The sequence below is a fragment of the Nannobrachium achirus genome (assembly GCF_963921795.1).
Source record: "Nannobrachium achirus genome assembly, chromosome: 7".
Classification (NCBI taxonomy): Eukaryota; Metazoa; Chordata; class Actinopteri; order Myctophiformes; family Myctophidae; genus Nannobrachium; species Nannobrachium achirus.
The window spans coordinates 71,741,078-71,813,166 of record NC_137816.1 but is presented as its reverse complement, the minus strand read 5'-3'; the positions used below and the strand labels follow the sequence as shown (position 1 = coordinate 71,813,166).

The 72,089-nt window shown below is 40.6% G+C and overlaps 3 protein-coding genes across 4 annotated transcripts in view; all 3 read right to left on the bottom strand.

The window, feature by feature from the left end:
- The window catches only part of LOC308288965 (solute carrier organic anion transporter family member 3A1-like), a gene marked incomplete at both ends in the record, with an annotated part of 94,427 nt that extends 84,765 nt beyond the window's left edge, over positions 1–9,662 (bottom strand). Inside the window, 2 exons of the mRNA XM_080730438.1 lie at positions 7,901–8,077; positions 9,657–9,662. Coding sequence (XP_080586564.1) covers positions 7,901–8,077; positions 9,657–9,662 — 183 coding nt within the window. The remainder of the gene's footprint in view (positions 1–7,900; positions 8,078–9,656) is intronic.
- A 28,506-nt stretch (positions 9,663–38,168) lies between these two features.
- LOC308288374 (lactoylglutathione lyase-like) lies at positions 38,169–58,683 on the bottom strand. Of its 2 annotated transcripts, none has more exons than XM_080729795.1 (6): positions 58,490–58,683; positions 52,196–52,278; positions 50,432–50,572; positions 47,934–48,001; positions 45,661–45,750; positions 38,169–38,610 (listed from the first exon to the last, which is right to left on the bottom strand). In XM_080729795.1, the coding sequence occupies exons 1-6, from the start codon at positions 58,574–58,576 to the stop codon at positions 38,519–38,521; spliced, it is 561 nt and encodes a 186-aa protein (XP_080585921.1). In that variant the 5' UTR covers positions 58,577–58,683; the 3' UTR covers positions 38,169–38,518. The 2 variants fall into 2 exon arrangements, with proteins under 2 accessions (XP_080585921.1, XP_080585922.1); XM_080729796.1 differs by lacking the exon at positions 58,490–58,683 and adding an exon at positions 57,164–57,217.
- Positions 58,684–66,266: 7,583 nt separating this feature from the next.
- The window catches only part of LOC308288255 (calcium and integrin-binding family member 2-like), a gene marked incomplete at its 3' end in the record, with an annotated part of 10,148 nt that continues 4,325 nt past the window's right edge, over positions 66,267–72,089 (bottom strand). Inside the window, exons 3-6 of the mRNA XM_080729647.1 lie at positions 70,726–70,837; positions 69,470–69,617; positions 66,922–67,117; positions 66,267–66,288 (exon numbers count right to left, since the gene is read on the bottom strand). Coding sequence (XP_080585773.1) covers positions 66,267–66,288; positions 66,922–67,117; positions 69,470–69,617; positions 70,726–70,837 — 478 coding nt within the window. The remainder of the gene's footprint in view (positions 66,289–66,921; positions 67,118–69,469; positions 69,618–70,725; positions 70,838–72,089) is intronic.

Genomic DNA, 72,089 nt, shown 5'->3' with positions numbered 1-72,089 from the left:
AATCGACCAATCAGAAGAGGGGGCAGGGCTAAGTTAAACCAATTAAGATGAAGGACTCTTAGTCAAGTCATATGATACCAGCCACAACTCTGTACGATAAACGGTTGATGAGTAACAGCCAAAAAAGGAACAATCAAGTTTCGGCCAATCAGAAGAGGGGGCGGGGCTTAGTTAAACCAATTAAGGTGAAGGACACTTAGTCAAGTCATATGATACCAGCCACAACTCTGTACGATAAACGGTTGATGAGTAACAGCCAAAAAAAGGAACAATCAAGTATGGACCAATCAGAAGAGGTGGCACTTCCTGTTTGGTGAAGGAAGTTTGACCCTTCGCCACGGGCACGCCGTTTTATGAAAACTCACGATTCGCACAACTTTTTATCGTTAAGTTGTCTTGAGTATGCCGAGCGAACTCGAAGTTGATCCGATTAACCCCCTAGGAGGAGTTCGTTAAAGTGCGACACATGAAAACTACCAAATACACCAAAACGCCACTAATTAGTCAAAATGGCTGACCTCCTGTTTGGTTTCGGAAGTGGCGCCAAGAGACTTTTTTGTGAGTCCAGACATGATACAGGTGTGTAACGATTTTCGTACGTGTAGGTGAAACCGTATGGTGGGGCTTGAGGCACGAAGTTTTGTAGGGGGCGCTATTGAGCCATTAGGCCAGGCCCCCTTTTGATTTTTTTTAAATACGAAATTTTTCGCCACTTGTGATGTGTGTGCAAAGTTGCGCAACTTTTGGAGTACGTTTTGCGGCTCAAAAACACGATTCATTCGGCGGAATAATAATCTTTGCAAATACAATAGGGTCCTCACACACTGTGTGTGCTCGGGCCCTAATTAAAGCTGCAAGCAGCGATGACCGGGCCCTCGTAGCTCTACCCACGTCACAAGGCCAGCAGCCAATCAGAAACCAAACAGGAAGTCAGCCATTTCGACTAATTAGTGGCGTTTTGGCGCATTTTTGGCCGTTATCACGGGTCGCACTCTAACGATAGTTTAAAGTTTTTCTCAAAAAAAAATTTTTGAGAAAAAAAAATTTTTGAGAAAAAAAAATTTGAGAAAAAAAAAATTTTGAGAAAAAAAATCTTTTGAGAAAAAAAAAATTTGAGACAAAAAAATTGAGAAAAAAAATTTTGAGAAAAAAAAATTGAGAAAAAAAAATTTGAGAAAAAAAAAATTTTGAGAAAAAAAAATTTGAGAAAAAAAAAATTTGAGAAAAAAAAAATTTGAGAAAAAAAATGTTTTTGAGAAAAAAAATGTTTTTGAGAAAAAAAAAATTTTTGAGAAAAAAAATTTTGAGAAAAAAATTTTTGAGAAAAAAAAATTTGAGAAAAAAAAATTTTGAGGAAAAAAAAAAATTGAGAAAAAAATTTTTGAGAAAAAAAAATTTTTGAGAAAAAAGATTTTTTGATAAAAAAAACATTTTTGATAAAAAAAAAAATTATGACACCAGCCGCGAGTCTGTACGACAAACGGTTCATGAGTAACAGCCAAAAAAAGGAACAATCAAGTAAGGACCAATCAGAAGAGGGGGCACTTCCTGTTTGGTGAAGGAAGTTTGACCCTTCGCCACGGGCACGCCGTTTTACGAAAACTCACGATTCGCACAACTTTTCATCGTTAAGGTGTCTTGAGTATGCCGAGCGAACTTGAAGTTGATCCGATTAACCCCCTAGGAGGAGTTCGTTAAAGTGTGACAAGTGAAAACGGCCAAAAATACACCAAAACGCCACTAATTAGTCAAAATGGCTGACTTCCTGTTTGGTTTCGGATGTGGCGCCGAGAGACTTTTTTGTGAGTCCGGAGTCCGGACACGATACAGATGTGGACCCCCGATTTTCGTACTTGTGGGTGAAACCGCATGGTGGGGCTTGAGGCACGAAGTTTTGTAGGAGGCGCTATTGAGCCATTAGGCCACGCCCCCTTTTAATTTTTTTTAAATAAGTAATTTTTCGCCACTTGTGATGTGCGTGCAAAGTTGCGCAACTTTTGGAGTACGTTTGGCGCCTCAAAAACGCGATTTACTTTCGGGAAAATAATAATAAGAATAAGAATAATAAGGGTTTTGAGAAAAAAAAATTTGAGAAAAAAAAATTTGAGAAAAAAAATTTTTTGAGAAAAAAAATTTTTTGAGAAAAAAAACTTGAGAAAAAAATTTGAGAAAAAAAAAATTTGAGAAAAAAAAAATTTTGAGAAAAAAAAATTTTGAGAAAAAAAAAATTTGAGAAAAAAAAATTTGAGAAAAAAGATTTTTGAGAAAAAAAATGCAATGCAGGCAGCAATGACCGGGCCCTCGCAGCTCTACCCACGTCACAAGGCCAGCAGGCAATCAGAAACCAAACAGGAAGTCAACCATTTCGACTAATTAGTGGCGTTTTGGCGCATTTTTGGCCGTTATCACGGGTCGCACTTTAACGATAGTTTAAAGTTTTTCTCAAAAAAAAATGTTGAGAAAAAAAAAAATTTGAGAAAAAAATTTTTGTTAAAAAAAAAATTTGAGAAAAAAAATTTTTTGAGAAAAAAAAATGTTTGAGAAAAAAGATTTTTGAGAAAAAAAAATTTTTGAGAAAAAAAAAACTTGAGAAAAAAAATTTGAGAAAAAAAAAATTTGAGAAAAAAAATTTTTTGAGAAAAAAAAAATTTGAGAAAAAAAAAATTTGAGAAAAAAAAATTTTGAGAAAAAAAAATTGAGAAAAAAAATTTTTGAGAAAAAAAAAATTTTGAGAAAAAAAAATTTTTTGAGAAAAAAAAATGTTTGAGAAAAAAAAATTTTTGAGAAAAAAAAAATTATGACACCAGGCGCAAGTCTGTACGACAAACGGTTCATGAGTTATAGAGGCACTTCCTGTTTGGTGAAGGGCACTTCCTGTTTGGCGAAGGAAGCGTCAATTAAGGTTAAGGACTCTTAATCAAGTCATATGATACCAGCCACAACTCTGTAGGATAAACGGTTGAAGAGTAACAGCCAAAAAAAGGAACAATCAAGTATGGACCAATCAGAAGAGGGGGCACTTCCTGTTTGGTGAAGGAAGTTTGACCCTTCGCCACGGGCACGCCGTTTTACGAAAACTCACGATTTTGATAACTTTTCATTGTTAAGGTGTCTTGAGTATGCCGAGCGAACTTGAAGTTGATCCGATTAACCCCCTAGGAGGAGTTCGTTAAAGTGCGACACGTGAAAACGTCCAAAAATACACCAAAACGCCACTAATTAGTCAAAATGGCTGACTTCCTGTTTGGTTTCGGACGTGGCGCCGAGAGACTTTTTTGTGAGTCCGGACACAATACAGATGTGTACCGATTTTCGTACGTGTAGGTGAAACCGTATGGTGGGGCTTGAGGCACAAAGTTTTGTAGGGGGCGCTATTGAGCCATTAGGCCACGCCCCCTTTTGATTATTTTTAAATACGAAATTTTTCGCCACTTGTGATGTGTGTGCAAAGTTGCGCAACTTTTGGAGTACGTTTTGCGGCTCAAAAACACGATTCATTCGGCGGAAGAATAATAATCTTTGCAAATACAATAGGGTCCTCACACACTGTGTGTGCTTGGGCCCTAATTAAAGCTGCAAGCAGCAATGACCGGGCCCTCGCAGCTCTACCCACGTCACAAGGCCAGCAGGCAATCAGAAACCAAACAGGAAGTCAACCATTTCGACTAATTAGTGGCGTTTTGGCGCATTTTTGGCCGTTATCACGGGTCGCACTTTAACGATAGTTTAAAGTTTTTCTCAAAAAAAAATGTTGAGAAAAAAAAATGTTGAGAAAAAAAAATTTGAGAAAAAAAATTTTTTGAGAAAAAAATTTTTTTGAGAAAAAATATTTTTTGAGAAAAAATATTTTTGAGAAAAAAAAATTTTTGAGAAAAAAAAACTTTTGAGAAAAAAAAATTGAGAAAAAAAAATTTTGAGAAAAAAATTTGAGAAAAAAAAAATTTTGAGAAAAAAAAAATTTTGAGAAAAAAAAAATTGAGAAAAAAAAAATTGAGAAAAAAAAAATTTGAGAAAAAAAAAATTTGAGAAAAAAAAAATTTGAGAAAAAAAAAATTTGAGAAAAAAAATGTTTTGAGAAAAAAAAAAATTTGAGAAAAAAAAATTGAGAAAAAAAAAATTTGAGAAAAAAAAAATTTGAGAAAAAAATTTTTTGAGAAAAAAAAAAATTTGAGAAAAAAAAAATTTTGAGAAAAAAAAATTTATGACACCAGCCGCAAGTCTGTACGACAAACGGTTCATGAGTTATAGAGGCACTTCCTGTTTGGTGAAGGGCACTTCCTGTTTGGCGAAGGAAGCGTCAATTAAGGTTAAGGACTCTTAATCCACCCTGTAGACAATAGGGCTTCCGGTGTGTGTCAAAATTCCTAGCGGAAGTGCTGCGGTTAACGGAAGTTACGTCATGCGATGCGGGTCTGTTTACATTCCCCAGCGAAAAAACTAAAATAGATTGTAGCTCTTAACTCACTCTGAATAGGTGTAACATTGCTTGAATCAATGTTTTTGTTTGTATATTGTTTATTGCGAGCGTAACCGACGGAGCAGGAGACGCAGACCAGCTTTTTTCGTGCAGGGAATACGTTTGCAGGAACACCGCACTGTGGAAAAAAATACAGCTTCCGGGAAAATTCAGCCCCCCCTCCCAGAACGTCTTCTGCCTTCTATTGTCACCAGGCTTTTCTCTTCGCAGACGAGTAAGCCTGGCTACGCGAGGCTACTCTTAATCAAGTCATATGATACCAGCCACAACTCTGTAGGATAAACGGTTGAAGAGTAACAGCCAAAAAAAGGAACAATCAAGTATGGACCAATCAGAAGAGGGGGCACTTCCTGTTTGGTGAAGGAAGTTTGACCCTTCGCCACGGGCACGCCGTTTTACGAAAACTCACGATTTTGATAACTTTTCATTGTTAAGGTGTCTTGAGTATGCCGAGCGAACTTGAAGTTGATCCGATTAACCCCCTAGGAGGAGTTCGTTAAAGTGCGACACGTGAAAACGTCCAAAAATACACCAAAACGCCACTAATTAGTCAAAATGGCTGACTTCCTGTTTGGTTTCGGACGTGGCGCCGAGAGACTTTTTTGTGAGTCCGGACACAATACAGATGTGTACCGATTTTCGTACGTGTAGGTGAAACCGTATGGTGGGGCTTGAGGCACAAAGTTTTGTAGGGGGCGCTATTGAGCCATTAGGCCACGCCCCCTTTTGATTATTTTTAAATACGAAATTCTTCGCCACTTGTGATGTGTGTGCAAAGTTGCGCAACTTTTGGAGTACGTTTTGCGGCTCAAAAACACGATTCATTCGGCGGAAGAATAATAATCTTTGCAAATACAATAGGGTCCTCACACACTGTGTGTGCTCGGGCCCTAAATACATCTATATGAAGCGTCTTTCTAACGTTGTTAACACTGAAACCTGAAACACATGAATATTACTATAAATACATCTTTATGAAGCGTCTTTCTAATGTTGTTAACACACTGACCTGAAAAACATAATATAAATACATCTATATGAAGCGTCTTTCTAACGTTGTTAACACACTGACCTGAAAAACATAATATAAATACATCTATATGAAGCGTCTTTCTAACATCGTTAGAACTATAAATATTAACTATAAATACATCTATATGAAGCGTCTTTCTAACGTCGTTAGAACTGATACCTGAAACACACCAAAATATAATAATTATTAACGTTAACACACTGACCTGAAACATACGATAAATACAATCATTATTAACGTTTTAAACACTGAAACCTCAAACATAGCTCTAACCCTAACCCTACCAGATAAGCTCCTACAGTCCCCTGGGCCAGCATCAGAGCACATTCACTCAGACATATAGATAGATAGGTAGTGAATACGGGTAGTATATAGATAGATGGGTAGTGAATACAGGTAGTTAACAGGTAGTATATAGATAGATAGGTAGTGAATACAGGTAGTTAACAGGTAGTATATAGATAGATAGGTAGTGAATACAGGTAGTTAACAGGTAGTATATAGATAGATAGGTAGTGAATACAGGTAGTTAACAGGTAGTATATAGATAGATGGGTAGTGAATACAGGTAGTTAACAGGCAGTGTTGGGCAGTAACGAATTACTAATAATATATTACTGTAATATTATTACTTTTTCCAGTAACGAGTAATATAAGGTATTACTCTAAAAAAAATGGTAATATATAACGCTTTACTTCGCAAAAAAAAGCCTCGCTACTCCGTTACTAGCCATTTTAGCCGATTGCAGAAAAAGAACAGATCTACAAGACATCAACATACATCTACACTTCTACAGAGATGCGATGTAGCTTGTAGATCAGTCATTTGCGCAGTGCGCACAGTTATGACGTTGCTTATGTCATGAGACCAGTGTCAGCGCTGCGCTGCCTGTCACAGACTCACAGTCACAGAGAGAGCATCAGCGTGCGACGCGCTTACATGGATGGGACATTTACAATCTACAAGCACTCCTCTCGGCCGCGGAGGGGTCCGCGGGGGTCCGCCGCGGAGGGGTCCGTCGCGGGGGGGTCCGCCGCGGACCGTCCGCGGAGCTCAGCGGGACCACCGTGGACCACTGCGGACTGAGTTGCTGCTGTTAGCCACTAATAGCCAGTTAGCGTAGCCTCCACTGTCTGAGCCCAATAAGCATCATGTCTGTTGTAAAATGTAAAACTACTCACCGAAATAGACGGTTTTAGGGAGTTGAAAGCCTACTTTCCTTAGTGGGAACACCCAGAGCCCCTGCACCTCACGTCTAAAATAGCCTACACTTTTTAGGCAGAAAAGAAAATATGTAGCCTATTATTTAAGGATAATATAGGCAGGGGTCTTCAACAGAGCTGAGAGTTTTAAATGTAATAAAAAATAAGCAATGTTTTGTTGGGTTATATATTATGTCTTAATTATTAATTGATAAAATCCATTAAAAAAGTTTCTAACTGTTCCCAGGTCAAATATTGATGTGTGATTAAAATGTGATTAATTGAGATTAATTAATTACAAAGCCTGCAATTATAATTTCTTTAATCGCATCCCAGAGACTCTTATTGTTTCAATAAATTGGATTCAGTTCTAAAAGGAGCTGGCTAAACAGATTTTGCAGGTTAAAAAAAAAGAAAAGAAAAAAAAGTAATATAACTTAATATATTACATATTACTCTTGATTCCAAGTAATAAGTAATATAATATTATTACTTTTTCCAAGGAGTAATAAGTAATAAGTAACGATTACTCTCCTAAGTAATATTGCCCAACACTGTTAACAGGTAGTATATAGATAGATGGGTAGTGAATACAGGTAGTTAACAGGTAGTATATAGATAGATAGGTAGTGAATACGGGTAGTTAACAGGTAGTATATAGATAGATAGGTAGTGAATACAGGTAGTTAACAGGTAGTATATAGATAGATAGGTAGTGAATACAGGTAGTTAACAGGTAGTATATAGATAGATAGGTAGTGAATACAGGTAGTTAACAGGTAGTATTTAGATAGATAGGTAGTGAATACAGGTAGTTAACAGGTAGTATATAGATAGATAGGTAGTGAATACAGGTAGTTAACAGGTAGTATATAGATAGATGGGTAGTGAATACAGGTAGTTAACAGGTAGTATATAGATAGATGGGTAGTGCATACAGGTAGTTAACAGGTAGTATATAGATAGACGGGTAGTGAATACAGGTAGTTAACAGGTAGTATATTGATAGATAGGTAGTGAATACAGGTAGTTAACAGGTAGTATATAGATAGATGGGTAGTGCATACAGGTAGTTAACAGGTAGTATATAGATAGATGGGTAGTGAATACAGGTAGTTAACAGGTAGTATATAGATAGATAGGTAGTGAATACAGGTAGTTAACAGGTAGTATATATAGTATATTACCAGATAAGCTCCTACAGTCCCCTGGGCCAGCATCAGAGCACATTCACTCAGAAGGAAGATCTTTATGTTTCTGAAACAGGAAGCGCTCTTCATCTTCTGACCGTCCTCTTCGTCATCGTTGCGCTCCGACACGTCATCCACCACGTGCACACTCCCGTGCGCGCTGCCGCGCTCCACCTACACACACACACACACACACACACACACACACACACACACACACACACACACACACACACACACACACACACACACACACACACACACACACACACACACACATTTTAGCAATGCCATATTTACTCAGTTTAGACATTGGGCTGCTGATTACTATCAACTATTCGAAGAAGAAAGAAGTTTAGACATTTTTAACCATGGAACTAAAGTAATAATATATAATTCTATTATGTGCAGTACATGCTGCAGTATCAACTAGAAGAAGTGCTCTTCCGAGCACAGGTTTCCACCAGCCACGCGTCCTGGTGGTGCTATAATAGGCCAATGTAAAAAAGGTGGCATGTGTTCTTCACCAATCTTAGGCCTTTCATGGCGCCACCATGAGGCTGATTTGAACATGTTGTAGTGTAATTTCTTCCTTGGCCTTTTGCGAATGTGCGTGCACAATTTCATTACAATTGCACGCTGTGTTTGATTTGAGGCATTTTTTTCGAAAAGGATCAATCCTGCAAAGTTTGGAGGCCAATCTTAGCCAATCAGGATGGAATATTTAATACGGGACAGATCCGTCTTGATCATATGACTGTAGAGATACTGTGTACTGATTTGTGTTAATTTTGGATAAAATCTGGAGGAGTAATATCCAAAAATATGTCTTACATAAGTCGGCCTCCTGGTGGCGCTATAAAATGCTGATGTGAAAAATACAAGGAAAGGGTTTTTCCTTGGCCTATAGGGAGTGCGCTTACAAAGTTTGAAACTGATCGGTGGAGTTATAGGTAAAACCACAAATTGGCCTGTTATAGCCATAGCATGAGGCTGATTTAAAAAAAAAATCTTCGGCCTAGTGGGAACGTGTGTGCGCGATTTCATGTTAATTGCACTCTGCATTTGTGATTTGAGGCATTTTGTCCAACATGGACCAATCTTACAAACTTTGAAAGCCAATATCAGCCAATCAGGATGGAATATGGACAATCAGACAGATCCGTGTCGATCACATGACTGTAGAGACACTGTCTACCGATTTGATTTTTTGGACGAAATCTGTAGTGTACAGATATAGAAACAGAAATGTGTTTTGCAAACATCGGCCTCATGGTGGCGCTAGAACAGGGCCATTAGAAAAATGTGGGGCAGAGGTTCTGAATTGGCATCCAGGGAGTGTGTGTGCTCATTTTGGCAGCGAACGGGCCAACAAGATTAGCTGTACACAAACTCGGAGGACGGACCGACGGACGGACGGACGGACGGACGGACGGACGGACGGACGGACGGACGGACGGACGGACAGGGGCGAAAACATACTCTCCCCCTGCCTTCGACTGGTGGAGACAATGATGTCAAATGTGGGCACTGTTTCACCCGTTTATGCCCATATATGGTGTTCTGTATCCAATGCCCATTAGTGATGTACCGAAAATTTGTCTGCCGAAAATATTCTGACAAAAAGGGTTAAACAAAAATGGGTTAGGGTTAACGCTAACCCTAACCCTAACCCAAACCTAATGTCATCAACCTACTGAATGGTGACAAAAACCTACTGCCATCAACCCACTGAATGATGACAAAAACCTACTGCCATCAACGCATTGAATGATGACAAAAACCTACTGAATGATGATAAAAACCTACTGCCATCAACAAATTGAATGATGACAAAAACCTACTGCCATCAACACTTTGAATGGTGACAAAAACCTACTGCCATCAACACATTGAATGATGATAAAAACCTACTGTCATCAACACTTTGAATGGTGACAAAAACCTACTGCCATCAACACATTGAATGATGACAAAAACCCACTGCCATCAACCCATTGAATGATGACAAAAACCTACTGAATGATGACAAAAACCTACTGCCATCAACACATTGAATGATGACAAAAACCTACTGTCATCAACACTTTGAATGGTGACAAAAACCTACTGAATGATGACAAAAACCTACTGTCATCAACACATTGAATGGTGACAAAAACCTACTGTCATCAACCCATTGAATGGTGACAAAAACCTACTGCCATCAACACATTGAATGGCGACAACGACCTACTGGTATCTCAGTATGTGTGTTGCTAAAATGAAAGTGAAAAAGACTTCTTCAAGAGGAATGGCAGGCCTAATATGCCCACCATTTGTTAGGCAAATCGATTCAATATTTATTTTAATGTTTTGAATTAATATGCATTTAATTTGCCATAATTCAACTGTATGGCATGCTAATGTTCTGAGTATTATTACTACACAATACAGTCAATTAATAGTTCTGTCATTCAATCTCTCTTTCTCTCTCTCACACACACACACACACACACACACACACACACACACACACACACACACACACACACACACACACACACACACACACACACACACACACACATTCTCACATAACTTAACTACTTAGGACCTCTGACTAATGCTGAACTTTTTAGGACCACTCTTTCTAGACATTGTAGAAACATATGCTTTACACCCCTGAACATGAAAAAAAATCTATTTCAATACAATCACCGCAGATTTAAAGAAGGGAACATTCTAGACATTGTCATTTTTACTGTACTTGTTAGGACCACTCTTTCTAGACATCGTAGAAACATATGCATTACACTCCTGAACATAAAAAAAATCTATTTTAATACTATCACCTCAGATTTAAAGAAGGGAACATTCTAGACATTGTCATTTTTACTGTACTTGTTAGGACCGTCTAAAAAAGGGGGGGAAAAAAGGTAACACTTTTTGTTAACTTTAATGTATTGTCTCTTATGAGCTTAATCAAATATACTGTATAGAATGAATCACCCGTTTTTAATGTGATACAAATAAAAACAGCTTTAGTTCACTTAACCAAATAGTTTTATTCTATCCTCCAGATGTAGTGTGTAATCCTCTAACGTATTGTCGGAAAATACACAACGTTTGGGCATGTGTGAAGACGCATCCGTATTCTTTTTCGAATCAAAGAAACGAATGCAAATCCACAAAAAACGGTGGTTTCGATTCGCTACAGCTTCACTGTTGGTGTGAATCCATCCGTCTCAAATACAGGCAATATATAGAGCCATGTGCGGGTTAAATCCATAGTTATTTATAAAAGGTTAAATCCCCCTCCAGACCGTCCGCTCTCATTAGATTTCTGACCATTCTGGCCGCCTCCTCCCCTCATTGATTTCATTTCTGATCACCGCTCCCTCGATCGCACATGGTGTATTATTTGTGAGGAGTTGCTCACAGTTAGATGAAAGGAAAGTGCCACTGGAGTCACTTGTATATCATATATAGGATATAGGCCTAATATAATATAGGCCGATGTGTGGGTCTGTCTCTCGCCCTTGCTCGCGCGCGCGCTCTCTCTCTTGCTCTGTGCCAAATCATGTCCAAATGGAAACGCTTTACGCGGAGCGCAGAGAGGGAGCCAGCGGAGGGCAAGACGAGGGGCAGAGAGAGAGAGAGAGAGAGAGAGAGAGACACGTTGACGTTGTCCTCTTCGTAGATATTCATATCTTGCTAAGTAGGCCTATTTGCTGTCTGGTTTATTGCTGGTAGATTTTGCAAGTCCCTCCTGCCGCCGCATGGTTTTATTTTTTTATCGCCCGTTTATGACCGTCGACCGCAGATAAATATTTGCGGGGGTCCTGCGACTCCTGCGGTTACATTGTGAGTTGAACTTGAAGAATTATTAAACACAGGGAGATGGAGGAGGCATTATTATGCAGCTTGGATACATACATGTCCCGTGGACAGACGTGGACTCAGCAATTCCTTGTTTCGGATGACAAAGTGCAGTGTGAGTGCAAGCGTCTCAATTAAATATGCAAGAATGTGGCAACTTCACCCCTCCCATTCGCACAATTAAACCGAATTATATTATGAGAATGTGGCCTAAGTAGCATGTTAGGGGTCTAACTAGGTGTTTTTAATTATTCTGAATTCATTGCAAGCATTTATTTTGCACGAAAAACATTCATTGGGCCAAAATCAGACGCAAAAAAACGATGGTTTAGTGATGAGTCATCACTTTTCACAAGGTGTATGGGGTCCATTTTTGGCCCAAGGAATGTTTTTGGTGCAAAACCAAATGCTTGCAATGGATTCAGAATAATTAAAAATCAAACCTCGGTTCGAAGTGAAGCGGTGAACTTTTATTCTATGTGTTCTAGAGCTATGAACTCTGTATGGTTCGAAGTGAAGCGGTATGTGTTCTAGAGCTTCAGAATTGAGAATTCTGAATGAATGAATGATTTTATCTGGAGGGCCGAATTGTCATGTGAAGCTTGACCAATCCTCAAAGTATTGGACATTTTTAATCATCCAATCATCAGACCGGGACGGACACTACACACATATTTTGGAAGTACGGGACAGATAAAGCCTGTTCATTCTGGACTGAAATGACCATATATGGACGTGGGGGACACACATGGGACACACATTTACGGACAGATAAAACCTGTTCATTCTGGACTGAAATTACCATATATGGACGTGGGGGACACACATGGGACACACATTTACGGACAGATAAAACCTGTTCATTCTGGACTGAAATTACCATATGACCATATATGGACGTGGGGGACACACATGGGACACACATTTACGGACAGATAAAACCTGTTAATTCTGGACTGAAATGACCATATATGGACGTGGGGGACACACATAGCCACTCCTTGGAAGCGGCTTTCACCGCTTCAAAACACCTAGTTAGACCCCTCACATCCCACTTAAAGCATATTTTTGGGAGTGATTTTATAGTACAGTGTATAGTAAGTGAATGAGACCCAGAATTACCCTAGCTGTCAAACATTTTGCTAGGGATGTTGAATTTCAATCTTTGTTAGATAATTATGTTACTAGACACCTTTACGAACACAGGCAGGCAGGCAGGCAGGCAGAGAGATGCCTACTGCTACTTGTAAATCACTGTGTATCTTCACACTGTGTTGGGCTCTGTTAAGGCAGCTAGTGTTTCTCAAACTTTAGAATTCCAATGTCTCCCCTACTCTGAGTACAAAGGGACCTGTTAGGGTTAATTTAACCTCTCATCATGAGACTTAGGGTTCATTTGGTTCCATTTGTACAATGACAGAGTCCCTGGAATCCACTTTGAGAACCACTGTTAAAATGTGCATAACATAACAATAGCACTGAGCAATACATGCTTTAAGCTACGAACAACCCAGCCCACCTGTCACAGTTGTCAGTTACATAACTTTAGATTATTTTGTTTAATTAAGTATGTTTGTCATACTGGCACACAACAATGAAATAACATCTAGTGGAATTAAGGAGATATACTTGACTTCATTCTGGCTTCCACTTATCTTCTGCAGATAGAGTTGAGTTGACTACAGCCACTAATTAGTGATTATATGCACCTGTGTGTCTGCTCACAGCAGTGTCACTGTGTTTAGTGGGGGAGGGGAGTGTAACTCACAAACAGACAGGCAGGCAGAGAGAATGCCAGTGGAATTAAGGAGATATACTTGACTTCATTCTGGCTTCCACTTTTCTTCTGCAGATAGAGTTGAGTTGACTACAGCCACTAATTAGTGATTATATGCACCTGTGTGTCTGCTCACAGCAGTGTCACTGTGTTTAGTGGGGGAGGGGAGTGTAACTCACAAACAGGCAGACAGGCAGGCAGAGAGAATGCCTATTGCTGTCCTGAACAGGACACGTGTAAATCGCCTGGTGTCCTGTCATATTGATTTAGGGTTGTCTTCACACTGTTTTGGGCTCTGTTAAGGCAGTGTTTTGCAAACTTTAGAATTCCAATGTCTCCCCCACCCTAAGTACAAAGGGACCTGTTAGGGTTCATTTAACCTCTCATCATGAGACTTAAGGCCTCTCCATACTTCGACCGAAATGTTCGGTGAGTTGTGTTTTCCGACGTGCAAATTTCCGAACTCTCGTTCGGTCCAATGCTTTTCAGAAGTCCCGAGGGATATAATTTTATGGTAGAAAAGGACCTTTTGACCGAAAACGGCGGTTTCGGTCAAAGTATGGAGAGGCCTTTAGGGTTCATTTGGTTTCGTGTGTACAATGTCAGAGTCCCTGGAATCCACTTTGAGAACCACTTGTTAAAATAATACAATATAAATATTTATACATAACAGCTTGGCGGTAATAGCAAAATAATGGTTGCTGGTAAATATCCATCATTCCTTACTTGATACTTGATACTTGATGCATGTCATACAGCCCATAACACAGCATTATGGCAGATACTGTAAATCAATTGATTTAGGATCTTTCTCAGATCTAATTGTGTTGTTGGTGATTTCTTTGCTAGTTGTTTTTATCACTCTGACCTGTGGACACTGCACTATTAGGTTGTTTTAGTAGTTTGAGTATTTCTTCTTGTGTTTGACTTGATAGTGAGATACTTGTTGCATTAACTGGCATTGACTGTTATGGTAACTTTGATCTGGGCACTGTATTATATTGATAGTTGTGCTGTAGGACACTTTTATATATTATTCGTTCCCTTTCTTAATGTACCTTGCTCTTACTGTACTGTACTCTATCTATCTATGATAACAATAATGTATGTGCATTTATAGCTTTAGGGACATAAAAGGACAAAACAATCAAACACCAAAGGGCCAGCACCCGCCCAGCAGTCTGCTGTCACTCAGGCAGGTGCGTGCATGTGCCCCTGTGCACGACCTTGCCCTAAGGTAATCAAAAAATACAAATTACAGCACCTGATAAACATACCTACAATCCACAATCTGCTGTCCAAGGCAGATTTTGGTTTCAGAAAATGATTTGAAAAATGCTCCCTTCAAATGTTCTGGGTAGCTATAATCACTGTTGCAGGTCCCCCAGCAGCAACATTTCACCATGGCCGTAATAATGTAATATAAATGTTCTTGATATTAATTTGCCTATATACCCTGCCTATATGGGAGCGAACTTTGGGTGGAAGTTTTTTGCTACGCTGTCGTCCAATCCTCACAGTTAGGGGGAGGGCTTTGAGACAGATCAATCATGCAGAAATCATGCAGATCTAAAAGCTCGCAGCACGACGCGTTGTGAGTCGCCCTCCACAATATTTTTCTTTTCTCATTTGGCCCCTTGGAGAAAATAATTGCCCACCCCTGACCTAAGGTGTTCAGCAGTAACACTGTCCAAACCACAAGCCTTGTTATTGTCTAGCTTCTTAATGGCAGCAGACACATGAGTAGATTTGACTACCATATTTGGAGATGAGTTGACATTATCAATTGTAACATCATTACCTCTGATACAATTAAAAAGATAAAAAATAATTCTCTTGCCACACTTTAGCAATCCGGTCCTGTCCACAAACACCCTCGATGTCAGCAGGCAGAGAGGTTCTACTGTTATTCATGACCTTGACCTCTTTCCAGAAGTCAACATGGCTGTTTATTTGCAGTTTTCTAGTAAGTGTGTACAAAAGGGTCCAATATGAACTAAGGAAGTTCATGTTGGACAGAAACCCTGCCCCTGGCCTGTGTCATGCCCGACTCCACCCCTCTCACCTGATCTCAATCTCACACCTGCTCCCATTCACCTAATCAGTGACAGCTGGCTATATAAACTGCTTCAGTGCCTGGCTGTTCACTTCTAGTTTGGCAGCAGTGGAAGTACACCTCCCTGAGCCCTGTCCTAGAGTCACAAAGTACCTTGGTCATGCGTTACTGACAATAAAAACCATAACAATGGGAACCACCACTCTCTTCAATGGCTTTCTAGCCGAAGCCCCATGGCGATGTAATTAACCTGACCAGCCCTGAACCCTAGTCAAAACCCTATCCTACTTTATAAAGTGAGTTAGCCCTCATTGTGTCCTCCTTTGTTTTGATAAAACGAAGAGCTTGTAATGTTTGCATTTGTTTGCATTTATAGAGGGGGACAGATTTCCCATGCGTGCCATTTCTCCAACAAGCTATATGTTTTAATGAAGTTATCCCATCCTCTTTCCTGGTTCCATAGATCCTGCACTATGATCATTGCGCGAGATGTGAAAGGAGTCATATAGCCCAGAGGATCATAGGCTAATGGCTTGACACTATTTTTTAAATGTTCCTCATTGTAGGCTGATGGTAAATAATGGACTTGTGCTTATAACTCAGTATGTCAGAGCAGTTCCACTGGAGGCCTAGTGTTAGCTCTTTGGGGTCTCCTCCATTCTCTGATAGCCACGGTTCACTTTTCGGATCTGGCGAGAGATGGATCATTGCAGCTGTGTCATTGCTAGCCCATCTGATGTCAAACCACCATCAGCAAGTAAGGGTCTCATTTTTGTCAATTAGGGACTTGGCTTTGTGAGATGAATGGGAATTTTAAAGGCAATTATCTACATAAGAACTATGTTGGGTTTTTGGGCTGCATATGTGGCACAACATGGGTCAGTGGTCTTTCCTATTTGTGGAGATCTACAGCTCTCTCTGATATGCTTTTGACTCTGTATGAGAGGGGTACTTCCACACACCCAGGCTTCGTCTGATCAGGTGCGTAGGTGATGTGGCAGTCAAAATGAGGAGGAGGGGGAGAGACCCGCACACTGACAGTAGTTCAAGAGTATTCATTTATTGAGAAAAGCAACATTTCGGTCCTTCGACCTTCTTCAGGCATATTAAAACATGGCATGATCAAATCATTAAATGTCTGCCTGGTCTCATTGACCAATCAGCGACAACAGAGTACAGCTGTGGTTAACTGTGATAATGTGACCTGGAGAAACCAGTGTTCAAAGGGTCAAGCTAAATTAAGGGCTTAAGAGGATTTGTCTGGGTGTGAGGTTGATCTCTGAGGTTCTGTTGTATCAAATGAGCCCTTATTCAAAATATAATTGTTACATATTCTGTCATCTCCATTGACTTTTCAAAATAGTCCTCTGTGGAGGAGGATGTCTCAGTCTATAAAACTGACTAATAGGAAAATAATTGATAAGACTAGTTGGGTGATTGTTTATGGCCAATACAAAAGGGTTACAATCGGTCTCTTTCTGATATAGAGTTGTGGATAGGCTGCCCCATGTACCTCAATCCACATGTCCAGAAAATGTACTTTTTGTGGCCTGCACTCCATGGTAAATTTCAGACTCTTGAATTTGACTGTAGCCAAGTTGAAAGGTCATAGAGGGAGTAAGTTTGGTTCATCTGTCCAGTTAGAATGCCACAATTAATACAGTACTCAACAAATCCATCTCTGTAGACTACTACACAGGGAGTTAGTATGTCAACATGAGACACATGTAAATTCAGAGCCATTAGGGCCATCTAAGCACAGCAACATTCCCACCTGAGCATGGATAGAAAGGGAAAAATCATCCAAGGCCTTTACATTACTAATTGGCTCCATTTATACAGCAGTGGCCAAAGCAGTAGGCCTATCTATTTGTATACTGTATATTATAATGACGGTCCTGCAGATTAATATAATGACCTAAAAACGGTGATAAAACTGTGTAGACTTACACGTACAGTACACACATCTTGGTGTTACTGTAATTTAGCTTTCGTTTCATATTGAGCATCATGTCAAGTTATTTGAATCAAACAGCACACTGAGATGAGCTGCCAACTTTAATGTAATTTGGACATTGTTGCAAACTTAAAATACCATAACATCTGGAATAATATAGCATAATGAATGTTTATTGAAATCGTCTCTATTTGCCAGACCCATGAAATGGGTAGGCCTACATAAGCAAATGTCGGTCTGTCCGGGTTTTCTATATAAAGGGTATATATGATGATGACATGATGATGACATGCCTACAAAAGGCATGATGTCATAAATGATGATGACAGACAGGGGGTTGGCAGAACCGGGGTCTGGCACAACCAGGTTGACCTGGTCTATTTTTAATTAGCATGTAATTTCTATCTACCTGTAGTTTTGGGGGAAATTTGGGGGACTGACTACTGAAATTTCAAGCATCATCATCAGCATGGCTAAATAGAAAACATCTCCATGCATGGCCCCAGTTACTCTCTCTGCATGATGTACAGTATGTGTTCCAGAAGCAGGAGGTCTAGCATGTGCAGCAGGCTGGCCTTTGTTTGCCTATACGTGAAGCGTGTTGTTGCAGACTGGAGGTCAATGCTTTGTTCACACAAGTGTTAAATTGCTCTACTTCCTGATAGGAATCATTGCTAATATAGTGTTTGTTCAATGACAGTGAATAGCTCAATATTGTGATAGCAGGCCTAATCGTTGCTAAAAAGTGTTTGTTAAAATGTAACAAACACTAGTATGCTCAGTCTATAGCAACGACTACTATCATGATATAGAGCTATTCACTGTTATTTATCAGTTAAATAAACCCTGAAAAGGAGTTGAAATTGACTCTGTGGGAATGGATGATTGTAATGATAAAATGTAATTACCTGAGGGTGGGAAGCGACGCACAAATGTCACATTTGCGCGACCACAGGTCGCAGTTTACTCAGTCGCGGGGAATCTATTAGTGTAGAGGTCAGGTCCATGTATAGAGAAGTAGTTTGTATGATCCAGTGCCCATGTTGCCATGGCAACATATTCATTGTAGAAATTTCCATTTATGTAGATCTCAGTAGTATCTTTCTGCCTGTATCCCTTTTATGTCCATATGTGGAGATAAAAGAGCTACAGGCTTTATGTTTTATGTTTTATGTTTATGTTTTATGTTTATTAAAGGATCCCCATTAGAGACTCATGAATGAGCCTCTAGTCTTCCTGGGGTCCTGAATCAGGCAAATACAATACAAATATACAATTAAAAAATAAAAATAAAAAATACTTAATGCTTAATCACAGACTGTCTGTCTGGGGTTAGACAATAAACTCCATATTTGGGTATTGGTCTGACAGGCATTTTCAGCTGACAATGTATGTATGGAGATGATTGCCCATAATGGAGGTTTCGGTTTATTTTTGACTGGCATTTTCAGCTGACAACATATGTATGGAGATGATTGCCCATATATGGAGGTCTCAGTCTGTCTGTGTCCCATTTATGCCCATATATGGAGATCTTGGTATCTTCCTGCCTGTAGTCCTTTTATGTCCATATATGGAGATAAAAGGGCTGTCTGTCTGGGGTTAGACAAAAAAATTCAGAGTGACGTCAGACACGTGTCACCATGATGATGTCATATGGGCTGCCAGACACTTGTTACGATGAGTCAACATGATGATATCATCAGTATTCCTGGCACATATATGGAGTAGGGCTGCAACTAACTATTATTATCATAATCGGTTAATCGGACGATTATTTAAACGATTAGTCGATTAATTGTATTATGGCACTTATTTAGCTCCTCATAAATTTTAATTTTAGGTTATTTTAGAGGAAGTTCTAACTAACAAAACTACATTAAAGATGAACAATTCATTGAAAAAATATATTACATTTTGCTCAGCCGCCAATTAAGTTATTATTATTATTATTCAAAAAGAGACAAAAAAAAGAGACAAATTTATTCGTTTTTTCATTCTATATATTTTATGTTCTTCAATGTAGATGACCCTTCAATGGCATTTACAAAACACACAGGCGCTAGTCTCACTGCAATTGCATAACTTGACCAGGCAGATTTGCACTTCAAAATTCTACACACACCAGTAATTAAAATATTAAGTTCGCCAGATGGTCCTAAGTAGGACACACACAAGAAAACACACACTCGAAATTCTACACACACCAGATGCACACACACCAAATGTAAAAATGCCTCCTTTTTAGGACCATATATAAAAATGCCTCCTTTTTAGGACCATGCCAATTTCAACACCAGGCATGTTAAAATGACATTATCTATCTGTTATAGTGGTCAAACCTACTTAGGACCATGATTTTGGTCCTAACTTGGTCAACGGTCCTAATATGGAAGGTGGTTTTCTTAGTAACGGTCCTAAGTAGGTGAGTAATGTAAGAACACACACACACACACACACACACACACACACACACACACACACGCGCACACAGACCCCAGCGTAAACGACATGGCATCCGCTTGCGACTGCAACCTGTTCCTGTTCGTGTTTACCCGGCTCTCCTAGTCTCGGGCAAGGACCACTTGCAGGTTGAAAAGACACTCAACTCTGAACTATGTAAGATCTGCACATGGCTTAACGACAACAAATTATCAATTCACCTGGGAAAAACTGAGTCCATCCTCTTTGGATCAAATCATAACCTCAAAAAAGTAGATAACTTCGAAAAAACAAAATCTACTACTTAGGATGTATCCTTGAAGCTAATCTTTCCAGCGAAAAGATGACTTCTAAAGTAATAAATAAAATCAACCAACAAACTCGTTTCCACACTGAAGACCATAGCTGGTGCAATAATCCAGCCCCTCTTTGACTACGGAGTCCACGTATGGTATCGGGACGCCCCATAAGCACTGAAAAATAAGCTCCAAACAGCCCAAAACAAACTAATGAGGGTCCTGCTTAACCTTCCCTATCAGACTCACCTCACCGCTACTCACCAGTTAAGAGTGGGGTGGCTCGAGTAGATGACAGAGTACAGCAACTTACAATGGGCCTGGTGTACAATATACACTACACCACTAAGATACCCATGTACCTGACTAAATACTGGTGTACAAGATACACTACACCACTAAGATACCCATGTACCTGACTAAATACTGGTCTATAAGATACACTACACCACTAAGATACCCATGTACCTGACTAAATATTGGTCTACAAAATACACTACACCACTAAGATACCCATGTACCTGACTAAATACTGGTCTACAAGATACACTACACCACTAAGATACCCATGTACCTGACTAAATACTGGTCTACAAGATACACTACACCACTAAGATACCCATGTACCTGACTAAATACTGGTCTACAAGATACACTACACAACTAAGATACCCATGTACCTGACTAAATACTGGTCTACAAGATACACCAGTAAGACTCCCTAATCGGGAGATAAGCGACCGTAGGTGGCTTATCTCCACAAATAGGGCAAAATGTGTTTTTCCAAAATCTTCCTGATCCATGTTGATGACATGAGTGTAGACATGCTGTGTAGTGATATTCGTGATTTGAGGGCAAAAACTGTAGGAGCAGTGTCCAAAAATGTGTTTTAAAAATCGGCCTGAAGGTGGCGCTAGAATAGGGCCATGTGAGAAATGAGGGGTGGGGTCTCCGCGTTGCCTTGGCGGACGAATAGGTACCGGCCCCGGCTCTCCCGGACGCTCCTAGCCCGAGTTACGGCATTTTATGTGCGCTGCAGTGGCAGGGGGTCCTCCACTGGGGGCGCCACCACTTTTGCATCCGTTCTGGAGCACCAGGAGTCGGTGGTCCCCGGGAATTCCCCGTGAGCAGCCCCGTTGGGGTGGTCATTTGGTCATTTTTGCACATTTGGTCTTTTTTTACATCTGGGGGTCCCCAGGTCCCTGGGGCTCCGGGGGTCCTTGGAGGTTGTAGTTTGGCAGGCAAGGAGTGTGTGTGTAAAATCTGGCATGGATCGGGTCAACGGGTGCGGAGATATAAGCAGGGAAAAAGTGTGACGTGTGACGTGTGAGCACATTTGGTCATTTTTTACATCTGGGGGTCCCCCAGGGACCTGGGGGTCCCTGGGGCTCCGGGGGTCCTTGGAGGTTGTAGTTTGGCAGTCAAGGAGTGTGTGTGCAAAATTTGGCATGGATGGGGGCAACGGTTGTGGAGATATGAGCAGGGCAAAAGTGTGACGGACTGACGGACAGACAGCCCGTGGAGGTTTTGGTAGTAAATGCGACCTACGGTCGCAACTACACCACTAAGACACCCATGTACCTGACTAAATACTGGTCTACAAAATACACTACACCACTAAGATACCCATGTACCTGACTAAATACTGGTGTACAAGATGCACTACACCACTAAGATACCCATGTACCCGACTAAATACTGGTGTACAAGATACACTACACCACTAAGATACCCATGTACCTGACTAAATACTGGTCTACAAGATACACTACACCACTAAGATACCCATGTACCTGACTAAATACTGGTCTACAAGATACACTACACCACTATGATACCCATCTAGGTCGTCCTCAGACGAGCCCTCCATCGTTGTTTCCAGTCATCTCGGTTCTCCATACATCTGGCCAGCTCATTGGTGTTCTGTGTCCCTACGTCTTCCTTGAGTACGTCCACGTATGTTTTTGTGGGACGTCCTTGCGACCGGTGCCCATGTGTTGGCTCCCACAGTACCAATTTGCTGGCTGGAAGCTCCTGGTGTCTTTGGCAGTGTCCTGCTAGTCTCATTCTTCTGGTGGCAATTTTCTCGCTTACCTTTGGTATTCCCTCATACAGGCTCCTGTTGGTAACATGTGCACTCCTGTTGATGTTGAGTACTGCACGCAACATTCTAGTGTAGCACCCGTCTAGAGACTTCTGCAGGGTTGGCTTCAGGGTCCAGCATTCACTGCCATAGAGGAGAACAGACTCCACCGTTGCAAAGAAGAAGCTAAGTTTGATTTGGCGGGGGAGGTTAGAGTTCCATACACTGTTCATGCCGTTCAGGGCCCTCCACGCGAGTGCCTTCCTTACTTTAAGGTCTTTCTCAGTTGAGTCGACCCATGCGCCCAGGTACTTGAAGTCCTTGACTTCCTTCAACACAGCTCCTTCTGTTGTTGTCAGAGGTGAGTGATCAGGTAGGTTATAGGTGATAACCTCAGTTTTCTTAGCATTTAGCCTGAGACCAACTTTGGCACACTCTATCTCCACCCTGTTCAGGAGTTCTTGTGCTTGTTCCATGCTGTCGGAGAGCAGGCTGATGTCGTCCGCATAGTCCAGGTCTGTCAGAACTACTGCGGGATGCCGCCTTGACCTCCTTGGTGTTAGCGTGAAGCCAAGCTCTTGTTCTCGTCCCCCTATGGCTTTCCTGAGCGCGTAATCTAGAACTATGATGAAGAGGTAGGGGGCTAGGGTGTCTCCTTGCATTACACCAGCTCGGATGTCAAACACCTCACTGCTGCCATCCGGGGTCACCACTTTGGCCCTTGTTTTTGCGTACATGGTCTCGATAGCCCGGAGAATGTTGGGAGGGACATTGTAGGCCTCAAGGATCTTCACCATCTTGCTTCTGTGGATAGAATCAAAAGCTTTTTTGAAGTCAATGAAGCACAGTACAGCTGCTAGGTTGTCCTTTTTCACCTGCTCTATTAATCTCCTTAATGCCAGGATCTGTGCTACGGTTGTTCTCTCCTCTCGAAAACCATTTTGGTTCTCTCTCAGGTGAGGGTCGATGGCATGCCGTATCCTGTTCAGTATCATTCGGTTGAAGACCTTAGCAGTGATACATGTCAGGCTGATGCCTCTGTAGTTGTCTGGCTTTGAGAGGTCTCCAGCTTTAGGCACCGGGATGATGTTAGACAGAGACCATATTTCAGGTTGCTTGTTGTGCTGTAGAGCATTGTTGCAAAAGTCTAGGATGAGGTTGTCTAGGTCGCAGTTCTTCAAGACCTCTGGGGGTATGCCATCAGGCCCAGCACTTTTTCCCTCTCTCAGGGTGGATTTTGCCCTGGCGAGCTCGCTGGTTGTGAAGGGTCCGTCGTCGATGTTCAGGCCCTGGAGGACTGTCGGTATATTTTCCTCCTCTCCCTCTTCCACTGATGTTCCCAGGAGCCTCTGGAAGTGGTCGAACCATGTTGCCACCCTCTCCTCTGGGCTGTGTCCTTCCACCTGGCCCTCCTTGGCCCTCTTCCGCCCTGTCATCTCATTTATTACCTTCCAGGCCTCCCCGTATTGCCTTTCACCTTGCGCTGCCTGCACTCTTCGCACACTTTCCATCACTTCCTCCCCTTTGATGGTGTCGTAGGTGCTGAAGAGAGACTGTTTGGCTTCGTTCAGTGTCTCGCGACCCTCCTCTGTTGGTTCACGCTCAAAGTTGAGTCGTGCTTCCTCCATCCTGCCTCGTGCTGCTACAACCTTCGGGTGTCTGGACCGTGGTGGTGCTCTTACTCTGTTCAGCACTGGCACGCACAGTCTGGTCGCCTCCTCATTCGCTGTGATGAATCTCCCATATTCACGGCTGGGCTCTCCTCCCCTATCCAGCTGCCGAAAGCGCTTCCTGACTTCCTCCGTGTACCTGGTTTGGAGGCCCGGATTGGTCGTGAGTGCCTTCCAGTCATGCCGAATCTTGGGGCTTGGCTTGGGGACCCTGAGGCTCAGTCGCACCCTCATGGAGACCACACGGTGATCAGAGCCTACAGAGCTGAACGTGCTGTATGGCTCAGCATTCAGGATGGAATTCCTCCACTTTTGCCTCACTAGGATATAGTCCAACTGATATAGCCTGGGTAGCTCCCCAGGCCTTGTGGCTCGGTCTCGGAAGGTCCATCTCTTCCCTGTTCTCTTCCTGAACATGGTGTTCGCTGCCAGGAGCTGGTGTTCCATGAGAAGGGCTGTGAGGTATGCGCCGTTGCGGTTGGTAGACTCATGGTATGGGAATGGTGCATCCTCCTGTCCGATCCTGGCGTTGAAGTCGCCAAGGATTGCCAGGAAGTTGTGCGCTGGGACACCTCGGACTGCTGTTGTGAGGTCCTCATAGAACTTCTCAACATCCTCAGGTGTTGCCGTGTTAGTGGGCGAGTACACCACTATGACTGTTGTCACTGGGTTACCTGCGAACTCAGCCATGAGGATCCTTTCGGTGTGCTTGTGAACCCGTCGGAGGGCCCTGCGCGCTAGAGAGCCTAGCATTAGTCCTACGCCTCCTGTTGCAGCCTGGGCCTTGTTTCGCCACGCAGATGCAGTGATGAACGTGCGTTTCTCCACTTGGCAGTAAACTATCTGGTCGTTAGTGTTAGTGTGGACTCTTCTGTGTTCCTGGACTCCCAGGATCTCTACCCCCTGTTCTTCAGCACAATGTGCCAATTCCACCAGTCTAGCTTCTTCTCTCACTGTGCATGCGTTGAAGGTCCCCATTACAAATGGTCTCCGACAACGCATGAGTGCATTGGACGGGATGCTGTGGTCAGACAGAACCCTCCCTCGTTCCCGTGGGTTTGAGGTCCTGTCGTCATGATGCCCTCCGGAAGGGGGACCAGCACCACCATCCGCCGCGGTGCTCCTGCGGACTCCCGCCGCTGGAAGTATAGGATTTGAAATGACTTTGTTCTTCATGGTTGGCTTTTCAATGCTAGTTTAAGGGCTGTGGGGTCGCAAATTCTCACAGTCCTGGTTTTTACCTCAGAGTGACCTTCTCCTAGGTGGGTTGCCTACCATGGCTAAGAGCCCCACCCGCCCTGACTGATTGCTCAGATTGCTGGATCTGAATGGTCCACTTGCTGATGTTTTAACTCACTGGATGGTTCTAATTCAATACAAGTTCTTAATTCAGTACAAGTTAGAAAGTGTTGAAGTAATCACCTGAGTGTTCCCAGCTGTGTGCCATGTTTTCCTCCTGAGCCCATGAGTGAGTTTGCCATGCCAATACCTTCCCTTATAAGCAGAGCTTAGGGGGAAGAATTGAGAACAAGGCAGCCAATCACAGAGTCAGATCTGAAAACAATGGGTTTACAGCTAAGAGCCCCCCATAGAAACCAAGCAACTAGCTCCATACAATTGTAAATGTCCCCCACAGGGACCTACATCACTAAAGTAGTTTCTAATTCAGTACAAGTTAGAAAGTGTTGAAGTAATCACCTGAGTGTTCCCAGCTGTGTGCCATGTTTTCCTCCTGAGCCCATGAGTGAGTTTGCCATGCCAATACCTTCCCTTATAAGCAGAGCTTAGGGGGAAGAATTGAGAACAAGGCAGCCAATCACAGAGTCAGATCTGAAAACAATGGGTTTACAGCTAAGAGCCCCCCATAGAAACCAAGCAACTAGCTCCATACAATTGTAAATGTCCCCCACAGGGACCTACATCACTAAAGTAGTTTCTAATTCAGTACAAGTTAGAAAGTGTTGAAGTAATCACCTGAGTGTTCCCAGCTGTGTGCCATGTTTTCCTCCTGAGCCCATGTACCCATGTACCTGGCAAAATACTTTAAAAACATTAAGGACGTCCACAATTACAACACCAGAGGCAGCGCCACAGATCACGTTCAACCCAAAATCAACTCAGGGTCAAACTCGTTTTCTGCTATACACCAAAATGTGGAACGCCCTACCGAAGGCCATAAAGGAGTGTGGTTCCCTAGCATCCTTTAAAGTGATCCCTGGCTAATACGACAAATATGCCTTAATACATTATAATAGTCCTCTATAACTACAATGTAAAATGAAAAACTCCTAAAATATTTTATTTCTCCTAGAAATAACGAATCTTTCACTCAATAGGGGAAATGCCTGTCGCTAGTTGATGATGTCATAAATGTCATGTGTGATCTATCCCTATGGAATTTACGGCATGCATGTGCAAAAAACACATTTGAAATATTGATTTGATGCTCACATTAACCATAGGAAATATTAAGTTCGTTTTTATGTTCACATGCATGCCATAAATTCCACAGGGATAGATCACACATGACATTTATGACATCATCAAGTTGCGACGGGCATTTCCCCTGTTGAGTGAAAGATTAGCTATTTCTAGAAGAAATAAAATATTTAAGGTGTTTTTAATTTTACTTTGCAGTTATAGAGGACAATTATAATGTATTAAGGCATATTTGTCGTATTAGCCAGGGATCACTTTAAAATCGCCATGAAAAACCACTTACATGCGGCAGCCGTTCGTAACTGGCAATAACAAACCTAGCCCAGCCTCCCCTGACCCTTCTTTGTTTTTACCTACTGTTTATTTATTTTTTGCACTGTTTTTTAATTTTCCTTTTTCTCCCTGACTATAGCCTATCTACTGCATAGTACTGTGTTCTGTCTGTCATTCAATGTTATATGAGTTAAATATCTATCATAGTACTGTGTTCTGTCTGTCTGTCATTCAATATTATATGAGTTAAATATCTATCATAGTACTGTGTTCTGTCTGTCATTCAATGTTCTATGAGTTAAATATCTATCATAGTACTGTGTTCTGTCTGTCTGTCATTCAATGTTATATGAGTTAAATATCTATCATAGTACTGTGTTCTGTCTGTCTGTCATTCAATGTTATATGAGTTAAATATCTATCATAGTACTGTGTTCTGTCTGTCATTCAATGTTATATGAGTTAAATATCTATCATAGTACTGTGTTCTGTCTGTCTGTCATTCAATGGTATATGAGTTAAATATTTATCATAGTACTGTGTTCTATCTGTCTGTCATTCAATGTTATATGAGTTAAATATCTATCATAGTACTGTGTTCTGTCTGTCTGTCATTCAATGTTATATGAGTTAAATATCTATCATAGTACTGTGTTCTATCCGTCTGTCATTCAATGTTAAATGAGATAAATATCTATAGTACTGTGTTCTATCTGTCATTCAATGTTATATGAGTTAAATATCTATCATAGTACTGTGTTCTATCTGTCTGTCATTCAATGTTATATGAGTTAAATATCTATCATAGTACTGTGTTCTGTCATTCAATGTTATATGAGTTAAATATCTATCATAGTACTGTGTTCTATCTGTCTGTCATTCAATGTTATATGAGTTAAATATCTATCATAGTACTGTGTTCTATCTGTCTGTCATTCAATGTTATATGAGTTAAATATCTATCATAGTACTGTGTTCTGTCTGTCTGTCATTCAATGTTATATGAGTTAAATATCTATCATAGTACTGTGTTCTGTCATTCAATGTTATATGAGTTAAATATCTATCATAGCACTGTGTTCTATCTGTCTGTCATTCAATGTTATATGAGTTAAATATCTATCATAGTACTGTGTTCTGTCATTCAATGTTATATGAGTTAAATGTCTATCATAGTACTGTGTTCTGTCTGTCTGTCATTCAATGTTATATAAGTTAAATATCTATCATAATACTGTGTTCTATCTGTCTGTCATTCAATGTTATATGAGTTAAATATCTATCATAGTACTGTGTTCTATCTGTCTGTCATTCAATGTTATATGAGTTAAATATCTATCATAGTACTGTGTTCTGTCTGTCTGTCATTCAATGTTATATGAGTTAAATATCTATCATAGTACTGTGTTCTGTCTGTCTGTCATTCAATGTTATATGAGTTAAATATCTATCATAGTACTGTGTTCTGTCTGTCATGCAATGTTATATGAGTTAAATATCTATCATAGTACTGTGTTCTGTCTGTCTGTCATTCAATGGTATATGAGTTAAATATTTATCATAGTACTGTGTTCTATCTGTCTGTCATTCAATGTTATATGAGTTAAATATCTATCATAGTACTGTGTTCTGTCTGTCTGTCATTCAATGTTATATGAGTTAAATATCTATCATAGTACTGTGTTCTATCCGTCTGTCATTCAATGTTATATGAGATAAATATCTATAGTACTGTGTTCTATCTGTCATTCAATGTTATATGAGTTAAATATCTATCATAGTACTGTGTTCTATCTGTCTGTCATTCAATGTTATATGAGTTAAATATCTATCATAGTACTGTGTTCTGTCATTCAATGTTATATGAGTTAAATATCTATCATAGTACTGTGTTCTATCTGTCTGTCATTCAATGTTATATGAGTTAAATATCTATCATAGTACTGTGTTCTATCTGTCTGTCATTCAATGTTATATGAGTTAAATATCTAGTACTGTGTTCTGTCTGTCTGTCATTCAATGTTATATGAGTTAAATATCTATCATAGTACTGTGTTCTGTCATTCAATGTTATATGAGTTAAATATCTATCATAGCACTGTGTTCTATCTGTCTGTCATTCAATGTTATATGAGTTAAATATCTATCATAGTACTGTGTTCTGTCATTCAATGTTATATGAGTTAAATGTCTATCATAGTACTGTGTTCTGTCTGTCTGTCATTCAATGTTATATAAGTTAAATATCTATCATAATACTGTGTTCTATCTGTCTGTCATTCAATGTTATATGAGTTAAATATCTATCATAGTACTGTGTTCTATCTGTCTGTCATTCAATGTTATATGAGTTAAATATCTATAGTACTGTGTTCTGTCTGTCTGTCATTCAATGTTATATGAGTTAAACATCTATAGTACTGTGTTCTATCTGTCTGTCATTCAATGTTATACGAGTTAAATATCTATAGTACTGTGTTCTATCTGTCTGTCATTCAATGTTATATGAGATACTTCAATGGTTTCCTATGGAAATAAGTGTAGGCTTTCTAGGATTTCCTTTTAGTAGACCTTGTACCAGTGAACTGTACCGTCATGAAACTGTACCTTTTTCTATGCAAACTGACAATAAAGTCTTCAATCAATCAATCAATCAATCAATCAATCAATCAATCAAACAAACAAACAAACACCTCAACATTTTATAGTCAAATAACCTTTAAGTTAAAATGTGCAGATTTCCATCTGCTACTTGAAGTCAGCAGATCTACAAGCTCACTATGCGCTGCAAAGCGGACACGTTGATGGCTTGTAGATCATAGCATCCTGTAGGGTTTATAAATCTATCTTTAGACAGCCATAGCATTCTTTATGGATCTGCTATCTTCAGACAGTCTGTAGGACTTGTAGATCTGCTGTGCTTGGACTTATACATGAAACCTCTTAAGACCAACACAAGACAATAACAGATCTACAAGCTCACGGCATGTGGCGTTGCGATGCGTCTGTGATCTTGTAGATCTGCTACAGTGTTGCAACATGGATGCTAGTAGTTGCTGTAAATGCTGCTCACCTGCATGGCAGCGGCCGTTTGGAGATCTGCTCTTTTCAGAGGAGTGAGTTCTCCCTCATGGCGGCTGTTAGTGGTGATATAATGACGTCATGATAACGATTAATATGATGAATGAATCGTATCAATGTCTATTATGATCCGCATCCACGCCGCTCTCCATCAGCAGCAGCGGGGCCAGCAGTGGCCTCTAGCGGCGGCGCAGGGCATGGCAGGCAGAGACGCAGTGCAGAGCTTTCAGATCAGCGGCTCGGCGCGGAGCCGCAGGCCGGGGGAAGGAGCGCTGTGAGCGGCCACACGGAGCCAAGGAGGCTCGGTCCTCTCCGGTTCTCCTCTCTGGTTGCAGGGAGAAACCGTGCGGTTGTCTTCTTCTCTCCCATGAATGAACGCATCGATCACACAGGACGTATCGATCAGCAGGTCTGCCGACGGTGATCGATAATCAATAAAGAGATGTTTTCCTCATCGCTGATCATCAAAGCCTCGCTTTCTGCTGGGAAAGGGCTGCGTGCACGCGCCGCGCGTCTCCGAGCCTCGGACGTCCGCTTAATGATGAAGCGCGCGCACGTCACCTGCCGTCAGCAATGCACGCTGTCTGTCTGTCACACACACACACGCACGCACGCACGCGCACGCACGCACGCACGCACGCACGCCTGCTGCGGCCCGCATGCCCGCACGCACGCGCACACACACACACACACACACACACACACACGCACACGCACACGCGCACGCGCACACACACACACACACACACACACACACACACACACACACACACACACAGTGTGGTGGGAAAAGTACTCACATATTTTACTCAAGTATAAGAGTATACAACACTGCGATAGAAGTCTGGTATTTAGAATTTACTTGAGTAAAAGTATGAAAGTGTTGGCATCAAAATGTACTAAAAGTACAAAATGTTTGAAAATAGCAGATCTACAAGCTCACAAGGCGTTGTGGTGCAACATGCCGTTTCCAAACAGCCACGGTATAAAATAGGACTAATTAAAGTGCTTTATGTATTTTTTATAATATTATAATTTATATCTACAAATAAATGTGACGTCTGAGATGTAGTGGAGAAGTAAAATTACTGATAATTGAAAATACTCAAATCAATGTACCTCAACATTGAGCTTATAGGCTGCAGTACTTAAGTAAATCTACTTAGTTACTTTACTGGTGAGAGCAGGAGAGGACCTGGTAAGACGTAGGAGGAGCCCGGCCAGGAGTCAACCCATAGAGCCTAGTTCTTCCACGCGCCAGAATGGCTCCCCAATCCTGGCAGAGTAGTTCCGGTGCTGCACATTGAGTGACCCTGTCTTTCCCTAATAGGACTGATCGTGGATAGCTACTGGGACGTAAGTCGGGACTTGATCAACCCCGGCTGGGTCACCTGGGCGAGGGTGTATGATGTTGCGAGACCCGAAACACCCGTCGACCCCAGGCTACATCACTGATGATACGTCCCAGCTGCATCCTTGTGATGTTTTTTTACACTATTAGTTCTATTTATAGTGGCTCATAGGAATAGACTATGTGACAACCAGGAATAGTTTGGTGACCACCGGAGACTCGGTTGACGGCCGGAATTTAGACGGCACCCGGGAGCAGGTTGGGTTAGCGCCCCAGCCTGTGTCTTCCGTGAGGAAGAAGCCCAACAAATCCACGGTGAGGCCTTTAGGAGGGCCATTCAACTGCAGCAGCTGAATGGAATGTTTGGATTGGGGTCTGGTGCAACGCACAGGTTCTGAACCTGGTGAGAGCAGGAGAGGACCTGGTAAGACGTAGGAGGAGCCTGGCCAGGAGTCAACCCATAGAGCCTAGTTCTTCCACGCGCCAGAATGGCTCCCCAATCCTGGCAGAGTAGTTCCGGTGCTGCACATTGAGTGACCCTGTCTTTCCCTAATAGGACTGATCGTGGATAGCTACTGGGACGTAAGTCGGGACTTGATCAACCCCGGCTGGGTCACCTGGGCGAGGGTGTATGATGTTGCGAGACCCGAAACACCCGTCGACCCCAGGCTACATCACTGATGATACGTCCCAGCTGCATCCTTGTGATGTTTTTTTACACTATTAATTCTATTTATAGTGGCTCATAGGAATAGACTATGTGACAACCAGGAATAGTTTGGTGACCACCGGAGACTCGGTTGACGGCCGGAATTTAGACGGCACCCGGGAGCAGGTTGGGTTAGCGCCCCAGCCTGTGTCTTCCGTGAGGAAGAAGCCCAACAAATCCACGGTGAGGCCTTTAGGAGGGCCATTCAACTGCAGCAGCTGAATGGAATGTTTGGATTGGGGTCTGGTGCAACGCACAGGTTCTGAACCTGGTGAGAGCAGGAGAGGACCTGGTAAGACGTAGGAGGAGCCCGGCCAGGAGTCAACCCATAGAGCCTAGTTCTTCCACGCGCCAGAATGGCTCCCCAATCCTGGCAGAGTAGTTCCGGTGCTGCACATTGAGTGACCCTGTCTTTCCCTAATAGGACTGATCGTGGATAGCTACTGGGACGTAAGTCGGGATTTGATCAACCCCGGCTGGGTCACCTGGGCGAGGGTGTATGATGTTGCGAGACCCGAAACACCCGTCGACCCCAGGCTACATCACTGATGATACGTCCCAGCTGCATCCTTGTGATGTTTTTTTACACTACACCAGGGCTTCCCAAACCTTTTTGTCTCAGGTCACCTCATAAATATTGTTTTAATCCGAGGCACCCCTACATTATAATTTAATCACCCCTACATTATAATTTATTTATCTAACCCTAACCCTACATTATAATTTATTTATCTAACCCTAACCCTAACCTACATTATAATTTAACCTACATTATAATAATCTAATCTAACCCTACATTATAATTTAATCACCCCTACATTATAATATTCACTCCCAGCACCTTATATTTATAGCATATCGTCGTTGTCGGGTGGAAACCTTGTATGTCCAAAACCGTTAGTTTTGTATTTATCATCTATATAAAGTGTACTAAACTAGTGAAAACAGCAGATCTACATGTTGTGTGCTTGTAGATCTGCTGTTTTCACTAGTTTTGTGCGCCAGTCTTGTATGATGAAGCAGGGCTTTGCTTTACCAAAAGACGTACACATTTGAAACTTGGAGATACGAGGTTTCTGCCCGACAGTGACGATATTTTAGTGATTATGTTGTGAGGAAAACGTTGAGATAACAGCCATTTTGGTTAGAACTGACTGAAAATAACTTTAAAATGATACCAAATATTTTTTCAAGTGTCCAAATAAATTTAAAATATTACCAAATTATCTCACGGCACCCCAGGGTGAGTCACCCACTTTGAAAACCACTGGGCTACAGTTAAGTAAATCTACTTAGTTACTTTACACCACTGGGCTACAGTTAAGTAAATCTACTTAGTTACTTTACACCACTGTGTGTGTTTATCCACACTGTGTGTTTATCCACACTGTGTGTGTTTATCCACTGTGTGTGTTTATCCACTGTGTGTGTTTATCCACTGTGTGTGTTTATCCACACTGTGTGTGTTTATCCACTGTGTGTGTTTATCCACTGTGTGTGTTTATCCACACTGTGTTATATCTACTTAAATTTATATCTACTTAAATCTACTTAGTTACTTTACACCACTGTGTGTGTTTATCCACATGCATGTCTTTCTTTCTACTTAAACTTTTGGACATTTCTCCCTCAGGGGAGAATCCTCTGAAATGAGGAAAAAACAATTACAAATCCTGGCATTTGTGATTAAATCATTGTTTAATCATCAACATCCTGGTCTTCAACAGGGGGTCCTCAGAGTTACTACAGGGGGTCCTCAGAGTTCCTACAGAGGGTCCTCAGAGTTCCTACAGGGGGTCCTCCAAATCTTTGTCTCCTTTGTTAATTCAAACCACTTGAACCCTATAGTGTCCATGATATATTCTGAGAACTTTCACCATGAATAGCAGATCTACAAGCTCACAAGTTGTGAGCTTGTAGATCAGCTATTTTTGGCAAAGAGGTTTGGTGTAGAGGGGAAAGAGCAGACTAAGCACAGAGTGAAAGGTGAAGTTTATTAAGTATTGACGGTTCAAGTTGTTAAATATCTGAAAACACAAATTGACATGAATCCAAAATACACTGATGATTGTGCTGTCAAACAATGCAACTATATGGAATCTATGAACAGGTTGTGGGGGTCCCTGCTTCATCTCTCTCTCAACTAAGGGGTCCCTGCTTCATCTCTCTCTCAACTAAGGGGTCCCTGCTTCATCTCTCTCTCAACTAAGGGGTCCCTGCTTCATCTCTCTCTCAACTAAGGGGTCCCTGCTTCATCTCTCTCTCTAAGGGGTCCCTGCTTCATCTCTCTCTCAGCTAAGGGGTCCCTGCTTCATCTCTCTCAACTAAGGGATCCCTGCTTCATCTCTCTCTCAACTAAGGGGTCCCTGCTTCATCTCTCTCTCAGCTAAGGGGTCCCTGCTTCATCTCTCTCTCAACTAAGGGGTCCCTGCTTCATCTCTCTCTCTCAGCTAAGGGGTCCCTGCTTCATCTCTCTCTCAACTAAAGGGTCCCTGCTTCATCTCTCTCTCAGCTAAGGGGTCCCTGCTTCATCTCTCTCTCAACTAAGGGGTCCCTGCTTCATCTCTCTCTCAGCTAAGGGGTCCCTGCTTCATCTCTCTCTCAGCTAAGGGGTCCCTGCTTCATCTCTCTCTCAGCTAAGGGGTCCCTGCTTCATCTCTCTCTCAACTAAGGGGTCCCTGCTTCATCTCTCTCTCAGCTAAGGGGTCCCTGCTTCATATCTCTCTCAGCTAAGGGGTCCCTGCTTCATCTCTCTCTCAACTAAGGGGTCCCTGCTTCATCTCTCTCTCAACTAAGGGGTCCCTGCTTCATCTCTCTCTCAACTAAGGGGTCCCTGCTTCATCTCTCTCTCAACTAAGGGGTCCCTGCTTCATCTCTCTCTCAACTAAGGGGTCCCTGCTTCATCTCTCTCTCAACTAAGGGGTCCCTGCTTCATCTCTCTCTCAACTAAGGGGTCCTTGGACTGAAAACGTTGAAGACCCCTGCTCTTGTTTGTCATTCTGTAATGATTGATTGAAGACTTTATTAGATCCTGCTGTGATGGAAAGAAATTACACAAATGGACACAATGTTGCTGAGTGATGTTCACATTTACGTTTGTATTATTTTGAAAATATTTTGAAATAGTTCATGAAGCCGATCTACAAACTCCCATGGTGTGGATGTAGATCGGCTATACAAAGTTTAGGGATAAGGTTTAATTAAACACCATTTTAATGTAAACAATGCTTTAAAACACATCAAGTTCCATAATGTATGTATTTATTCACCATGTGATGACATTTAGCCTCTCAGACGCACAACGTTTGTATTATCTTTGGCTAAACTTGTATTGATGTTGGTGCCGCGACCGCAGTTTTCCCGGTGAACATGAGTGCAACGGTGGGGGCTTGGGAGTGTGGGGAACACACCATGACTATTGCTGATGATGGAGAGGTTATATAGATTAGCCTTTATGTATTGAAAATGAGAGGCACTCTTGCCGATTTCATAAGAGACTCGTCGCCAATTGCAAGATATTTAAAAGTTATTTTGGGCCATGATGATAACCTCTTCTTTCCATTATTAGACTAAGGATTTATATTGTCTTATTGTTTACAACCACAATTATTCACGTGTGGCAAGATTGTGGTTCCACTAGTTAATTTAATGTTTTCCATTTAAAAATGATTTCCTTTATCCTCATCTAATCTTTTTTTATTTCTATAATTTTTATCCCACGATTTTGCAACCCATTTTCACCCAGTGCCAATTGCCTATGTAATCCTGGGCTCTGCTCTCCCTCTGCCGCACCTGGGGAGACAACAGACTGACCTCATGCTTCCTTCTATGCATGAGGAGTCCAAGTTGCTTCTTTTAACCTGACAGGGAGGATTTCCCTGGGATGGACGTAGCGCGTGGAAGGAACACGTTATTCCAACCAGTTCCTTTCCCCTCTATCAGGGGGTGGTAGTATTGAGACCAGGATTACTGCATGTTTCTTGTGAGGGTATCAACCCTAGGAGACACGGGGAGAACATGCAAACTCCACACAGAAAGGCCCTATCGCCGATCCCACCTAGGGTGTGGGTGCTGATGACGCGGAGGAGAGAACACGCCCCCAGCACCCACAGCGACCCCCGGCGGCTAACCACTGCGCCACCGTGCCCCCTATCCTCATCTAATCTTGTGCTAATGCACGCTACTGTTTTCACCAGGTTTTAAGGTCTTATCAGGGCCGGATCTAGCCTTTAGCACTAGGTGGGGCAGGAAGAAATGATAGGGGTGTCACCTTCAGCCCATGCCGCAAAGGGCCCAGTAGGCGGGGAAAAAATGGGGGGGACAAACCCCCTAAAACACCCGAAATGCATGAAAACTAAGCATTTTGGCACACTTGTGAGCTCTCTCTACGTATCTTATCAGTTTATCTATCCATCTACTTAGTTGTAGCATAACATTTCAAATAGTTTAATATTTTTTACATTTTAGATGTTTGCATGCCATCATGTTTGGTGGGGCAGACAGGGCATTTAGGGGGGCATTGCCCCCCCTTGCCTATGCCTAGGGTTAGGGTTAGGGTTAGGGTTAGGGTAGTATGTAGGGTAGTAGTAGGGTACTAACCCTAACCCTAACCCTGGGTCTTATGTTAGTTGTTTCCCATAAGCTCTCGACCCTCCTTGCCCATCGGCCCCCACCGTTGCGCTCAGGTTCACCGGGAAAACTGCGGTCGCGTTGGTGCCATAGGAGAGAGAGCAGCTCAAACATAACAAATCTCCATGTTCGGGTTAGGGTTAGGGTTAGGGTTAGGGCTAACCCTAACCCTAACTGTGTAGACTAAAAGGACAACTTTGTTTTTTTACAACAAGGGTTCATATTTTAGATTGTAATTAGAGAAAAGAAAAAGAGAGTGTTAAAATGTTTTCATTTGCTTCGTTCTATTGTTTTATTGTGTTTACCGTGCTAAAATGTGGGGCATGCGTACGCATGGGGGCATGATGCGTACAAGTGGCTAAATATGTCTTTTTAGACACAATAAGCCAGCAGTTTTTTTATTGCTATTTACAGTAACACTTCTAGCCCCCATAAGTCACATCCAACCATGAAAGGTTGCGTTGTATCTTGGGAATGGGCTTATTCTGTGTAAAATTACACATTTAGCCACTTGTACGCATGCCCCCAACCACTGAAATAAGAATCTCTAAAACAATAGAAAGAAGTAAATGAAATCAATTTAACACTCATCTTTTATATTGTTTAATTACAATCTAAAATATGAACCCTTGTTGTAAAAAACTAGATATTTAGTTTATTAATGAGACACAGTGAAACAAGGCAGATCAATTATAATCAAATGGAAGAGGCTTTTATGTTGTCTTTTAACTCATACAGTGCCTATCCCGAACTAGTTCGGGATATTCGGGATCAAAAACAATTTTTTATTTGCTATTTTACTTACCCCGAGCTGCTTGGAGCAACGTGGGTGGTCCCGGCTCGCCCAGCGCTCACCAACGAGAGACGCTAGATGCTCCGACGATTTATTCCATTGAAAATGGTTTAAAATAAAGTTTAGACCCCCCCCAATGTTCACCCAATGTTCATTGTAGGCGGCGCGACGTATTCCAGGGTGCCTATCCCGAACTAGTCCGGGATATTTAATGAAATGGAATAAAATGATAAGAGGCCTTCTGAAGCCTGGCCTGATTTTTCTAGCTACTAGCCGAAAGCTAGCAACGTCCCGGCCGGACGTTATTTGCGAACGAAATCGCCAATCTCCGCCTAATCCAATGAAAGACCACATCTTTGAAGGCTTATATCTCTGGATTGTGTCTTTAGGGAAGCGGCGCGAGGTTTATTTACGGCGAAATCGCCCAAAAATGATCTTTTAGATGACAAAATGGGAATAGCCATTCTGTTAGCATTATCATCCGGGACATTTCCATGACGTGCATGAACGTGAGCACGTGAGGTCCTGGAAGGTGAGGTCCTGGAAGCTAAAGCGCTCGCCTATGAGAGATGCGCTGGCATTCTATGGCCCCTAGAGGGCGCTGGCACTCAATGAGTTAATACAATATACTTTTAATACAATATACTCTACCAGACAATACTAGCACTATCACTACCACTAATAACAATCATACTGTTATTTAAAGTCAAACGGATCAATATTAATCAAATGAAAGAGCAAACCATCCCCTTGTTGGAAAACATTTATTTTCACATTTATTCCCTGAGGGAATAATTGATGAATTAATTAAGATGAATTAATGAATAAAGTCATTAACACTTAGTGGTGATGCTCACAGCTTCTTCTGTTGGGGGCGGGTCTAAGGATGATTGACAGCTAGGGGCGGGACTAAGAAGTGATTGACACCATGTTGTTTGGACTGAGGATCTCGATCCAGTGGGGGGGGGGGCGGGTCTAAGGATGATTGACAGCTAGGGGGCGGGACTAAGAAGTGATTGACACCATGTTGTTTGGACTGAGGATCTCGATCCAGTGGGGGGGGGGGGGGGGGGGGGTCTAAGGATGATTGACAGCTAGGGGGCGGGACTAAGAAGTGATTGACACCATGTTGTTTGGACTGAGGATCTCGATCCAGTGGGGGGGGGGTCTAAGGATGATTGACAGCTAGGGGGCGAGACTAAGAAGTGATTGACACCATGTTGTTTGGACTGAGGATCTCGATCCAGTAACCGTCAGGATCCTGGATGAACGCCAAGCCTTTCATCTTACCTACACACACACACGCACACGCACGCGCACACGCACACGCACACACACACACACACACACACGCACACACACAATGAAAATGAAAATGTTAATCCCAGGCCCAGGTAGGGATGAGTATCGTTAAGATTTTAGCGATTCCGATTCGGGTTCTGCTTATCGATCCGATTCCTCCTCGCCATGCTGGGCTGTCATTGGTCAGAAATAGTGCTGGGGGCTGTCATTGGTCAGAAATATGCTGGGGGCTGTCATTGGTCAGAAATAGTGCTGGGGGCTGTCATTGGTCAGAAATAGTGCTGGGGGCTGTCATTGGTCAGAAATAGTGGCCAATGGTCTTTTCTACCTCCTCCACTCCTTATTTTCTTCTTTTTCTAGTTTTTATTTAGATTTTTCACCCCAAAAAGTGTTTTTTTTACAGTGTGCTCAATCCAACGTCCCGTTATTGCAGTGCTCAGAACATGAACGTCATTTCACACATAGACATCAAAGGGGGCTTGAGCCCCTGCCCTTTATCCTCTTTTAGAAAGTGCCCTCTCCAGACCATGAATGCATTAATGCAAGTAAAGAAAATAGCTGACCTCCAAGCTCACGCGGTCTGCTATTTTCAATATTTTCACCAAAAGTACCTTTTAGATACTTCAGACCCTGCCCCTCTAACATTCTCTGCATGTCCCTGGTGTAGCCTACTCTATAATGTCGGCTACGAAGCTTGCGTTGCGGAGCTGCTGCTGTACACAGCTAAAGCAGAAGCACTGTCTTCTACAGTTTGGATCAAAGGATTTACATGAATGTCTTTCTTGCACATGTGATTTATAGGGGAGCATTTAGCAACACGGAACACATTGGACACATTAGACCCTTTTTGTAGTAAGAACGTTGGAGGCGGGCTTGCAAAACAAACCTTTTTAGGACACAGAACGGGGAGCGATTATTCCTACCGTAGGAGACTTGTCCGTTCATGCAGTGAGTAACAACTTAACTTGGAAAGCTGACGTCTCATTATCAAAACATGCACATTGACGTGAAACATACAGCCAGAATTTAGAACGCCTCTGTTTAGACAACATGTATCAGGATATATTAGGGTAAGGGTGGAGACATTGTATCAGGATATAGTAGGGTTAGGGTGGAGACATTGGGCGCATTTCCACTGCAGGGCCAAGCCAGAACCAGAACCAGAACTTTCCTGAACCAAGAACTTTCAGGAACCCGTGAAGTTCCGGGACCAAGTTCTGCTTTTGTTTCCATATAACCAGACCTACGTCATAAAAAAGACGCCTGCGCTCCGTTGCGTCATTACACGCGACAAACAAACAGATAACAAACAATATGATGACAGACAAGACCAGAGACGATAAGCTGAAGACACGTTTTAAAACTATTGACTCCGTTATTATCAGTTATTGAGAGCTTTTAAGAGAAATTGGCAAAATGGAAGACACCATCACGCAGATATTGATTTTATTAATGTTTTATGCTTTCGTGAATGCAACCCGCACTGTACAACGTCGGTGGAGACGAGCCAAATATGAACGGAATCTGCTAAGCTTAAGAAAGAGAAGAATTGAAATTATAAATGAACTTGATGAAACGGCAAGAAAGAGATGGATGGAATGGATGCCTCTACGTGTTAGAACAACAAACAGACGCTGTTTTTCCAGGAGAGTGTCCCATGTACGTCGATAAATGGTAAGACGAACAAACCCTACGTTAAACAGCAGTGTTTCACAAACGTACACATTTCAGTGTCTCCCTTTATCTCTGACAGTGCACAAAATGGAATCAAATTAATCCCTTAGGGTTCATTTGGTTCAATGTTCTAGTTGTACACTGTTACAGACTTGTATGGGTCCACTTAGAACAGTGGTTCTCAACCTGTGGGTCGGAACGCCCCAGGGGGTCCCCAAATTATTAACTTAATGTGAAACATTGTTTTCTCACTCAACAGTAAACATACCAACATAAAGTTTAAGTGTATAGAGGGTATCTATCTGCACACTTCGAAAGTGGCAATTTAAGGACTTTTTAATACCTCTAAAATGACAAATTAAGCATTGGACAAGTTGCCAAAATATTAAAGGCAGAAATTGTGAAAATAGCAGATCTACATGTTCACAACGCAAGGCATCAAAAGGTTGAGAACCACTGATAATAGAACCCACATAGATCCTGGAATCCACTTGAACCAATATTCTGGGCACCTTTATAATGTGTGGAACTCGAGGCTAACATTTGCCAAAAACACCTGATCTGCAAGCTCAAGTCCAGAGCCAACGGTCAACTTCATTTAGCATTAAGGGTTTAAGTGGTCAAAGGTCTGAAAAAACACTTTAACATGAAACCAACAGTAATAGAAAACATATGTCATCAAACAAAAATAATAATAATTGACAACACTGATGGCTGTCAAACTGTCTATGAAGATATGCAATCTTTGAAAAAAGTTTAATCTGCAATGCAATTTAATACAATATATGATGGGTTTGGGTTCCTTGCTTCATCTCACTCAGCTAAGGGGTCCTTTTAGGTGGTACATTAGGTGGTTTATACACATTGTTACTTAAATAGTTAATGTTTTGTGATTCATACACATACTGTTTACTTATGTTTTAGATCCTCCACTTCGTCCGAAGCAGACGCAGCTCACCAGAATGTTGGATGGAAGAGAGGTCAACTGACTGGTGGGACCGTATTGTGCCAAACTGGAAAAATGTCAAATATGTTGACAACTTCAGGATGTCTAAAGAGACGTTGATGTACATCTGTCGCACATTGCAACCTGAATTACAGAAGCAAGATACAAACTTCCGTCTGTGTTTGACTGTAAAAAAAAAGGTAGCCATTGCACTGTGGAAGCTTTCAACCAATGCAGAATACAGAACTATATCCCACTTGTTTGGTGTTGGCCTAAGCACAGTGTGGCGTTGTCTTAAGGAATTCTGCACAGCTACTGTTAAGGTTCTTATGCCTCAGGTTATTAATATACCAAATGCAACCACGCTCAAAGCGATCGCCTCATTTTTTGAGCGCAAATGGGGACTACCACAGTGTGTCGGGGCAATTGACGGCTCTCATATACCAATACTTGGACCAGAGAACTTTCATACTGACTATTATAATCGCAAGGGTTGGCATTCAGTTATATTACAGGCAGTTGTAGATGGCAAGGGACTATTTTGGGATGTGTCTGTGGGGATGCCTGGTAGTGTACACGACGCAAGAGTTCTGAAGCTGTCAGGACTCTGGCAGCTGGCTGAAAAGTCATTACTTTTCCCAAATCACCCCAAAAATATATGCGAATATGATCTAGGCTACTACTTGCTCGGTGATGCTGCCTATCCCTTACAACAATGGTTGTTAAAGCCATTCCCAGACAATGGACACCTCACACGTCAACAGCGGTCGTATAACTATCACACAAGCAGAGCCAGAGTAGCTGTTGAAAATACTTTTGGCAGACTTAAGGGTAGATGGCGATGCCTACTGAAGCAAAATGACTTCAATTTAGAACTAGTCAAGTTAGTTGTGTTGACCTGCTGTGTCTTGCACAATATTTGTGAAAACCATGGTGAGATATACAGAGAGGAATGGGCACGGAGAGACGACGACGATATGCCAGAACTGCCTGTGGAACCTTTGGTAGACAATCTAGAGGATGAAGGTGACAATGCACGCACTGCTCTGATGCAATTTCTAAACCCTAATTAGTCATCCCTATATTAATGTTGTATGTACACAGTACTCACCTGACCAGTAAAGTTTGCCAATTGTCTGACTGTGCCCTAAACTGCCTTAATGCCTGAATGTAGGGTACTTATTACATTAAATAAGCAAATACTGTTTTTCACTTTTTATTGCTTGTACTTTGAACTGTACATCAATCAACATGTCAGTGCATTTCTTTTTTGAAATCAAAATACTCAATGTTCAAAAGTGGTTTCTAGAATTGTATGAACATACCAGTATCTCAGCAAACTGTGCTATGTAAACCATTCTTTATATTAATTTAAGTACATGTAACAGCAGAATTCTATATTAAGTGCATGTATTGTCAACAAATATCAACTATTTGATTTGACTTAAAAAGTAACAGTCATGGGCTTGGCTAGAAATGTGGTGACATTGAAGCCTCGAACAGAGTCGGGTCCGCGGTGGAAGGCTATCCACCGCGGTCAGGGCCGTTTGGGAGAAATGCGGGGCCCTGAGCGAAGTCCAACCCCCCCCCCCCCCCCCAAGCGAAGTCCACCCCCCCGCCGAGCGCGGCCGCGATTTTTTTACTTGTACGTGTGTGCACGCGCACGTGTGCGCAAACGATTTTTTGTGGCTGTGCATCTATAAATGCTATGGAATTATGCTGCAACTCTACCTCTAAAACGGTAAGAAAAGCATGTTTATTCTGCTGCTTTTAATTGTACACGGCCACAAAGCAGTCAAGCAGACTCCTGCTGAATGAATGCAATAGCTGAATGGGACCATGTATTTACTTCACTATAGTCTATCGATCAGACACAAGATTGTCATGTTGTCAGATGATGGGATTCCTCATAACTTTGTAGAACATTACCCTGGCCTTACTTCGCGCAGATATGATGCTCTCTCTCTCTCAACTCTCTCATAAGTAAGTAACGGAAGGGAAGGGAACGCTGAATCAAGTTGTAGGATCCCGTCTGCGTCTCAAGACTAGATACAGTATTAAATCCCATAGCCCGAAGGGACAGTCAGCCGGTTGTTGGTGGTTGTCCGGGAGATATCACAGCCAATCGGTTGACAGGGTCTGTCTCCGTCCTGCAGATTGTGGTGTTTGTGTGAAGATTTAATATGAAATCAAAACTAAATCAATTAACCAAGCCTAGCGCGGGGCCCTTGCAGGTGCGGGGCCCTGAGCGACCGCACCGTTCGCTCTACCCTAGAATCGGCCCTGACCGCGGTGTAGTCTTTTTGAGCGTTGACGTTGTAGTTTTATGACTCAAAAAGACTACACCGCACTACACCGCGGACCCGACTCTGATCGAGGCTTTAGTAGCAAAGCTTTGCTTTACTTCTTGCTCATGGCATCGACCAGCCGCCCAAGGACTGAAAGGAAGCCTTGTTGGAATAAAGCGTTCTCTCTAGCTTCTTGCCGTCGTATTCTTGCCGACTCTTTGCGTTTCGATGGGTTCGTCGTTTGCTATCGCTTGTAGCAATGCTGTTGCAGACTCCACAACGTTGCTGGAGCCTGCATACACCGGGCGGGGCCCCAAAATAGCATCCAACGCATCATACCACTTGTTGGTTTTTCGGTTGGCACTACTTTTACTGTTATGGTCCTTTATTTTCTTGTAGTCCTGCTTCATTTTCTTTATTTTTTCGCGGCACTGTTTGCTTGTGCGCTCAACACCCATTTCAGAAAGACGACGGGAGATTTGTTTAAAAATCTTCTCGTTGCGGACGGCTCCTTCTAGCTCCTTCTGTATGTTTTCTTCTCCCCATACGCAAACCAGAGCCTGTATTTAATTATTTGTCCAATGTGTAGTGTCGTGGTTATCGTCTGGCGTCGCGTCCATAGTGTTTCTGTGTGTTAATATCTGTTTATTTATCTCATCTGTCGGAATAGGTTTTTAAAAATGGCGCTGTTGTGTTGTCAGAGGTTTGTTTCTCCCCGTTCTCCTCGGTGCGACGGTGTCGTCACCTCCGCTCGACCAATCGAGAGCAGCAGCGCTGCTGGCCCCGCCCATAGGTTCCCAGAACTCAAGTTTTAGTTCTGCCTCAGGAGCAGGGCTGAAAAAAGGTTCTAGAAGGTTCCAGGAACCTCGTCTGGAACCGGGCCGTTCGCAATGGAAACAAAACCAGAACCAAAAAAATAGGTTCTGGTTCCTGAAAGTTCTGGTTCCAGGTGGCAGTGGAAAAGCGCCTATCGTATCAGGATATAGTAGGGTTAGGGTGGAGACATTGTATCAGGATATATTAGGGTTAGGGGGGAGACATTGTATCAGGATATAGTAGAGTTAGGGTGGAGACATTGTATCAGGGTATATTAGGGTTAGGGTGGAGACATTGTATCAGGATATATTAGGGTTAGGGTGGAGACATTGTATCAGGATATATTAGGGTTAGGGTGGAGACATTGTATCAGGATATATTAGGGTTAGGTTGGAGACATTGTATCAGGATATATTAGGGTTAGGGTGGAGACATTGTATCAGGATATATTAGGGTTAGGGTGGAGACATTGTATCAGGGTATATTAGGGTTAGGGTGGAGACATTGTATCAGGATATAGTAGGGTTAGGGTGGAGACATTGTATCAGGATATAGTAGGGTTAGGGTGGAGACATTGTATCAGGATAGATTAGGGTTAGGGTGGAGACATTGTATCAGGATATATTAGGGTTAGGGTGGAGACATTGTATCAGGATATATTAGGGTTAGGGTGGAGACATTGTATCAGGATAGATTAGGGTTAGGGTGGAGACATTGTATCAGGATATATTAGGGTTAGGGTGGAGACATTGTATCAGGATATATTAGGGTTAGGGTGGAGACATTGTATCAGGATATATTAGGGTTAGGGTGGAGACATTGTATCAGGATATATTAGGGTTAGGGTGGAGACATTGTATCAGGATATATTAGGGTTAGGGTGGAGACATTGTATCAGGATTTATTAGGGTTAGGGTGGAGACATTGTATCAGGATATATTAGGGTTAGGGTGGAGACATTGTATCAGGATATATTAGGGTTATGGTGGAGACATTGTATCAGGATATATTAGGGTTAGGGTGGAGACATTGTATCAGGATATATTAGGGTTAGGGTGGAGACATTGTATCAGGATTTATTAGGGTTAGGGTGGAGACATTGTATCAGGATATATTAGGGTTAGGGTGGAGACATTGTATCAGGATATATTAGGGTTATGGTGGAGACATTGTATCAGGATATATTAGGGTTAGGGTGGAGACATTGTATCAGGATATAGTAGGGTTAGGGTGGAGACATTGTATCAGGATATATTAGGGTTAGGGTGGAGACATTGTATCAGGATATATTAGCATATGGTGGAGACGTATCACCATCGTCAGGTTTCTTCACAAACGTCACTCCTTGTTCTTCAAACAGCTTGCAGGCAGCGTAGACATCTGGTACTGCTATACCAATGTGACCTGAAATATAAATATATATACATATATATACATATAGACATCTGGTACTGCTATACCTATGTGACCTGAAATACATGTACACACACACACACACACACACACACACACACACACACACACACACACACACATACATATATATATATATATATATATACATATATTTATACATACATACATACATACATACATATATACATATATACTTACATATATACATATATATACTTACATATATATATATATATATATATATATATATATATATATATATATATATATATATTATGTATATATGTATGTATATATATATATACATATATATATATATATATATATATTTGTGTGTGTATATGTATGTATATATATATGTGTATATGTATGTATGTATGTATGTATATATATATATATATATGTGTGTGTATATTTATATATATATATATATATATATATATATATATATATATATATATATATATATATATATATATATATATATATATGTGTGTGTATATGTATGTATGTACAACCAGTACAGTATTCTATCAACCAGTACAGTATTCTATCAACCAGTACAGTATAGTCTAGTAGCCAGCCCATAGAGCCCCATTGTGAACCCGGACATTTTGAGTACCCTAAAGTTTTATGTTAGAAATGTTGAGTATGGGTCCCCAGCATGTAGAAACTGCCGGATGCTAACTTGTATATGTTGAGCAATTTGCATAATTAGCATTATTAGCTTTAATTAGTATAATCACCTATAATAATGGATAATATCAATATGTCAAAAACTGATTGGCTCATTTGAACAATATTGCAGTGGTTTTGGGGGTTATTGAGGATGCTGAATCCATTTCTGACATTTTCTAAATTCAAAATGGCTATTTTAAATCGGAAATGGTCATAAACCAACTTAAATTGGGATGATTTTGATCATTTTTTGTTGATTTTCCAAATGATGAAGTGACTATTTTTGCTAGGTTATTGTGGCAGTCATTGTTCTAATCATTTTGTGTGGATTGTCTATATTTGGCTTTTGAAATGCAGATAATGTATAAGCATATAAATAACCACATTTATAATTTAATTCATAATCAAAATCAACTAAAAAGTATCAAAATCATCCCAATTTAAGTTGGTATATGACCATTTACGGTTTAAACCGGCCATTTTGAATTTAGAAAATGTCAGAAATGGATTCAGCATCCTCAATAACCCCCAAAACCACTCCAATATTGTTCAAATCGTCCTATCAGTTTTTGACATATTATCCATATAGGTGATTATGCTAATTAAAGCTTATTATGCAAATTATGCAAATTGCTCAACATATACAAGTTAGCATCCGGCAGTTTCTACATGCTGGGGACCCATACTCAACATTTCTAACATAAAACTTTAGCCAAAATGTCCGGGTTCACATTTTGGCTACTAGACTAGTATTCTATCAACCAGACCAGCTACGGGTCGACTCTTCGCTAGCTCAGCATGAGAACGTGCTCCCCTAATAAATAATAATTGCGATCACAAAACCTCGATCAGTCTGTCTGTCTGTCCGTCCGTCCGTCCGTCCGTCCGTCCGTCCGTCAGTCCGTCTGTCACACGTCACACTTTTGCCCTGCTCATATCTCCGCAACCGTTGCCCCGATCCATGCCATATTTTGCACACACACACACACACACTCCTTGCCTGCCAAACCACAACCTCCACCCCTCAAGTCTCACATGGCCCTCTTCTAGCGCCACCATGAGGCCGATTCTTGCAAAACACATTTTTGGACACTGCTCCTACAAATTGTCCCCTAAAATCATGCAAATCGGTACACACTTGCTCTACACTCATGTCTTCAACATGGATCTGTCCCATACAGCGCCACCATCAGGCCGATTTTTTTAAACACATTTTGGGACACTACTCCCACAGATTTTGCCCTAAAATCACGCAAATCGGTACACTCATCTCATCAACATGGATCTGTCCCATATAGCGCCACCATCTAGCCGATTTTTCCAAACACATTTTTTGGACACTGCTCCTACACATTTTGACCTAAAATCACGCTGCGACCTGACGGTCACTTATCTCCCCATTAGAGAGTCTTACTGGTTATGTTATGTTTAATATGTATATATATTAACATTCTTACTGGTAAATAAACTAGTTAATAAGATATTAAACTCACCAAAACCACGAGGATCTGAGTTTCCATTGTGATAAGACTGAGACTCATCTGTTTCTGATCCCCAGTTACTGAGAGAGAGAGAGAGAGAGAGAGAGAGAGAGAGAGAGAGAGAGAGAGAGAGAGAGAGAGAGAGAGAGAGAGAGACCTTTAGTTACCATTACACCCAGAGAGAGAAAGAGAGAGAGAGAGAGAGAGATAGAGAGACACACAGAGTTAATACAGAGAGAGAGAGAGAGAGAGAGAGAGACAGACAGACAGACAGAGAGAGAGAGAGAGCGTTAATCATAAGTTGATCACATTAAAATGTTCTATCTATACTATAATTTTGCGAATGTCTGAGTGAGTGAGTGAGTGAGTGAGTGTCTGTCTGTCTGTCTGTCTGTCTGTCTGTCTGTCTGTCTGTCTGTCTGTCTGTCTGTCTGTCTGTCTGTCTGTCTGTCTGTCTGTCTGTCTGTCTGTCTGTCTGTCTGTCTGTCTGTCTGAAACAGCGTTTCTCCTCAGTGGCTGGAGCAATTGATCTGAAATCGCATCACCATCAGCATATGAACACACCTGACATAACTGTGAAGCCCGTTTGTCACTTTCACAAATCATATGCTGTATATTAGCATTTTTATGGTGTATCTATTATCTATTCTGCATCTAGCATGAGGCACATCTATTCTGCATCTAGCATGAGGCAAAATGTTTAACCAGCTCTGTGTGTGTGTGTGTGTGTGTGTGTGTGTGTGTGTGTGTGTGTGTGTGTGTGTGTGTGTGTGTGTGTGTGTGCAGGCAGGCGGGTGTGTGTGCAGGCGGGTGGGCGGGCGGGCTGGGGGGGGGGGGGGGGGGGGGACAGTATCTCTGTAGCCATTAAACGAAACGGGTTTCTTACATTGATGCTCCTACATCATGCAAGCACCAGTTAAAGTTACTTTCCATCCCTCATATACTGTGTGCACCCCATAACCCACACACTGCACATCATTTTGGAGCTCATATCTTTGAACGGGTAAGGGCTAGTTGAGTTAAATGTGTGAATTTACTGAATTACTAATAATTACTAATTATGATCAAACATTTTAAATTAGAGATGCCACCGTTAACTTACTAAAGGCCCACGTGATGTCAACGCGTCAAACTCTTTGATGTCGCTGGAGGCCCACAACGCGTTTGACGCGTTTACTGTATTTACAGTAACAATATTAAATCTCACCGTAAGGTCGGGCCTACCCGTGGATGTTGTTTCCATTGTTGTTTCCATTGTTTGCTTTATCTCTGATGTTTGTTTTTATGGCACACTGTGGGCATGGCTGGTAAAATGACCATAATGAAGGTAAGGTATATATAATGAAGGTATGGTCCTACTGTGTGAGCTCTATAGTAGCTCGTCTAGAGAAGGTCCAAGCCGTCCTCTCCTTGACGTCAGAGAAGGTGTTTTTATGGCTAACACTGTGGGCATGGCTGGTAAAATGACCACATTTTGATCGGCAATCAACAGCTATAGGCTACACTGGCCCATCCTGGGTGGAAGGGACAAAGAAGGTAAAGACGTACTGTGTCAGATCTATAGTAGCTCGTCTAGAGAAGGTTATATAAGGTATATATAATGAAGGTAAAGACGTACTGGGTCAGCTCTATAGTAGCTCGTCTAGAGAAGGTAAGGTATATATAATGAAGGTAAAGACATACTGTGTCAGCTCTATAGTAGCTCGTCTAGAGAAGGTAAGGTATATATAATGAAGGTAAGGTATATATAATGAAGGTATGGTCCTACTGTGTGAGCTCTATAGTAGCTCGTCTAGAGAAGGTTATATAAGGTATATATAATAAAGGTAAAGACATACTGTGTCAGCTCTATGGTAGCTTGTCTAGAGAAGGTCCAAGCCGTCCTCTCCTTCACGTCAGAAGGTATATAATGAAGGTAAGGTAAATAATAATGAAGGTATGGTCCTACTGTGTGAGCTCTATAGTAGCTCGTCTAGAGAAGGTCCAAGCCGTCCTCTCCTTGACGTCAGAAGGTTATATAAGGTATATATAATGAAGGTAAGGTATATAATAATGAAGGTATGGTCCTACTGTGTCAGTTCTATAGTAGCTCTTCTAGAGAAGGTCCAAGCCGTCCTCTCCTTCACGTCAGCAGGTTATATAAGGTATATATAATGAAGGTAAGGACGTACTGTGTCAGCTCTATGGTAGCTCGTCTAGAGAAGGTCCAAGCCGTCCTCTCCTTCACGTCAGAAGGTATATAATGAAGGTAAGGTATATAATAATGAAGGTATGGTCCTACTGTGTGAGCTCTATAGTAGCTCGTCTAGAGAAGGTCCAAGCCGTCCTCTCCTTGACGTCAGAAGGTATATAATGAAGGTAAGGACATACTGTGTCAGTTCTATAGTAGCTCGTCTAGAGAAGGTTATATAAGGTATATATATATAATGAAGGTAAATTACGTACTGGGTCAGCTCTATAGTAGCTCGTCTAGAGAAGGTAAGGTATATATAATGAAGGTAAGGACATACTGTGTCAGCTCTATAGTAGCTCGTCTAGAGAAGGTCCAAGCCGTCCGTTCCTTGACGTCAGAAGGAATCTCCTTCTTGTCTTCGAAGCCCAGGAAGAACAAAGAGAATCTCATGGAGGGGAAGTCGAACTTCTGCAGGAGACTGAGACACACACACAAACACACACACACACACACACACACACACACACACACACACACACACACACACACACACACACACACACACCACACACACACACACACACACACACACACACACACACACACACACACACACACTCTTTATGTGACTCACAGTAAACAAGGTAAGAACAGCAAAGGTCCGGACTTTAAAGTCAGTCAAAGTTCGGTAGTTCTATTATTGGTTGATAATAATTTACAACAATAAAACAATTAACAACAATAAAACTAACATTTTCTTTTTAACAAAAAAAGAGAAACTAAACAAAAACCTGCAATATAACAACAATAGACCCTATTATTCACGGCCCGCCCACTCAGCACATTTCTCAGCAACTTCCTGGTGCTGACGTCAGTACAGCCAGCCAAAGCCCAATAAAGTAATCTACAGTATATACCCCTCTTCCCTGGTCTATACTCACACTGGACAAACTGGACTGGACTTTTCTGTGCTGTGCTGGGCTCTGTTGGGCTATACAAGGCAGTAATATACTAAAGCTTAGACTTGTTCATGTACAACTTTTGGCCGTGTACACAAACTCATGTAAAACTATTGCCCGTGTACACAGTGGTTGATTGCATGTGCAAGGATCTACAGAGCTGGCTGGAGCCTGGAGCAGCCTGGTGGAGTCTGGTGCAGTCCTGTGCACCCTGGTCTGGCCTATTCAAGCCAGATCCGGCCTGTAATGGCCTGGTGGAGCCATCTAACTACCCCCCTTACATGGTATATACTCCTACTGGGCAGGACTGGGCTGGACCTAGGTGTGCTGGACTCTATTGGGCACTGGTGGGCTGTTCTGTGCTGGGCTCTGTTGGGCTATACGAGGCAATACTGTACTAAAGCCTAGACATGTTCATGTAAAACTATTGGCCGTGTACACAAACTCATGTAAAACAATTGCCCGTGTACACAGGGGTTATTTTTTTTTTATTGATTTTAAGGACAGAAGGCCACAACTGTTCAAGTGTGGGGAGAGCCTGGTGCAGTGTTCCAGACGGATCCAGCCTCATATACTCCCCTTATAAGTCAGTGGTTCAATTATGGGACCCTTAGAGGGGTCTCCATACTCCCCTTATAAGTCAGTGGTTCAACTATGGGACCCCTAGAGGGGTCTCCAAATGATCTTGGGTGGTCCCAAATGATTAGCTTAATGTGAAACATTGTTTTCCACTCAACAGTGTACAGAGGCTATCTGCACATCTCTAAAGAGATTTGGATTTTAGTTTTGCGAGCGCTTGTAAACAAATGGATTATCTTCCTCAATTGTCAGTGGACACTCACGTGCACACGCACAAAGCTTCCGAGGCTCTTCAAAATAAAGCGTGAGTGAACGGCGGCAGCAGCAACAGCTAGAAATGTTAGAAACCTTGGCTTCCCATGTGTTAATTTTCACACCCCCACAGGCCTAACCCTAACCCTAACCCATGTGTTAATTTTCACACCCCCACAGGCCGCGCAGCGGGACCCGGAATTTGGCCGGAATTTGGCCATGAACACCGGCCATAGAAACTGCTGCAAGTGCACACCTATTCCTATAAGTGTAATAATATTATAATAATAAATATAATAATAGCAACTCACGTCATTCCCAGTATTCTGGTGTAAAAGTCCAGAGATTTGACAGGATCTTTGACTCTCAGCATCGTCTGTTGCATCATGAAGTCCTGTGTACGCACGCACGCACGCACGCACGCACGCACGCACGCACGCACACACGCACACACGCACGCACACACACACACACACACACACACACACACACACACACAGAAACATACAGACATAAATATTCTAATGTTACATTCACATGTTTTCAGACAGTTTTAACATCCGGAATCTATAAAAAAAAAATACATTTAAATTAATTCTACGGGTCAAATTTACAGAGAGAGATTTGTCTCTGTAGGTATTCACAATTCACCGTTTGTCAGCCTTCTGATTGGTCCCTGAGACTCCCTGACTGGCCAACCAGAAAAAAACATTCACTTTTTGCTACCGGGGGTGGAGTTATGCAGTGGGACAAAGTCCTTTCGTTCTTTCACCGCGTTGCCGTGATGCGGAGCACGGCCAGGGCCGCAGTACGGCGCTGTGCGGTCATAGCGATTTCAATCATTATAATGAATAAGCTTCAACAGACTGGTTCACATGAACGATAATGGTAACGAAGATATTCGATTAGGTAATATATTTTAAATGGGCAGAATTACAATTAAAATACATTTTATGTTGACAGCCAGCCTATAATTCCACAACTTCCTACCCAAGATGCACTGCCCGCTCTCTCTCTCTCTCTCTCTCTCTCTCTCTCTCTCTCTCTCTCTCTCTCTCTGTCCTCTGCCTGTTTCAGAGGATTAAACTAATTAAAACATGTATTTTCGGGGGAAAACCCCCGTTTTGCAATGTAACTACTGTATTTTTTTGTTCCTTTTTTTATTAATATCACGTAGATGTTTTTCTTTTGGTACTTTAAATAGCAATAACGGGGGAAAATATTTTTCCCCCATTCACTTCCATTATAAAACACAATCTGCCCTGGCTTTTTTTGTCCCACCTAGTAACAGATCTATCATAGCACTGTGTTCTGTCTGTCTGCCATTCATTTTATATGAGTTAAATATCTATCATAGTACTGTGTTCTGTCTGTCTGTCATTCAATGTTATATGAGTTAAATATCTATCATAGTACTGTGTTCTGTCTGTCTGTCATTCAATGTTACATGAGTTAAATATCTATCATAGTACTGTGTTCTGTCTGTCTGTCATTCAATGTTATATGAGTTAAATATCTATCATAGCACTGTGTTCTGTCTGTCATTCAATGTTATATGAGTTAAATATCTATCATAGTACTGTGTTCTGTCTGTCTGTCATTCAATGTTATATGAGTTAAATATCTATCATAGTACTGTGTTCTGTCTGTCAGTCATTCAATGTTATATGAGTTAAATATCTATCATAGTACTGTGTTCTATCCGTCTGTCATTCAATGTTATATGAGTTAAATATCTATCATAGTACTGTGTTCTATCTGTCTGTCATTCATTTTATATGAGTTAAATATCTATCATAGTACTGTGTTCTGTCTGTCTGTCATTCATTTTATATGAGTTAAATATCTATCATAGTACTGTGTTCTGTCTGTCTGTCATTCAATGTTATATGAGTTAAATATCTATCATAGCACTGTGTTCTGTCTGTCTGTCATTCAATGTTATATGAGTTAAATATCTATCATAGCAATGTGTTCTATCTGTCTGTCATTCAATGTTATATGAGTTAAATATCTATCATAGCACTGTGTTCTGTCTGTCTGTCATTCAATGTTATATGAGTTAAATATCTATCATAGTACTGTGTTCTGTCTGTCAGTCATTCAATGTTATATGAGTTAAATATCTATCATAGTACTGTGTTCTGTCTGTCTGTCATTCAATGTTATATGAGTTAAATATCTATCATAGCACTGTGTTCTGTCTGTCATTCAATGTTATATGAGTTAAATATCTATCATAGTACTGTGTTCTGTCTGTCTGTCATTCAATGTTATATGAGTTAAATATCTATCATAGTACTGTGTTCTGTCTGTCAGTCATTCAATGTTATATGAGTTAAATATCTATCATAGTACTGTGTTCTATCCGTCTGTCATTCAATGTTATATGAGTTAAATATCTATCATAGTACTGTGTTCTATCTGTCTGTCATTCATTTTATATGAGTTAAATATCTATCATAGTACTGTGTTCTGTCTGTCTGTCATTCATTTTATATGAGTTAAATATCTATCATAGTACTGTGTTCTGTCTGTCTGTCATTCAATGTTATATGAGTTAAATATCTATCATAGCACTGTGTTCTGTCTGTCTGTCATTCAATGTTATATGAGTTAAATATCTATCATAGCAATGTGTTCTATCTGTCTGTCATTCAATGTTATATGAGTTAAATATCTATCATAACACTGTGTTCTATCTGTCTGTCATTCAATGTTATATGAGTTAAATATCTAGCATAGTACTGTGTTCTGTCTGTCTGTCATTCAATGTTATATGAGTTAAATATCTATCATAGTACTGTGTTCTGTCTGTCATTCAATGTTATATGAGTTAAATATCTATCATAGTACTGTGTTCTATCTGTCTGTCATTCAATGTTATATGAGTTAAATATCTATCATAGTACTGTGTTCTGTCTGTCATTCAATGTTATATGAGTTAAATATCTATCATAGTACTGTGTTCTGTCTGTCATTCAATGTTATATGAGTTAAATATCTATCATAGTACTGTGTTCTGTCTGTCTGTCATTCAATGTTATATGAGTTAAATATCTATCATAGCAATGTGTTCTATCTGTCTGTCATTCAATGTTATATGAGTTAAATATCTATCATAGTACTGTGTTCTATCTGTCTGTCATTCAATGTTATATGAGTTAAATATCTAGCATAGTACTGTGTTCTGTCTGTCTGTCATTCAATGTTATATGAGTTAAATATCTATCATAGTACTGTGTTCTGTCTGTCATTCAATGTTATATGAGTTAAATATCTATCATAGTACTGTGTTCTATCTGTCTGTCATTCAATGTTATATGAGTTAAATATCTATCATAGTACTGTGTTCTGTCTGTCATTCAATGTTATATGAGTTAAATATCTATCATAGTACTGTGTTCTATCTGTCTGTCATTCAATGTTATATGAGTTAAATATCTATCATAGTACTGTGTTCTGTCTGTCATTCAATGTTATATGAGTTAAATATCTATCATAGTACTGTGTTCTATCTGTCTGTCATTCAATGTTATATGAGTTAAATATCTATCATAGTACTGTGTTCTGTCTGTCTGTCATTCAATGTTATATGAGTTAAATATCTATCATAGTACTGTGTTCTATCTGTCTGTCATTCAATGTTATATGAGTTAAATATCTATCATAGTACTGTGTTCTGTCTGTCTGTCATTCAATGTTATATGAGTTAAATATCTATCATAGTACTGTGTTCTGTCTGTCAGTCATTCAATGTTATATGAGTTAAATATCTATCATAGTACTGTGTTCTATCTCAGGGGTTCCCAAACTTTTTTGGCTCAGGGCACCCCTATAAATATTCTTTTCATCCGAGGCACCCCTACATTATATCCATAATTTTCACTCCCAGCACCTTATATTTATGGCATGTTTTAGCGATTATGTTGCGAGGAAAGTTGAGATAATAGCCATTTTGGTTAGAGGTGAAGTTTAAAATGATACTAAATATTTTTTTAAGTGTCCAAATAAATTCCAAGTATTATCAAATCATCTCGCGGCACCCCTGGACTGCCGCCGCGGCACCCCAGGGTGCCCCGCCACCCACTTTGAAAACCCCTGTTCTATCTGTCTGTCATTCAATGTTATATGAGTTAAATATCTATCATAGTATTGTGTTCTGTCTGTCATTCAATGTTATATGAGTTAAATATCTATCATAGTACTGTGTTCTGTCTGTCTGTCATTCAATGTTATATGAGTTAAATATCTATCATAGTATTGTGTTCTGTCTGTCATTCAATGTTATATGAGTTAAATATCTATCATAGTACTGTGTTCTGTCTGTCTGTCATTCAATGTTATATGAGTTAAATATCTATCATAGCACTGTGTTCACAACACCTCACATCACGAGGCGTTGTGTGCTTGTAGATCGGCTGTTTTCACTAGTTTTGTGCGACAGTCTTGTATGATGAAGCAGGGCTTTGCTTTACCAAAAGACGTACACATTTGAAACATGGAGATACAAGGTTTCTGCCCGACAGTGAAGATATTTTAGTGATTATGTTGCGAGGAAAACGTTGAGATAACAGCCATTTTGGTTAGAACTGACTGAAAATAACTTTGTACTTCAAGTTTAAAATGATACTAAATAGGTTTTCAAGTGTCCAAATGAATTCCAAATATTATCAAATGATCTCGTGGCACCCCTGGACTGCCGTCACGGCACCCCAGGGTGCCCCGTCACCCCAGGGTGCCCCGTCACCCACTTTGAAAACCTCTGAAGTATAACATGACCTGAACTTGACCTTTGAGTGTGTGTGAGGCCTCAGGGTCAAGCCCTGTAATGAGTATAAAACAAACTCCCTGCCCTCAGCAGCTTGATTTTTATATCCCACATCTAGAGTTGCAACATCAACATAGTTTTATTAACCCATTTAGGCCATAGAATTATCGAATGCTTTAACCAGTGAAAAATAGCAGATCTACAAGCTCACAGCGCGGCACTCGGTGCCGCGCTGTGAGCTTGTATATCTGCTATTTTTCAAAATAGAAAATGCTATTTTCTAACCCTAACCCTAACCCGAGTTGTTATAGTATAGTATAGTATAGTATAGTGTAGTTATAGTATAGTATAGTATAGTATAGTATAGTATAGTATAGTATAGTATAGTATAGTGTAGTGTAGTTATAGTGTAGTATAGTATAGTGTAGTGTAGTTATAGGGTAGATAGAGTATAGTATAGCATAGAGTATATAGGGTTAGGGTATAGGGTTTTAGTATAATAGTTTACCTTACTCAGAGGACTTCCATCCTTACAAGCTGCTGCCACCGCTTCATCACTCAGTCCTCCATGTTGTTATAGTATAGTATAGTATAGTATAGTATAGTATAGTATAGTATAGTGTAGTGTAGTGTAGTGTAGTATAGTGTAGTATAGTGTAGTTATAGTATAGTATAGTATAGTATAGTGTAGTGTAGTATAGTGTAGTTATAGTATAGTATAGTATAGTATAGTATAGTATAGTATATTATAGTATAGTATATTATAGTTTAGTATAGTATAGTGTAGTTATAGTATAGTATAGTATAGTATAGTATAGTATAGTGTAGTTATAGTATAGTATAGTATAGTATAGTATAGTATAGTATAGTGTAGTTATAGTATAGTATAGTGTAGTTATAGTATGGTGTAGTGTAGTGTAGTGTAGTGTAGTATAGTATAGTGTAGTTATAGTATAGTATAGTATAGTATAGTATAGTATAGTATAGTATAGTGTAGTTATAGTATATTATAGTTATAGTATAGTATAGTATAGTATAGTGTAGTATAGTATAGTATAGTGTAGTTATAGGGTAGATAGAGTATAGTATAGTATAGTATAGAGTATATCGCTTCACCGCTTCATCACTCAGTCCTCCATGTTGTTATAGTATAGTATAGTATAGTATAGTATAGTATAGTGTAGTGTAGTATAGTGTAGTATAGTGTAGTTATAGTATAGTATAGTATAGTATAGTATAGTATAGTATAGTTTAGTATAGTGTAGTGTAGTGTAGTATAGTGTAGTATAGTATAGTATAGTATAGTATAGTATAGTGTAGTATAGTGTAGTATAGTGTAGTTATAGTGTAGTTATAGTATAGTATAGTATAGTATAGTATAGTATAGTGTAGTATAGTGTAGTATAGTGTAGTTATAGTATAGTATAGTATAGTATAGTGTAGTATAGTGTAGTATAGTGTAGTTATAGTATAGTATAGTATAGTATAGTATAGTGTAGTATAGTATAGTATAGTGTAGTTATAGGGTAGTATAGTGTAGTTATAGTATAGTATAGTATAGTATAGTATAGTATAGTGTAGTATAGTGTAGTATAGTGTAGTCATAGTATAGTATAGTATAGTGTAGTATAGTGTAGTATAGTGTAGTATAGTGTAGTTATAGTATAGTATAGTATAGTATAGTATAGTATAGTATAGTATAGTATAGTGTAGTATAGTGTAGTATAGTGTAGTTATAGTATAGTATAGTATAGTATAGTATAGTATAGTATAGTATAGTATAGTATAGTATAGTGTAGTTATAGGGTAGATAGAGTATAGACTAATAGTTTACCTTACTCAGAGGACTTCCATCCTTACAAGCTGCTGCCACCGCTTCATCACTCAGTCCTCCATGTTGTTCTGTTGCTGCGGAGCTCATAATGTTCTTTAAATGAACGTTAATAAAGTTTATAGAGTCAATAATAAGTGTTTATAAAGTTAATAAAAGCAGCAGAAACAAAGTGAACGCTTTGTTTCAACAACAACACGCCGCGGCCGCTAAGTGGACTTCCGGCTTCCGGTGGAATTTCTAAATAAAAGGCATATGTGAAGTGAGCTGCATTAGCGTTAACTGCAATAAGACTTCCGGTGCCGATCTCTTCAGAATAAGAGTACCCCTGAGGCAATTGAAAAATGTTGAAAAACGAGTAATTGTCCCATGATATGCAGTGATGCACATTATAGATTAAGCATTTAAATGAACATACAGAATGCTCATTATGTTTCTGGGAATAAAAGAAAAAGTTTTAATAACATCTGTCTGTTTGTCAAAAATATATAAATGGATAAATGCAGTTCACTGGAGTGCATAGCCTTTACAAATTGGGCACTGGACAGGAGACGGCTCTTATTTGCTTCGTTCTATTGTTTTATCGCGTTTACCGTGCTAAAATGTGGGGCATGCGTACGCATGGGGGCATGCGTACAAGTGGCTAAATATGTCTTTTTAGACACAATAAGCCAGCAGTTTCTTTATTGCTATTTACAGTAACACTTCTAGCCCACATAAGTCACATCCAACCATGAAAGGTTGTGTTGTATCTTGGGAATGGACTTATTCTGTGTAAAATAACATGTTCAGCCACTTGTACACATGCCCCCAACCACTGAAATAAGAATCTCTATTGTAGAAAGAAGTAAATGAAAACATTTTAACACTCATCTTTTATATTCTTTAATTACAATCTAAAATATGAACCCTTGTTGTAAAAAACTAAAGTTGTCCTTTATGTGACGGAGAGAGTCGCAGCCCCAGCCTTGAAGCCTCAAAAGTCTAGTATCTCCCCCAGACCAAAGAGATGTCTCTTTGGTCTAGTGGTTAAGATATTGGACTTTCACGCGGGAGACCCAGGTTCGAACCCGGGTGGGGAAGTTCGGATCACCTCCGTTACATTTACAAGAGTCTGAAAATGTCTGAAAATGTCACTTTTTGAGCGAGTGGCGTGGCTTGCACTGGAAAGCCAACAGCACTTTATTTTACACCTCTCCTGCTTAGCGGAGAGTGTGGTGTGGTAGAGGAGGTCTCCCCGAACACATGCGTGTGTTCAAAGTGACGACGCAAAGAGCCGCCTCCCGTACAGCGCCCACTAGAGTCCGAAAATGGCACCTTTTTAGGCCATTTTGTGCTCCTGGCTGCACTGGACGGCCAGCAGCACTTGCAATGCTAGCCTCGTAAACCAGTCTCTTCCTACCTTCATTCGAACAGAAGATGGGAGGAGTCAGTTTAGGCTATTGCAATGCTGCCTCTCTCGCTAGTGGAGAGTGTGGTGTGGCCCAATCTATCAGATAATCCACCAAACTCACTCACTCACACACTCACGCTCTAACGCTCACGCTTATCTACGTTTATCTATTCACTCGCTTCAGCAACTGATCCCAAAGTTCACATGGTATTGGCCATTAGCATTATACCAACGCTGACGGAGCCCAAATTTCATTTCTCCCAAATTAAAGCTGTTTATTAGCGTTTTCTACTGTCTGTTGCCAGGGTTACGGTCTGTTCCTCCAGGCCATGGGATCTGGAGCCCCATACACACACACAGCTCCCTCTCTCACAGTTAGGAATGTGCATTCTCTCAGGAATGTGCATTCTCTCTCTCTCTCTCTCTCTCTCTCTCTCTCTCTCTCTCACACACGCTTTCACAGGTGCGTTTGATGTGTGTCTCATCTTCCAACGGGTAAATAAATATACACTCCTCCATGAGCTGCTCCTTACATTATGATGCTCTCACGCACGCACCAGTTACAGTAACTTTCCCCACAACCCACACTCTGCACATATTTTGGAGCACACATCTTTGAACGGGTAAGGTCTAGTCTAAATAAAGAGATAAAGTAAAATTGATAATTAAGTAAGTAACTAGACCTAATTAGGTGTAGCCTACTTGTATCAACAACCAATTGATAGCTGATAGCTCTTCTATGGATTACAGTAGAACGAATGAATTAACATGTTAAGTGGCCTTTAATAGCTCGCATATAGCCTACCACGAATTTCAATCTGAAAGAACCTGGAAAATGTGTTAGGACAATTAGAAGTACACTAGTATAGAGACATACATCATACACGTATTTTTTAAATACATTTGTGTCTTTTAAATAAACATTATTTAGTGCACTTTTATTTTGAAGGCTGCAGCTTGGCTTATTGCAGCATCCTCCCAGGCCGGAAACGTTAGTGCAGCTTACTTCACGGAGCTAATAAAACGTCCCAGTGTTCTTCTTCTATTCGGGTTTATTGGCGGTTGGCAAACAAACTCGTGCATTACCGCCACCTACTGGACCCTTTATTTAATCTGTACGTTTCCCTTCTTGTGATTTATTATTGATACTACAGGTCTATATTACTAAAATCTAAAACATAAGGAAAGAAAATCTGGTATTCCCTATAAACCCTAACCCTATAGGCCTACCTACCTAACCCCATGTTAATATTAAATCCATTTATGTATATGGATATATATTAATAAAGGATTGATTGATTGATTGAAGACTTTATTGTCAGTTTGCATAGGAAAAGGTACAGTTTCATGACGGTACAGTTCACTGGTACAAGGTCAACTAAAAGGAGATCCTAGAAAAGACTAAGCTTATTTCCATAGGAAACCATTAAAGTATCTCATATAACATTGAATGACAGACGGATAGAACACAGTACTATGCAGTAGATAAAATAAAATAAATAAAATGTCCATATACAGTATGGGCATTACAGATGATGCCCTGTTAGGGTACCCCCTTATGCCCATATATGGAGATCCCTGTCCCAATGTCATCAATATTAAGGACATATCTGGGAATGCCCATATTTGGTGATGCAGATGGACATGTTTTGACATAACATTGTTGACTATCATGCAGGTGTAACTGGTCCGACTGGCCATGGCACAACCTCGCGAGGTCGCTTGTCGCCCTGAGGCGTCATACTAGTTATTATTATTGTGACTGTCAGGTCGCAGTTACTATCAAAACCTCCACCAGCTGTCAGTCAGTGAGACTGTCAGTCTGACAGTCTGTCCGTCACACACATAAAATATTGTTTGTATTTCTTTGTATTTTGTGCGCATCTCTGCCTGGAGGGATGATGCCTACATTTACTGTAAATCATGTACCCAAATAAAACCTTTTGGATGCATATTTGTGTGCTGTTTGCCTACACTGAGTCATTTTACAAAAGGGGATATGGCTCATACTCCAGAGTTATTGTCACATATGGTGAGTTCCATTTCGACGATTATGTTTTCAATGTTGCACTCCAGTGTGCTGTAAATGCTTGGCAGTGTGTAGCAAATGCTTAGTTGTGTGTACTGAATGAATGCTGTGTGTCATTTGAAAATATGGCGTGTGGACCAAATGAAAACACAGGTCCATTTTGTGAACACAGTTAAGTGATTTGATGGCAAAAGTGTCATCTTGGGAGGTGAGGTTTAGCATTTTGTGTGTGCAGTTTTGAGAAAGCCGTTATTGTAGTGAAAAGCGTGTGTTAACAATCGTGAAACTGTCATGGAGGAGTTGAGCTAGCTGGAGGATTGGTCAAGTTCCCATTCTTTTTGTGAGGATATTATATTAAATGGATATCTCACTTTCAAATAAACATTACAAATAAACATAGCCTGTGTGAACAATAAGTGAAAATAATTCTTCCGTTAGTATTTGTCAGTGTTCAGAACACTCAGAAAGATAAGATGTCAGCATGGCACAACAGAAACATGGTTTATTTATTTTATTTCAGGTCAAAGCTGTTCTACAGAATCAATGTTAAAGCGGGAGACATTCTACCAGTTTAAAGGCATAGTCGGGGATATCTTAAAAAGTCCTGGAAAAAATTCCATACAAAAAAATGTCTTCACCAATGTGTTTGTAAAGGTGTCTAGTAGTAACACATCTCACAAAGACTGAAATTCAGTTTCCCTGGGAGAATCAGTGACAGCTGCTGAAAGTGAGTAAATTAACTATACAGGATAAAACACACCAAAATAAATATGCTTTAAGTAGCATGTGAGGTGTCAAACTAGGGGTTTTTAATGATTCCTAATCCATTGCAAGCATCTGTTTTGCACAAAAAACATTCATTGAGCTAAAAAACGCCCCCATAACACTATGGTTTAGTGATGAGTCATCACTTTTCACAGTTTTGTGGGAGCTGCCTTTAACCCAAGGAATGTTTTTTTGTACAAAACAAATGCTTGCAATGGATTCAGAATCATGAAAAAACCTTAGTTTGACCCCTCACATGCAACTTAAAGCATATTTATTTTGGTGTGTTTTATCCTGTATAGTTAATTTAATGGGACTCACTTTCAGCATGCAGCTGTCAAGGATTCTCCCAGGGAAACTGAATTTCAGTCTTTGTGAGATGTGTTACTAGACACCTTTACAAACACATTGGTGAAGAAATCTTTTGGTAAGGAATTTATTCCAGGATATGACTATTTCTGGAGATATCCCCCGACTAGCAGGGTTAGGATTAGGGTAACCTAACCCTTAGGGTTAGTCAGGGTTAGCTAACATCCTACCAGTTTAACAGCAGAGTTGATATCTGGGATTTACCCATTTAGGCCTAGAAATTATTGAATGCTTTAACCAGTGAAAAATAGACCTCATGGACAGTATCATTATGGATCAATATAAGACCTAATAGACCTCATGGACAGTATCATTATGGATCAATATAAGACCTAATAGACCTCATGGACAGTATCATTATGGATCAAAATAAGACCAATAGACCTCATGGACAGTCATTATGGATCAATATAAGACCTAATAGACCCCATGGACAGTATCATTATGGATCAATATAAGACCTAATAGACCCCATGGACAGTATCATTATGGATCAATATAAGACCTATAGACCTCATGGACAGTATCATTATGGATCAATATAAGACCTAATAGACCCCATGGACAGTATCATTATGGATCAATATAAGACCTATAGACCCCATGGACAGTATCATTATGGATCAATATAAGTAAGAAAATGAGCCTAGAAGTGATTTAGGGAGGAGTTGTCCTTTAACACTGTTCATGGCATGAGAGGCAGACAGACAGACAGACAGACAGACAGACAGACAGACAGACAGACAGACAGACAGACAGACAGACAGACAGACAGACAGACAGACAGACAGACAGACAGAAAGAGCCCTTCTATTAACTGAACAAACAGTCAACTATGATTGTCATTTTGCTCGTTGAGAACAATTACTAATGAATAATGTCTAAAAGCGTCGCACACTCAACAACAGTTCATAATTAATAATGTACACATTGTACACTCGTCAATAATTCATAATTAATCATCGTCATGCACTTCATCAGAAAGGTTTGCATAGCTCTGTGCCACTGTGTCGCCCTTTTACTAAACTGTGCTTTGTTTGTCCTTCCACACTTTGTAAAGCCTTCAATGTCTTCGTTTGAAACCACTTCTAATACTTAAAGAGGCGGTGCCATAGTTTTGTACTTGTTCTGGTTTTCATGTGTCTAGGAGGTTGACAGTACTTCATTAGACCCCCTGGTGTGGTTGATATGAGCAATTATGCATTCTCTTTTTATTTGGGTTTTAGCTGGAGGCTGCCACCTGCTGGGTCAGACGTGCCGTTCCAAAAACACCCATACTTATTACATCACAGAATCAACCCCTCCCCTAATTACCATTCACCCAAAACATGTGGGTGTGGCTATAACTTCAGCTGAGTCACCACCCAGAATGACAACCACGCATACCAATGAACTGGTGGGTGTGGCCCCATAAAAACATAATTTTAACTCTTTCTGTACACTTTTTTGGAAAAATTCTTCCTCCTAGTATAATCATAATAGTAGATAATCATGTTTTAGAGAGGGGAAATTATGGCACCCCATCTTTAATAGAAATGATATCAATACGTCTAATAGTTAATAGTAATGATGTCATTATATCAATACTTCTAATATTTAATAGAAATGATGTCATTATATCAATATGTCTAATAGGTAATAGTAATGATCGTTACATCCATCAAAAGTCTCTGTTTTATGCAAAAGCACGTTGGACAGAAAAGCCCTGTTTAAACCCCCACCCCCCTCTCCCCCCTGCCCCCCCTCTCTCTCTCTCTCTCTCTCTCTCTCTCTCTCTCTCTCTCTCTCTCTCTCTCTCTCTCTCTCTGTCTCTCCGCGTCCATCTTGTTTGGTGTACGTTCTGGTGAAAAGTCGTTCTGGTGAAAAGTCGTTCTGGTGAAAAGTCGTTGTGGTGAAAAGTCGTTGTGGTGAAAAGTCGACCTTTTCAGACAATGTGGATCCTGTTCCCTTTGATGTCCTTATAAAGGGTTAAAGATGCTCACAACAAGACAAATCATCTCGACTCCTCAGCCGTTCTGGAGTCTGTACCCGTAGGGTAGGGTTATGGTTCCGTTGGTTCGGGTTAGGGTTAGGGGTAGGTTGTATCCATCCATACACCAACGGAACGAGACCTTTGTAGTTGTTTTTTTAATAAATGGAAAAACACAGTTCATTCCATTGATCCAGAGAAGAAAGGTGGACATTAGCACTATCATAGGTCCAGAGAAGAAGGGTGGAGTTTAGCACTATCGGTATCAAAATTAGCCCCTAGTGGTTCCTAGTTTCTCTTCCACTGTTAACGGAAGAGGCGTGGCTTAATAAAGAGGTGTGGCTTCTTAATATGTGATTAAATGACAGAGAAAACCATCATGCAGTTTAACATCTCTTGGAAAAGTATCGTCAACAAGCGTCATCGATAAGTTAACGAGCCTCATCAAGAAGTTAACGAGCGTCATCAACAAGTTAACGAGCGTCATCAATAAGTTAACGAGCGTCATCAATAAGTTAACGAGCGCCATCAAGAAGTTAACGAGCCTCATCAAGAAGTTAACGAGCGTCATCAACAAGTTAACGAGCATCATCAATAAGTTAACGAGCATCATCAATAAGTTAACAAGTCTCATCGAGAAGTTAACGAGTGTCAGTATAACATCAAAAGGCAGACAGACAAACTGTTTTCTTAACAACACTAGAAGAAGGATCAGTATAGAAAGAACTCTGGAGATAAGAGTAAGTGTGAAGGTTAAGCTACTCGTTTGAAGGTAATCTACTGCTGTCAAGTTCTTCCACTCTCTGAAGGAATCATCTGGGGGAGGACTGAAGGACTGAAGGACCAACTTGACGGTCAGCGGTTGCAGAATCCGAGCCCTTTGACGTGGACGGGTAAAAGGACAGGCACTCTGTTGAGGTTGAGTTGATCCAGGGTTGGTTGGTTGTGACGTCCTTCAGAAGGACGGTGGAACAAACATCTGAAGACCCATCGCCACTTAAAGAGTCTTTAGTAAAGAGCATCCTGGAGAGAGCTGTCTGAAGACCCATCACCACTAAAGACCATCCTGGAGAACTTCATGAAGACAGACCATCACTGAAGAGCATCACTGAAGAGCATCACTGAAGAGCATCACTGAAGATAGACCATCCTGAAGAACTTCCTGAAGATAGGCCTCCACTGAAGACCATCCTGAAGAGCAGAGCTGCTTGAAGCCTCAGGATCCGGTGGACTCTCTCAGCTCCAAGGCATCTCCTCAGATTCGTATATGGAAAGTGCTGCAAGGAACAGAAACAACACATGTGAAAAACGAAATAAACTCAGCACAAAAAGAAAGGAAACATATTAATAATTAATTATATCTCCCCTTTAATAATACCAAATTGTATTGTGTTGTTTAATAATACCAAATTGTATTGTGTGTATAAATGTTAATGTGTCTGGTGAACTACCCCCGGAGAAACCTCATTTGGGCATGCTGTGAGCAGGAACCACATCTCGGAGAGGCATAGCCGTGGAGCGAGTGGTTCCGAAAGGAGCTAATACGTAAACAGTACCTTAGGAAGTCTAGGGCTTTAGAGATCATAGTTTTATATAAACAGTAACTTAGGAAGTCTGGTGGAGGCATATAGTTTTATATAAACACTACCTTAGGAAGTCTGGTGGAGGTTGATACATATAGTGTTATATAAACACTACCTTAGGAAGTCTGGTGGAGGTTGATACATATAGTGTTATATATCTGAGGGAGTCCGGGGCTTTGGAGATCATATTTATATAGTTTTATATAAACAGGGTTAGGGTTAGGGTTAACAGTACCTGAGGAAGTCTGGGGCTTTGGAGATCATAGTTTTATATAAACATGGTTAGGGTTAAGGTTAGAGTTAGGGTTAGGGTTAAGGTTAGGGTACCTGAGGAAGTCCGGGGCTTTGGAGATCATGTTCTCAAAGTCCTGGAAGGACATCTTGCTGTCTCCATCCAGGTCAGCCTCCTCCATGGCCTTGTCACACACCAGCGTCACCTCCTCTGGGGACAGCTCTCCTTTGGTCAGCTTGTTCAACGTCTTCTCCAGGTCCTCTTTGCAGATGAAGTTATCCATGTTGAAATCTATAGAGAAGACAAGATATATACAATATTACACTGTATGTATGCTGTATATGTATGGGTCTTCTCCAGATCCTCTTTGCAGATGAAGTTATCCATGTTGAAATCTACGAGAGAAGACAAGATATATACATATTATATGTATGTATATTGTGTATGTATGATCTTCTCAAGATGAAGTTATCCATGTTGAAATCTACAAGACAAGACAAGATATATAATTATTATATGTATATATGTATGAGTCTTCTCCAGATCAAGTTATCCATGTTGAAATCTATAGAGAAGACAACATATATACAATATTATATGTATACTGTATATGTATGAGTCTTCTCCTGATGAAGTTATCCATGTTGAAATCTACGAGAGAAGACAAGATATATACAATATTACACTGTATGTATATTGTGTATGTATGATCTTCTCAAGATGAGGTTATCCATGTTGAAATCTACAAGACAAGACAAGATATATACAATATTATACTGTATGTATGCTGTATATGTATGATCTTCTCAAGATGAAGTTATCCATGTTGAAATCTATAGAGAAGACAAGATATATACAATATTATACTGTATGTATGCTGTATATGTATGATCTTCTCAAGATGAAGTTATCCATGTTGAAATCTACAAGACAAGACAAGATATATACAATATTACACTGTATGTATGTATATTGTGTATGTATGAGTCTTCTCAAGATGAAGTTATCCATGTTGAAATCTACAAGATAAGATAAGATTTAGATCAAATCTGAAGCACTAAAATGTATAAGTCTACCTACTGGTGGCGCTACAAAAGGCATACCGGTTAGAAGAATGCAGGCCAGATGTTTTACCTTGGCCTCTAGGGAGTGAGTAGGGAGTGAGTAGGGAGTGAGTGTGCATACAGCGTTTTATGCCGATCGGTGCAATTATTGGTCAAGACACAACTCGGCCTGTTATAGCATGACTATAGTAACAATGAAAATGTTGGCATTTCTTCCTCATCCTAATGGGAATGTGAGTAAGTAAGTAACTAGTGGGAACTGATGCTGACCTCCAAAACCTGATCAACCCCTACAAGCCCACCTGTTCACTCAGATCAGCCAACACAGGGATGCTGACAGAACCCTCGCTAAAAATCCACTCGTCCTAGACTCTTCTCCCTCCTGGCCCCCAAACTGTGGAATAAACTCCCTGTCGCACTTAGAACTACAAACTCACTCCCTAGCTTCCATTAGAACTACAGACTCACTCCCTAGCTTCCATTAGAACAACAGACTCACTCCCTAGCTTCCATTAGAACTACAGACTCACTCCCTAGCTTCCATTAGAACTACAGACTCACTCCCTAGCTTCCACCGTGGTCTGAATTCTAAATGGGTGAGGTTTCCTTACCGTAGATCTTAAAAGCGTAGATAATTTTAACCCCTTCCTTACCGTATATCTTGAAGGCGTAGATAGTTTTAACCCCTTCCTTACCGTATATCTTGAAGGCTTAGATAGTTTTAACCCCTTCCTTACCGTAGATCTTAAAGATAGTTTTAACTCCTTCCTTACCGTAGATCTTGAAGGCGTAGATAGTTTTAACCCCTTCCTTACCGTAGATCTTAAAGGCGTAAATAGTTTTAACTCCTTCCTTACCGTAGATCTTGAAGGCGTAGATAGTTTTAACCCCTTCCTTACCGTAGATCTTAACCCTCTAAGGCCCACTGTTGTAATATTACAACGTTTGTATTTTATCCAAAAAAAGGTTTAAATGATTTTATTTTAGCTCCCCCTACCACCTAAACATCACCATTGGATTCTATTGTTTAGTATTACAATGCCATTGGCCACAATATTTGCATATAAATACCCCCCACAGGGGCTGACATTCACACCCGCCACACCCGCTGACATTCCAGAGTTTTGACGAACAACATCTCACTTTTTCATGGAAGCTATTCCTCACAAAAACATAAGTAAAATGCCTTTACTATTTTTTTTGGTGATCATTAGAATGTCTAGAACATGTACATATGTTATTATTGTGAAAAATATCCCCCATATGTAAATTAGAGCATGATTTATGATTTATGATTTATGGCTATAAAACCTTACAAAAACATTTTTTTGAAAAAAACATTACATTTTCCTGTGATTAGGACTCCTACAACACCATCTGATTTTTTTCAATTTTTTATTTCAAGTATTTCTATATTTGGGCCTTAGAGGGTTAAAGGCGTAGATAGTTTTAACTCCTTCCTTACCGTAGATCTTAAAGGCGTAGATAGTTTTAACTCCTTCCTTACCGTAGATCTTAAAGATAGTTTTAACTCCTTCCTTACCGTAGATCTTAAAGATAGTTTTAACTCCTTCCTTACCGTAGATCTTAAAGGCGTAGATAGTTTTAACCCCTCGCGGGGAGGTTTCACACAGGGCAGAGAACATGTCCACAAAGTCGTTGAAGGTCAAACTGCCCTGGCCGTCCTCCGAGAAGGTTTCCACGATGCGCTCTCTGAACGGGTTCTCCTGGAGGGGGCGACAAAGAGCAGAGATGGATTTATTTACTAGGGCTGTAACCATAGTAACCATAGTAACCATAGTAACCATAGTATCTAACAATCCATATCAGGGGTGTAACAATATAGTAGCTGAATGTGAATCTAACAATCCATTGTAATTCGCAATGATCTACTACTGTATATGGATATGCAAAAGCAAAATATCGTACCACTTTTTATCGAATCGTTTTGCAATGCAAATAATCGATTGTATGAAAACTAACTATTTGTGCCTTGTATTTAGCAATTTCTCAGAGGGAAAACTAAAAAGAGGGTTTAATTACTTTTACTCTTGGTCTATGGATAAATGTGTGTAATCTGTGTTCATGTCAAGGTGCAGGTTTGTCCATATGTGTTGTAATATAATGTGCATGCATTTGCAAGAGAATCACAGTGTTTACATCATCCATGTATCGTATCGTATCGTATCGCCATGAATGAACCAACACCATCCATGTATCGTATCACAGTGTTTACATCATCCATGTATCGTATCACAGTGTTTACATCATCCATGTATCGTATCACAGTGTTTACATCATCCATGTATCGTATCGTCAACCATCTATGGTGATGTGTATCGTATCGCTGTTAAATGTATCGTTACACCCCTAGTATTTATCTCAGACAGACAGACAGGCAAGCAAGCAGACAGACAGGCAGACAGACAGGCAGGCAGGCAGGCAGACAGACAGACAGGCAGGCAGACAGACAGACAGACAGACAGACAGACAGACAGACAGACAGACAGACAGACAGACAGACAGACAGGCAGGCAGGCAGGCAGACCTTCAGTTCAGGCATGGGTTAAGCCAAGGTTAGGGTTAGGTTTAGGGTTACTGGGTTAGTTACAGGGTTAGTTACTGACCTTCAGTTCAGGCATGGGTTAGGTTTAGGGTTAGGTTTAGGTTTAGGGTTAGGGTTAAGGTTAGGGTTAGTTAGGGTTAGGTTTAGGGTTAAGGTTAGCGTTAAGGTTAGTTACTGACCTTCAGTTCAGGCATGGGTTAGGTTTAGGTTTAGGTTTAGGGTTAGGTTTAGGGTTAGGGTTAAGGTTAGGGTTAAGGTTAGTTGCTGACCTTCAGTTCAGGCATGCTGACGATCAAAGCCAGAGGAAGTTTAACGTCTGGATTGTTGGTGTAATCCATGGGAACCATCTGAGGGGCCAGCTCTCTGTATCGACCATGTAATCTGTAATGTAAATACTTTAATACTTTAATACAACATATAAATACATGTAATAAATGAATGGATTGTTGGTGTAATCCATAGGAACCATCTGAGGAGCCAGCTCTCTGTAGCGACCATGTAATCTGTAATATATAATATATACTTTAATACTTTAATACAACATGTCATATAAATACATAACATGTAATATAAATACATGTAATAAATGAATGGATTGTTGGTGTAATCCATAGGAACCATCTGAGGAGCCAGCTCTCTGTAGCGACCATGTAATCTGTAATATATAATATATACTTTAATACTTTAATACAACATGTCATATAAATACATAACATGTAATATAAATACATGTAATAAATGAATGGATTGTTGGTGTAATCCATAGGAACCATCTGAGGAGCCAACTCTCTGTAGTGCCCATGTAATCTGTAATATATAATATATACTTTAATACTTTAATACTTTAATCCATAGGAACCATCTGAGGAGCCAGCTCTCTGTAGCGCCCATGTAATCTGTAATATAAATACAATATTTAATCTGTAATATAAATACAATATGTAATCCATAGGAACCATCTGGGGAGCCAACTCTGTAGCGACCATGTAATCTGTAAATATAAATACTTTAATACTATACAACATGTATTATACAGTATGTAATCTGTAATATAAATACAATATGTAATCTGTAATATAAATACAATGTGTAATCCATAGATAAATCTGAAGAATCCCCCACAAGGTTACACATCTAAACTCCTCAATCTGAAGAATCATCTAAACTCCTCAACCTGAAGAATCATCTAAACTCCTCAATCTGAAGAATCATCTAAACTCCTTAATCTGAAGAATCATCTAAACTCTCTAAACTCCTCAATCTGAAGAATCATCTAAACTCTCTAAACTCCTCAATCTGAAGAATCATCTAAACTCTCTAAACTCCTCAATCTGAAGAATCATCTAAACTCTCTAAACTCCTCAATCTGAAGAATCATCTAAACTCCTCAACCTGAAGAATCATCTAAACTCTCTAAACTCCTCAATCTGAAGAATCATCTAAACTCCTCAAGCTGAAGAATCATCTAAACTCCTCAATCTGAAGAATCATCTAAACTCCTCAATTTGAAGAATCATCTAAACTCAATCTGAAGAATCATCTAAACTCCTCCATCTGAAGAATCATCTAAAATCAATCTGAAGAATCATCTAAACTCCTCAACCTGAAGAATCATCTAAACTCAATCTGAAGA

Excerpts from the sequence above, each read along its gene's own strand:
- LOC308288374 (XM_080729795.1), bottom strand. The coding sequence starts at position 58,576 with ATGAGCTCCGCAGCAACAGAACAACATGGAGGACTGAGTGATGAAGCG. Across the intron at positions 50,573-52,195 it reads ACCAGAATACTGGGAATGAC|TCTCCTGCAGAAGTTCGACT; the intron begins GTGAGTTGCTAT and ends TGTGTGTCTCAG. Across the intron at positions 45,751-47,933 it reads CTCAGATCCTCGTGGTTTTG|GTCACATTGGTATAGCAGTA; the intron begins GTGAGTTTAATA and ends TTTATATTTCAG.